General features: G+C 55.6%; 2 protein-coding genes across 3 annotated transcripts; both read left to right on the plus strand.

Annotated features, from left to right (window-relative positions):
- Positions 1–473: 473 nt before the first annotated feature.
- On the plus strand, positions 474–5447 carry KPTN (kaptin, actin binding protein). Of its 2 annotated transcripts, XM_082751177.1 has the most exons (8): positions 474–673; positions 799–872; positions 1224–1333; positions 1409–1486; positions 2156–2231; positions 2940–3075; positions 3162–3344; positions 5024–5447. In XM_082751177.1, the coding sequence occupies exons 1-8, from the start codon at positions 503–505 to the stop codon at positions 5150–5152; spliced, it is 957 nt and encodes a 318-aa protein (XP_082607303.1). In that variant the 5' UTR covers positions 474–502; the 3' UTR covers positions 5153–5447. The 2 variants fall into 2 exon arrangements, with proteins under 2 accessions (XP_082607303.1, XP_082607304.1); XM_082751178.1 differs by lacking the exon at positions 799–872 and having other exon boundaries at positions 590–673.
- A 2199-nt stretch (positions 5448–7646) lies between these two features.
- Positions 7647–37292, plus strand: SLC8A2 (solute carrier family 8 member A2). Its single transcript, XM_082751176.1, has 10 exons — positions 7647–7736; positions 12270–12959; positions 17102–17766; positions 23620–24042; positions 28229–28332; positions 28485–28502; positions 29916–30040; positions 30350–30449; positions 33981–34259; positions 35503–37292. Exons 2-10 carry the CDS (start codon positions 12285–12287, stop codon positions 35877–35879), a joined length of 2766 nt encoding a protein of 921 aa, XP_082607302.1. The 5' UTR covers positions 7647–7736; positions 12270–12284; the 3' UTR covers positions 35880–37292.
- The last annotated feature ends 15710 nt before the right edge of the window (positions 37293–53002 follow it).

Consider the following 53002-nt stretch of genomic DNA (forward strand, 5'->3'; position numbering starts at 1 on the left):
GAGGCAGGCAGAGAGAGAGGGGGAATGGGCTCCCCGCTGAGCAGAGAGCCGGACGCAGGGCTTGATCCCAGGAGATGACCCTGAGATCATGATCTGAGCTGAAGGCAGAGGCTTAACCCACTGAGCAACCCAGGTGCCCCTAGATCCTCTCTCTTATAACTACTCAGCTGTGCCACTGTAGCAAGAAATTGATACTTTGTAAATAATTGGTGTAACTGTGTTTCAATAAAACTTTATTTATAGCAATAGGGGGTAAGTTGGATTTGGTCTGTAGGTCATAGTTTGCCAACCTCTGGTCTAGCAGGTGAGAATTCTAGAAGCTGATATTCTGGATTCTAGGATTTGGATGTTCTGCTCTTTTATGGTGGCAGTTTCTAGAAATTCGAGTATTTCAAAGGAGATGGAAAACAGAACTGCTGGAACACTGGAGTTCTAGATTAAAGAGGTTCTGGTATTCTAGAATATAAGAGCCCCATGTTCCGTGCCTGAATCCACAGCCAGAATGATGGTTCTAGCAGATGAGGGCTCTAGAAACAGAAGGTTTCCGCGATTCAGAAAGTTCTACCACACTGGGGCTCTAGATTTCTCTGCTTTCAGGGTCCAGGTCGGGAATCAGCTCGAGACAGTGTTTCTCCTGAGTGGGAATGACCCAGCCATTCATCTGTACAAGGAGGTGAGGCAGAGGGAGGCACAGTGGGCAGGGCCCTGCCCAGGCTGCCACGGGCTGGTGCTGGGTGTGAGGCCGGCCACTGACTCCCAGGTCGGGGGTTGGGTGGCGGTTGGTCTTGGTTCCCCCAGAACGAGGGGCTGCATCAGTTTGAAGAACAGCCCGTGGAAAACCTCTTCCCAGAGCTCACGAACCTGACCAGTAGGTAAGAGAGCCCCTGGAAAGCGAGGCCCATGGGGATGGGAGCAGGGAGCCTCAGAGAAATCAGGGATAGCGGGGATAGAGATGACCTCAGAGAAATTGGGCAGGAGAGGGCACTTCAGCAAACTCAGGCCACTTAGGAGAAGCTGGTCAACGGTGGTGTCCACAGAAAAAACACAAAACAGACTCAGGGAGATCTGAGAAAGCGGGTGGTAGGGGTAACCTCAGAGAAATCAGACTCCCCAGCGGGGTCCCAGGGCTACAGGAAGGGGGTGGATGCTCCTTGAGGGGCAGAACATGGGGCCAGGACCCAGTGATGCCCTCCAGCCATACTGTCTGCCCACCCACCCACCAGCGTCCTCTGGCTTGACGTCCACAACCTCCCTGGCACATCCCGGCGACTCTCCGCCCTTGGCTGTCAGAGCGGTTATGTCCGAGTTGCCCACGTGGACCAGCGAAGCCAAGGTGACGGCTGGGATGGGGGCGGGGCAGGGGGCTAGGGGCTGGGGACAGGGCCCTGAATCCCCCCTTCCCCCACAGAGGTCCTGCAGACATGGACGATCCTGCAGGACGGCCCCATCTCCCGGGTCATCGTGTTCAGCCTCTCGGCCCCCAGGGGTGAGCTTTGGGCCTGGTGGGGAGGCAACTCCACAGGCCCCCCACACCCAGATTCATGCCCTTTGGGAACAAAGTGTCCGATCCCTTGGCACGTCCCCCATCCCTCCCGGGCCCACTCCCTCCCCTTCGTGCTCTCCTGCTGTACTTCAGTGACTTACCACCCCATGGTCTAATCGAGACCTAACCTGGTGTTGAACTTCTGCCTTTCCCTTGGTGGTCTAACCCACAACCTGCAGACTTCCTCTGTTCCTACACCTCCCCACCCCGCCAGCCTCTTCATCTGTCTCTTGCTGCAGTCTAAGCCTGAGCTCTTCTCCCAGCCCCAATCCTGGGGACTCCATGCTGCCCTCCTCCTCCTCCCCAGGCTCCCCTTTACCCACACCTGTTGCTCCATTCCTCTTGCTGGGCCCTTCCCTGGCAGCTCCCTTCGCCTGACATTGGCAGGCCGCCGTCTACCCTCTGGGTTGGTCTTCACTTCTCTCCCTCCTGCTCTGGCCTCACACCTGCTCCTCTTCCTGGCGTCTCCCCTCCCTCCACCTCTCATGATCTGACCTCGAGGCATCCTTCCCTAGCACAGCTTCGGGTCTCCGCCCTCACACGGGGGTGAGGGGGATGTGAGGAGCCTGAAGACTGTCCCCTCAGTGCCCCCCATCCGTGTCCCTTCTCCAGAGACCAAGGACCCCACAGAGCGGGAAGAGTACAGCGTGCTCGTGGCCAGCATGTTGGAGCCGGCAGTGGTATATAGGTGAGGGCTTGTTCCAGGTGGGGCGGGTCAAGGCGGTTGTGCCCCCCGGGAGGGGAGCGTCAGTGTTTGGGTCTGGAACTGGTCGGGGCTGCATTGCGGCCTTGGGATGAGAACGGAGATGCCCACTACCCCCAGACAAGTGTGTGGACAAGAGCTTATGAGCCAACTCGGTGCGTAAGAAAGCCTTGATTCAGAGGGTGGCCAGTTTTGGGGGCGTACCTCTTCCCACCATGGTGGGTTTCAAGTCAGCTGGCAAAATTTCTGAAAATGTCCCAGTCTGCTCTCAGGAGCCAGAGCCAGCCAGCCGTGGCTCCCCTGGTGGGCAGCACAGGTGTCCAGGTGGGGTCCGAGCCCCCCACGCCAGCTTCCCAGAGGCCTTGTGCATGTCCAGACTGGAGGCAAGGGTGTTGCCAGAAAGGGCAACAGGGTCCTCTGTGCAGGGGTGAGACGGCTCCGCCTCTAGGGGGCAGTGTGGGTGGGTGTCCCTTCTGGGCAACAGTGAACAGTCTGAGGAAATGATCTGGGTTCCCCTTGGTGGATATGCAGATGGCCAGGCTGGAGACGAGGGGGTTTGGGTGTCGGGAGGAACAGCATGGCCGAGACCCGGGAAGGGGAAGCACGGTGGGCCCCCAGCCCGGGCCTGCCGCCTAGAGGGGGCAGGCACTGTGGTGTGACTTTGGTCTCCCTGCCGCATCCGGGGACCCTCAGGGACCTGCTGAGCCGGGGCCTCGAGGACCAGCTTCTCCTGCCCGGCAGTGACCAGTTTGACAGCGTCCTCTGTGGCTTGGTCACCGACGTGGATCTGGACGGGAGGCCTGAAGTCCTGGTGGCCACCTACGGGCAGGTGGGGCTGAGGGATGGGACCACCGCTGCATGTCCCCTCCCACTGCCGCACATCCCCGTGTGACCCTCGCCCCCCATCCCCTGCAGGAGCTGCTCTGTTACAAGTACTTCGGCTCGGAGTGCGGGCTGCCCCAGGCCGAGCACGGATTTCGCCTGCTGTGGCAACGGGGCTTCTCCAGCCCGCTGCTGGCCATGGCGCACGTGGACCTGACTGGGGATGGGCTGCAGGAGCTCGCCGTGGTCTCCCTGAAGGGCGTGCACATCCTGCAGGTAGCTGGGCTCCCCACCTTGGGTTCCCCTCGCTGAGCCCGACCTTGGGGTGGGGGTGGGGGGATCGGTGCACCCCTGCTGTGTTAAGGGTGCGCTCCCCCAGAAACACGGAAGGGGACGGGGAGGAGCCCCACGAGGAGATGCATTCAGGGGCCTGACCGCACAGGAGCTCGGCAAGCCTGAGCCCACCTTCAGCGGGGGGACCGTGGGCCGCCCCCACCCCCCGGAGGAAGGAGTAACTGTTTCCAGGAGGCAGTTCCTGTTGGCCAAGGACAAGTCCCGAGAGACAGGGCCGACGGGGCAGCCAATCGGGAGGGGACTGTCTTGCCAGAGGGAACCCGCCCGGGCAGCTGTCCGCCCCCAGCCACCCTCAGTCTCCCTACCTTCAGTCCTTGGCTCCATGCCTTTTGTCTGACTCTCTCCTTTTGCCCTCCCTGCAACTCCTACCCCCTTCCCTGTGACCTAACCTCAGTCCTTCCTCTGGGGTCTAACCTCTGCCCTCCACGGCAGGCAGGGAGTTACTGTCCCTGTAGTCCAGCCTCCAGCCCTCCCGCAACCAGTCTCTGCTTTTCCCCTGGCATCTAACTAATCTTGAACCTTCCCGCTTTGGCCTAATCCCTGAACGTCCTGTAGTGAGCCAGCCCTTGAACCATGGGGTCTGTCGTCCGGCCTTCTGCAGTACCTAGACCCCCTCACTCCCACCGCATAGCAGCCCAACTGCCATAACCCCCGCTGGGGTCTAGTACCCAACCGCTCCAGTGGTCCAGGGTCTAACCCTAACCCCCACTGCAGCTCATCCAGTCTGACCTCTCACCTTTCCCCTGTGGCCTCCCGCCACCTCTCAGGCTGTACTCTACCTTGTTTCCTGGTGTGTTGTTTGCCTTCTCCTTGCCTCTGGTCCACCTCCAAGGCCCTGTCTCTGTGGTCTAGCCTGGCTGCTTTCTCTCAGAGGTCAAGGGTACTGGCTCCTCTGCAGGCTTTGCCTGGGTCTTTTCCTACATTCTGTACCTCAATGGAATGGTCGAGGTTAGACCTCAGCAGAAAGGAGAAAGGATGGACCCCAGTGGAGGGGTCTGAGGTTAGAGCCTGAACTGAAAGGACATAGGTTAGATCCCAGTAGAAGAGGCTGGGGTCCAACCGTGGGACAGAGGACTTCCCTTTTCTGTGGCCAAACCATCCCCTCAACCCTCTGCCTCATTCAAGGCATGTCACTGTAATCTCTTCTGTCCCTTCTATTAGGGTCTAGCCTGAGACCCTCCAACCAGGGTCTCATTTTGTCCCTCATGTGGTGCCACATTCTTCCCTTTTTCACTTTGCTGGTTTCCTCCTGCCCCTTATTAGCCTGTCCTTTGTCATCAAGGTCTCACCTTTGTCTCCCCCACTATGGGCTAACCTCAGCCTCACTACCGTACAATGTGTGTCTCTCCTGTGTTTCGGTCCTTCCCTGTCCCTTCTGAGTTCAAACCTCACACCCGCACATTTCGGCCGAGGCTCTGTCCCTCCCACTGGAAATTCACCAAAGGCCGTCCTCCTGGGTCTAATCTTCACCCCATCACAGAGACCTGTTCCCACCCCACACGCTGGTCCACTCTCCGACCTCCCGCCGCCGAGCTCCCGTGTGGTCTAACCTGCGCCCCTCCTGATCTTTCTCAGCACCGGCCCCCTCTCGTTCCCCACAGCACAGCCTGGTCCAGGCATCAGAACTGGTTCTGACCCGGCTTCGGCATGAAGTGCAGCAGAAGAGACATCAGTCGCAGAGGCCTGGGGACAGGGCGGGTCCGGGGCCCACTGAGACCTCGGCCTCCTGAGCTCCCACCCACTGCCCGTCCCAGGCCCAGGGGCAGTCACTGGAGTAATTGCCTCTAACCATTCACAGTGGCGAAGCCTCCTGAAGGAAGGGAGGGTCTCCCCAGGCCCCCCAGGATGGTGGAACTGGGAGTCAGTGCTCTGACTCTGCCCCCTTGTGCACTGCAGGCCTGGCTGACGCACTCCTGTCTCTGTACCTCAGTGTCCCCGTTTGAAAAATGGGACAGTCTCACCCCCCTCAATCCCCCATGGAGACTTGGTCAACCTGTGATTATTTATATGTCCAGAGGAAGTGGACTTCAGTTGTCTTCATTCTTTTGTTCTGGCAAGTGTTTGACAACTGCCGTGGGCCAGGCTCGTTGTTGGGTGCTGGATTCGCCCAGAAGAATAGGAGAGAGGGGCACATGGGGAGAGAAAAATCCGAGCTTCAACCTAGAACCGGGACTGTGGTGAGATCCTAGTGTAGACCTCAGAGGACGGAAATGAGGACCTGCCATAAAGGCTGAAATGAAACCAAGGTGGAAGGTTACAGAAGCGGAAAAGGACTGAGATTAGACCCCCTGGGGGAAGTACAGAAATTAAGCCTCAGAGGAAGGATATGGGTGGGAAGGGCTGTTGTGGGAAACTGTGGTCAGATTGCAGCAAAGGGTTTGAGGCTAGACCCCCACCACCACGACCATGAATAATGCTGAGGTTGGACCCCCAACAAATTACTATGGTTAGACTTTGTACCAAGGGCCCAAGTCAGACCCCAGCAGAAAGCAACTGAGTTTAGATCCCAGTTGAGACATGCTTAGATGGAACCCAGGAGGGAAAGACCCCTGGTGGGCCATGCTGAAAGGCCCAGGATTAGACCTGATTGGACTGGAAAAGACTGGAAAGCCCAGGGGATCCAGGGACCAGGAAGTCTGAGACAGGGCTGGTTTCCCTGGCCCAAGGCTGGGAGGGCTTTAGAAGTTGCTCCCTCCTGTGGCCCTGTCTATGGCAAGGGAGAAGGAAGCAGCGGCCTGTATTTGCAGGACCAGTGGAGGGCAGGAATCAGGAGAACTCTCGCCCTCCCCCACAGGCCAGGAATAGCTTCTGTGGGGCGGGGGGGGGGGGGGGTGTTGGGGAAGAAATTCCTGAGCTGGATCCAGGCTGGTGGAGAGGGTGGGCTTTTTCGTCCGTGGGACAGGGTTTGGGTGGGACTCCTGCTTCCCGGGGCAGAGGGGGCAGATCCCCCAGGCATCCTGACCATCTGTCTACCTCCTACCAAGGAAGTCCACCCCATGGTCTGACCACGCACACAGACCATAAACACCAAGCCACCTGGTGGGTTTTTAGGGAGGCAGGAGCCCACCAATCCTTGGCCGCCCTTGTCAGCTCCCAGAACCCTGGACCCAAGCGTGGGAAATTGCAGGGAGCTGAACCGCCTCCCTCTTGCTGGCAGCCCGCCCAAGGCTGTCCAGCCTGGACCCGTGTTGGGCACAGTGGTGGGGGCGGGGTCTCCTCTCTCCTGCCGCGGGCCTCAGCTGCGTCCCCTCCCGTCCTGGGTGGGAGTGGGACTCTGGCATGGGATTTTGGTGAGTTTAGTCAGTGATGGTGTGAATATGAAGTGTGTGTCCCCTTCAGGGCTCAGGATTGTGTGTTTTCAGGACTCGGCCCCTCGCCCGGCTGTTGGCTGTTCGCTGACCACTCGTCACTTGCTCCCGCATGTGGGACCACACGTGCCGTGGAGTGGTTAAGGGTGTGGAGCCCAAAGCTCCGCGCGGCCACTCTGTGCCTCGATTTCCCCATCTGTAAAATGAGGCTAATAATGTTACCTCATGGGGTTGTTTGGAGGACTAGTTGTGTCAACACCTGTCAGTCACTTACCAAAAAAAAAAAAAAAAGTGTTTAACACCGCCTGGCACGAGGTAAAGGGGGTATGAATGGCAACTGTTGTTACTATTATTAATGGGTACCTTTGTGGTTGTTTCGGGCCCGCTGGGCGAGGTTCTGTCTGGAGGCAGAGCATGTGAATTTGGATCTGACTCTGGTTAAACATTCTTGCCCTCCCCCTGGTTCTGTGAGCCTGTAACTATTTGTAGCTGTTCGTGCTTCTCTGGCCCTTGTATGGATCAGAGTCTGTGTGTGTTGGGGAGGAGGAGGGATGCCTCTGAATGACCCCCAACCCCTCCCAACACGCACACACCGAGCACCCTCCGCCGCTGTCCCTGGTCTGTGGTGCTGAACCTGAAGGGTGGGTGGGAAGCTCAGGCTCCCCCCAGCCTCCTCTCTCCAGGCCCCTCCCCTAGCCTCCCCGCCCCGGCAGCCTCCCCTCTCCCCGCCTCCTCCTCCTCCCCTCGGTCTGTGGCTCCTCCTCCTCCCTCCCAGCACTCTCCCCCGTCCCTCCTCCTCCCTCTCTCCCGACTCCCCCCCTGTCCCTCCCCCCTCTTCCTCTCCTCCCTCTATCCCCTCTCCCTCCCCTCCTCCCTGGCTCTCCCTCTCAGTCTCCAGCTTCTCTCTCTCTCTCTCTCTCTCTCTCTCTCTCTCTCTCTGTCGGGCGGAGTCGCCCACCACTGCCAGCCCAGTGCTAGGGGGACCTGCTCCAGGCTGCAGCTGCAGGTAAGAGACCTTCGTTGGGGAGGAGGGGCAGTGTGGGAGAAGGATGGTGTTGCCTGGGCAGGCTGGTAGAGGGGGACATTTCAGGAGCCAGGAGCGGCTTTTCCCTGAGCTCGTTTATGGAGGTTGGGGGGGTGCTGCATATCCCGGGTGGGGATACCAGGTTCCTTCCGTGGGTTGGGGGCGCCACCAGCAGCCAACATCCTCAGCTCCTCCTGTGTTCTAGGGAGCATGGCCGGCTGGGGAGGGGGTGCCTCCTGGCACTGAGGGGGCACTGAGGCACCATCTGGGGCAGTCCCCCTTCCCCTTCTCTCCCTCTACCTCCACCTTCCTGCATCTGGGTCTCGTCTGTCTGTCTTTCCACATCTCTTGGGGGTCCTGTCCTGCAGAGTCTGGCCGCCTCTCTGAGTCCCTTTGCCTGTGTCCCTGTCTCTCAGTCCCTCACTCTCACCTCTGTCCCTCTGGTTCCTTCTGTGCCGGGGTCTGTTCTGTGTCTTTTCGGGGTTCTATCTCTGAGTCCCTGGTTTCTTTCTGCCTTCCTCTTTCACCATCTGTGTGTGTTGTGTGTGTTGTGTCCCTGTCTCTTTCTCTCCCGTCTCTCCTCTCCTGTGTCTATCTCTTCTGTCTCTGTGGGTGTCTCCCTCTCTCTTCCCTGCCCCTCTCCCTCCTTCTCTCCCTCTCCGTCTGTAGGTATGAGGTCTCTGTTTCTCTGTCTCTGTCTTCCCTGGTAGCTGGTTAACTCTCCTCCCACACACCTTTGTCCCCGCCTCTGGCAAGGGGGAGACCTGGAGGAAGAAGACTCCCCCTCCCGGAGAGTGGGCTCCCCCAGAAGGTGCGGAGTCCCCCAAAGTCCTCTCCCTTCTTCAGCCGAGCTCCCACCCGTCCTTCTGGCTGGTTTGTACCCTGTCCCTTCCATGAGAACAGAGTTCCTCTCCTCTCCCCTGCCTTGTATCTGGCATCCGGAGGCCAGTCCTTCTTGCAGTCTACCCTCTACTCTTTGTGGTGGAGACTGCAGCAGTCCTCCCATCTTGCCTTCCCATTCCCCCTTGTAGAGACTAGACCGGTCCTTCCTACAGTCTGACTGCTATGTCTCTCACCCTTTGTCCATTGCTTGCTTCACTCATCTGTTCCTTGGACGATTACTGATCACCTTGCGTACTCCAGGCACAGCACTAGGCACCGGCGTGGGTCAGGCCAGTCCTTTGTGCAGCCTTCCTTCCATCCCTCTCCTGGCATGCCAGCCTCAGACCTCTCAGTGGGGGGTGGCTCTCCAAAGCTACTCCACCATTCCCTGGGGGCTCCAAGAGGGCCCCTCTGAGTCTGGAGGTCCCTGGCCAGTACATCTTCTTTCCTGGGGAAAGTGGACCCTAGAGAAGCTGGGTGAGAGTTAGTGACCATGGGAAAGGGGAGAGCCTACCCTGTAGCCCTGGCTGGGATGGGGTGAGGTCCTCAAGTATCCACGTGGGGCCCAGCTGGGTTTGGAAGATCACCAGCCTAGGAGTTCCATGCCTTGCGTTTCCATCCTCCCCTGCTCCTGCCCCTGATTTGAAGCTGCTTCACCTGGCCAAGCTTTTTCCTCCCTCTGGACCTCAGTTTACCTATCAGGGTGTCATGGCCCTGAACACTGAGACTATGTGTGTGCGCCCCCCCCCATCCCAGGCCGGGATGTGGTGTGGTGCTGGGAGAGCCTGGCTCACCACCGGAGCAATAAGTGGGTGTGTTTAGAAGCCTGTGTCCCACCTCGAAATCCCTCCGAGGGGTGGCGGGCAACACTTGCTCCCACCAGACCACAACCAGGAACAGCCACCTCCCTTGCCAAGGTAAGGGAGAGGAGGGAGGGAGGAGGTCCCACCTGCCAAGCCAAACTAGGCTTTCCCCCACTTATGCCTACAGTCCCGCTCTAGGCAGAAGGTCTCCAAGACCCCCGAGAGGCATGTGAGGCAGACCTGGGGTACTCGCCACTGACCCAGCTGGCTGCCTGCCCACGAGGGTGGGGAGAAAGGGAGAGATGCCACTATCGGCCCTCCTACCCTGGCCTCAACCTGATCCTTTTGCCCCTGGGTTCTAAACTCAGATTAGGTTTCAGGGCTGCTGGCGGATGGACGGAGAGAGGCAGAGGCGGGTGCGTCTAGCAGAGGAAGCCCAGCTGTCCCCCGGCAACAGGACTCAGAGCTCTTGGTTCTTCATTTCACAAATATTTATCTCACGCTTTCTCTGTCTGACCCCTCCTCCCCTAAGGCCTCAGTGAGAGAAAACCAGGTTTTACCGGAAAAGGGATTGAGGCAGGCTTCTTTGCCCAGCCCCTGAGCAAGGAGGGCAGGCATGAGGACACCCTTTGCCAGACTCTGGTCTCCCTGGAGGACCTCACCAGCAGGGACGGGTGGTTGGACTTGAGGGGGCACTTTCCAGGCCAGGGCCCTCCCATGATAGAGGGAGTTGATGCTCGAGATGAATTCCTGACTCCCAGGTGGCCTTCCTCACTCCTGAAAACCAGGGAGAAGGGAGGGAGAAGAGAGTGAGTCTTTGCTTTGGATCCTGGTGGGTTTGTAATTATGCCTAAGTTGTTGCTAATTAGGGGGCCGCTAATTGGATGTATCATTAGGGGCCTTGTTGAGGGGCTAATTGTGTGGTGGCCCTTTAAGAATCCCCCTCGCCCCGCCCACACACACACACACACACACACACACACACTCCTCAGGGAAGTTCTGCCAACATTCTGCCTCCCTCCCCCAGGAGCCAGCTCCCTGCCCGTGAGTACGTGGGCGTGTTTTGGGGGCAGGCTATGGGTTAGACTCAGAGAAGAACTTTCAGACATGATATCCGGTACCTGGAGGCACTGGCCAAGACAGGATCAGGAAGTTGTAGGCTCAGACGACCGACCGTCTTTCTTCTCTCAGTCCTCCCCCCCTTTTTTTAATAGGCTACTGGGTTACCAAGGCAATGCAAGAGTGGGCAGAGGAACTGGGAGTTCAGGCCACTCTTAGAGAGGGAGTTGAGTTGGTGCCGGGGGCACTGAATGAGCTTTTGACCTCTGAGCCTTGGCCCTCTCCACTGAAGAACCAGCTAGGGACACCCTGAAGTGGGGTGGTGTCATTTTTAATTGAGAGCTCAGGAAGGTGATGTCTGGGTGGAGAACCGGAGAGGAGAGAGTGAATATGTGGGGAAGAGCATCCCAGGAAGGGGAAATAGCAGGTGCAAAGGCCTGGAGGCAAGAACTTGTCTAGTATGTGAGGAGCCTCGAGGTGGTAGGGGCCAAGCAAGCAAGGGGGACAGGGGGAGACGAAGCCAGAGAGGGAACAAGTGGGGCAGATCCTGCAAGACCTCATGAGGCAGGACGAGGGCTGTGGTACTCTAGCTGAGACTGAGTTGGGAGCTGTGGAGGGTTCTGAGCAGAGGGAAGAGGTGAACTGACTTACTTTTTTTTTTTTTTTTAAAGATTTCATTTATTTATTTGAGAGACGAGAGCATGAGCTGGGGAGAAGGGCAGAGGGAGAGGGAAAAGCAGGCCCTACTGAGCTCAGAGCCCCACATGGGGCTCGAACCCAGGACCCTAAGATCATGACCTGAGCCAAAGGCAGATGCCCAACAAACTGAGCCATCCCAGGTGCCCCCTAGTTTGCATTTTTAAAAGGAACTGAGGCAAGACACAGAGATAGCCACTCAGAGCCAGGATCGGAGGCTGGAGGAGAAGTACTGAAACCGTAGAGACCCCACAACCCACAAAGGAGACCAAAAGTCCAACACAGGGCCTTATGTCACAGCTGCTGGAGACCCGGGCACCTCACAGAGACCTGGGGGCTCCTGGAGAGAGACACCTGCCATCGTTGCAGGAACGAAGTGAGTGCAAGACCCTCCAGCAGCCCCTCCCCAGCCCCTCTCAGACAGACAGACAGATGTGCCAGACCCTGAACAGGAGCCCTCTGGGGGCCAACTCAGAAACCATGAGACTTACCTCATGAATTGAGGGCCTCCAGCCCCTCGCCTCACCCACTAAATTATTCACTCTGTGTTCTCTGGGGCCTGGCTTCATTCCTCCCTTGTCTGTGGGATTCGTCTGTGTGGCTGGGCAGGCCAACAGCCTGTTCCCTTTCCCTATAACATTCCTCGGTGTGAGGGCTCCGTGCTGGGCTTCTCCATTTACTGCTGAGAGGCATCTGGGTTGTTTCAAGACGGGAGCTGTTAAGACATTCTCGGATGTGTCTTTTGGCAGACACATGACCTAGGGCTCCCGGGTGCGTATGTACCTGAGAGTGGGAACAGCTGAGTCCTAGGACACGGCATATTCAGCTGTAGTTCCCCAAAGTGGAGAGACCAGTGTACACTCTGCCAGCAGCGTGTGACGCTCCTCTGTCTTTTTATCTTTCTCCCCTGGTCTCTGTCTGGCCCTCTCTGTCTCTCTGCATCTCCCTCTGTCCTCATCCTCCCTCTGTCAGTCCTCTGCTTGTCCCCCATGCCCTACTCCCAGCAAGCCTTGGCTCCTGTGCAAATGGGAGGGGTCCATGCCCCTCACCCACATTCTTCCTCCTCCCCCAACAGGACCCAACACCCTCCATGGCTCCCCTGGCCTTAGTGGGGTTTGCGCTCCTCCTGGGGACAACCCCCTGCTCGGCGGCGGCCACCCCAACCCCCTCACTGCCGCCTCCCCCGGCCAATGACAGTGACACCAGCACCGGGGGCTGCCAGGGCTCCAACCGCTGCCAGCCAGGGGTCCTGCTGCCCGTTTGGGAGCCCGATGACCCGTCCCTGGGGGACAAGGCAGCACGAGCTGTGGTCTACTTTGTGGCCATGGTTTACATGTTCCTGGGCGTGTCCATCATCGCCGACCGCTTCATGGCATCCATCGAGGTCATCACGTCAAAGGAGAAGGAGATCACCATCACCAAGGCCAACGGTGAGACCAGCGTGGGCACCGTCCGCATCTGGAATGAGACAGTGTCCAACCTCACGCTCATGGCCCTGGGCTCCTCAGCCCCTGAGATCCTGCTGTCCGTCATTGAGGTCTGCGGCCACAACTTCCAGGCGGGCGAGCTGGGCCCAGGCACCATTGTGGGCAGTGCTGCCTTCAACATGTTTGTGGTCATTGCTGTGTGCATCTATGTCATCCCAGCCGGTGAGAGCCGCAAGATCAAGCACTTGAGAGTCTTCTTTGTCACTGCCTCTTGGAGTATCTTCGCCTACGTCTGGCTTTATCTCATCCTGGCTGTCTTTTCCCCGGGTGTGGTCCAGGTGAGCAAGGACCCATGGACACCTTCTTGGTGCATATATGTCTGCAAAATCCAGAGGGGTGGCCCCCTGGGCTTGGAGACCTGATTCCTGTATTTGCAGAAATGCATGCTCACATCTGGGAGGGCCTCCCGGTATGGTTGTGCAGGTTGTACACTGCACGAGGGCATGGGGTATTGAAGGCAAGTTGGGGCTGGAGTCCATCGAGTATGCCCAAGCCATGTCTGGATGGCTCTGCAGACCCTGGAAAGGGCTCATCCACCCAGAGAGGGGTGACATTTTACACTATACCCATTTGGAAGGGACCTCTTTAGCTCTCACTTTGGTGCCATATGTGTTAACAGAGTCCTTGTGATCTGTGTAACGTATACCACACCCACTTCATGGTCTAGCCAGGTATTTGCCAGGTAGGTTCACATGTTTTCTTACCCTCCCTGTCTTTTGCATAATTTATTCCTGTCTTTATAATAAGACCACCTCATTTGCATAATTCATGCCACAGTTGCATAATCCAGCCTTGTATTTTCTGACGGTGCTAATCAACTTGGGTAACTTGGTACAATTTGCATAATGTATCCATGGGCCTGCATAGACGTTGGCCCACATCTGTGTAATCTAGCTCTGTATTGGCCAGATATGCAATTGTGATTTGCATAATTCATTCATCATTCATAATTGATTGCTGATGGTAGGATAATTTATGCCACATCACTGTAATTTATATGCAATCCTTCCAACATAGGTATAAGCCCAGTCCACTGCAAAGGCCACTTTCCATAATCTATTCCAACAAAATTTAGCCCCACCACTCCATAATTTACACCCACGTTCCCATAATCGTTTGCCTCTCGTTTGTCCAGTGTCTTAACCACATTCTGCTTGGTCTTCCTTTAAAACATGTGCTTAATTCATTTCCCACAACCCCAGGACTGCCATCTGCATTTGCATAATTTATTTATGGGCCTGGCCTAATTCATTCACACACATGCATAATTTATTTGAGGCTACCCAGAATTCCTTCACACATGTGTATAATCTCTCTGCGCAAATCTATCTGGTTCTGCCAATTCTAGTCTCTTTCCAGGAAGCAGCTGAAGTTAGAAGTATAAAAATTCTTTGCAGGTGATGTAAAAGCAGAGGGAGGGACCAGAAATCACAGGTGAGCTAAGGGGGAGACGGTAACACCAGGAGACAGGGATAAGAGAGGGAGAGAGATGTTTACTGTAGCTGAATAATGACTAGAATGCTGAGTCTCCTGGAAGCCGTGGTGAAAAGTACAGAAGGTTGCGTCACACGGTGCTCATGAGCTTATAGAAAGGATGGTATACTGGCTTGGGTTTTCAAAATGGTCTTTGATGATGAGGAGTCACAGCAAAGCTATGAAGAGAATTTTAGATACCATGAGCGACAAGTGGGTAGGGATGGGGGTGGAGGAGAGAGCTTCTCCCCACCCCGAGAAGGAGCCAGGCTCAGACTGAGAAAACAAGCTTGAAAATATCACAGCTCTGGGTGGAGAAGTCGCCATGGGGGATCCCTTTGGGAGTAACGCGGAGGCCAGGCTTATGGGACATTTTCATGAAATAATGGAAGGAACTGGCATGAGATCAAGATAGTGCCACTTCCTCCTCAATGGAGAGAACTGGAGCAGCAAGATGGGTCTGGCTCTGAGTTTTCTCCCCAAGTGCTGTGTGACCTCAGGCAAAGCCCATACCTTCTCGGGGCCTTAGTTTTCATATCTGAACCATGGAAGGGGTTAGACCGGATCCTTGGTTCTTGACCCTTCATACCGAGTGCTCCCTTTTTCTAGCAAATGCTTTGTTACCTTTTACTTGGACGTGAAATTCTTAGATGAGAGAAGAGAGGCCTTCTTCCCCAGTAGCCAAGTGCATGGACCCTGGACCCAGACACACTGGGTTCAAACTCCACTTCTGCTGCTCCCCAGCTGTTTCTTGGGCAAGTTCCTCACCTTGTCTGTGCCTCAGTCTCCTCAGCTGTCACCTGGGCATCAGCATAGCACTGACTCCAGAGGGTGGTGTGGGGATCAAACAAATTACACATGGAAGGGCTCAGAACAGCAAGCCCAGGACAGAGTAAATGTCAGTGATTCCTCCCATTAATGAACTTGCCTGTGCTGTTGGCTATCCGAAAGTCTGTATATGGCCAAACTGATATAAAGGAAAGCAATGTCTCACAGCTACGTTAAAAGTCATGGTGTGGGTACCAGATGCCAGCACCTACTTTCACCGAATAAGTTTGGGTTTAAGAGAAAGAAAAAGATCAGGAAACGTTCCATGCAAGGAGCCGAGCAGAGGAGTGGGTAGCCACAAGATTAAAAATAAGCACATTCAGCATATATTAGAGCATCAGGAAAACACTTCATATACATGTAACAGAGCTGAGTTCTAGATTCTAATTATTAGAAGCAGGTTTTTTTCGCCACTGCACATGTCCAGCGGGAGGTTCTGAGGTCAGGCAGGACGTGGGACAGGTGTGCATTGTGTGGGGCTGCCCCATGAGTCGCTGGACCAGATATCCCCCCACCACAATTGTGGTGGCAGCTCACAAAGGACCCCAGATTGGAGACGCCTCCTCTTGGGGGTGTTCTTGTCCACAAAAGCTGTCTCACTCCCCTCCCAGGGTGTACAAATCAATATGCCCTTACGCAGTAGGTGCCCTGGAAGGAAGATATAAGTCTCCTAGATTCGCCTTTTATTTACCTGCAAGGGGCGGGGGGGCAAATCTTAGGGGTTGGAGGCTGTCTGGGAGAATCCTGTTGCAATATACACAGTGACCAGTGCAATGAACACAAGGCCAGAGTTCATTTTACAGCTTGTGTAGAAAATTCAGCTTCTTTTCACAGACCTGCCTGGTGGCCTTGTGAGGCTGTTTCCAAGTCCTGCCCTTCTCTCTGAGCCATCAGTAAACACAGCGACAAGGTGTGTGGGCATTGGATCGGAAAAGATATTTTCCCTTTTGGGCCCATTTTAAAGACACCTCTGGGGGCCCTCTGATGGTAAATAACCTTTAATGGTTCCTTCCTTATCTTTAATGAGAAAGGTAACTACTTGCAGACTGAGTCCCGGACCTCAGTGAGTGTTAGTATAATAATGGTAATGTTAATTTCACATTCTGAGTCTTTTCCACGTGTCAGGAACCGACAGTGCTAAGTGTTAGGGGTACATAAGCTCATTCAGTCTTGGGGACGCCCCCACCTTACAGGCAAGAGGCTGAGCCAGACCTCCCTCTTCTAGAACCAGGATCTGGACTTAGTCTTTCCTTGTTTCTCTGGGGAGGTAGCATATAAACATGGGAACTTGCTGCATGAGGCTGTAAGGGGAGCCAACTTTTGCTTCTTTTAGAGTCAAAGTCCTGTCCCTAAGGGCCAGATTCTAAGGAGAGTCTGGCAAAGGCTGTAGTCACTGGTCCAGGGAGGCAGGGCGGGAGAGGGGAAGGGAGAGGGAATCAGGGAGCTTTAGTAGGAGGTAGAGTGGAGAGCAGGCCCTAGGTGATGGGTGGGGTTTGGACAAGTCAGGGGCATCCCAGGTGAGGAGGGGTGGAGGGGAAGTGGAGCAGGGAGAAAAAGATGGAAGGAAAGAGAGGCAGGAAGGGACACAGGCTCTGCCCCTTGAGGGGAGCTGGGTTCCCGGCACTGGGGCAGGTGGGCGTGGTTCTCAACGTGATAAAAGGGGGATGGGTGGATGGATGGATGGACGGACGGATGGGTGGACGGGTGGACGGGTGGACGGGTGAGCGGATGGAGGCATGCATGCATCAGGCGACCAGGAAAGAGGCGGGGGTGGGGGTGGGATGGGGAGAGAAACTGCGAAGCATCTCACAAGGGAGAGAGATGGGTATCTACAAAAGATACAAAAGGCGGACAAGGGGACAGAAGCAACAAGACAGAGAGGAAAAAAGATTCAAAAACCGACCGGCGCCGAATGGGACGGAGGCAGGGAGAGAAAGAAGGAAGCAGAGAGGGGACGAAGCGGGGCAGGGACCGAGATGCGGGGAGATGCGGAGCGGAGGGGCTGACGGGGGGGCGCCAGGCGACCACCGGGAGGGAGACGCGGGGGGCGGCCGGGCGGTGGGGCGGCGAGCGCGCCCCCTGGCGGCGCGGCGGTCCTGACCCACGCGGCCACCCGCAGGTGTGGGAGGCGCTGCTGACCCTCGTCTTCTTCCCCGTGTGCGTGGTGTTCGCCTGGATGGCCGACAAGCGGCTGCTCTTCTACAAGTACGTGTACAAGCGCTACCGCACCGACCCGCGCAGCGGCATCATCATCGGCGCCGAGGGCGACCCCCCCAAGAGCATCGAGCTGGACGGCACGTTCGTGGGCGCCGAGGTGCCGGGCGAGGTGGGCGGCCTGGGCCCGAGCCCCGCCGAGGCCCGCGAGCTGGACGCCAGCCGCCGCGAGGTCATCCAGATCCTCAAGGACCTCAAGCAGAAGCACCCGGACAAGGACCTGGAGCAGCTGGTGGGCATCGCCAACTACTACGCGCTGCTGCACCAGCAGAAGAGCCGCGCCTTCTACCGCATCCAGGCCACGCGGCTGATGACGGGCGCGGGCAACGTGCTGCGGCGACACGCGGTGGACGCGTCGCGCAGGGCCTCCCCGGCCGAGGGCCCCGGCGAGGACGAGGACGACGGCGCCAGCCGCATCTTCTTCGAGCCCAGCCTCTACCACTGCCTGGAGAACTGTGGCTCCGTCCTGCTGTCCGTCACCTGCCAAGGCGGGGAGGGCAACAGCACCTTCTACGTGGACTACCGCACCGAGGACGGCTCCGCCAAGGCCGGCTCCGACTACGAGTACAGGTGGGTTGGCTGCTCTCAGGACGGAGGTCCCCCCGCCCCCCGCCGGCCTCCGCGATCGCCCGGCTCCGGCTCCGGGCTGCCTCCAGCACCCACCCATCCGCGGCTTTCATTCATGGTTCCTTCATTCATTCCCGCTGAGAGCCTTCTTGGCATCGCACGCTCTTCTAGCGCTTGCCAGTTAGCTCGGCTCTCCCGTCTCCCCGGCGTACCGGCTACCTGCGGGTTCTTGCGCTTGACGACACCTGCGTTCATGATTACAGCTCATTCTATGTGGTGTTACTGGATAGGACAAGTTCCCCCCCCCCCCACCTAACACACCGTGACTAAAGTAAAAATGTTTATTGAGCAGCTACTGTATACCTGGGGGTGTACCGTGGTGAACAAGACAGCTAAGGCCCCTATCCTCAAGTTGCAATAAAGCAATGAACTATTAAATAGATTAAGAATATGAAGGGGTTTTAAGTGCTAGGTGGGAAAATTAAATGGCATAAGAGGGAAGAGGCGGGACCCAAATTATCTCCAGGTTTTTGTGGCACCTTCAAGAAGCCCCCCCTTTGTACCCTCCTGTATCTCCCCCCCCCCCCGTCCCTCTCCTCACCCCTCTTTGAGGAGATCTGTGATCTTCCCTCCTTCAGCGGTTCCTACTGAATACCTACTATGTGTCAGGTACAACCTTTAGACGCAGAACAGTTAGGGTGCCTGGGTGGCTCAGTGGGCTTAAGCCTGGGACTCTTGATTTTGGCTCAGGTCATGATCTCCCGGTGGTGAGACAGAGAGCCCTGTCTGGCTGGGCACTGGGCGTGGAGGCTGCTTAAGATTCTCCCTCTCCCTCTGCCCTTCCCCACCTTAAAACAGCAACAACAAAACACAGAACAGTAAACAAGATAACTTCTCTATCCTCACATGACCCACAAAAGTCTTATCTGTTTGTAGTTCTTCTGTCCATACCATACTCTTTCAAGAATGATAGTTTTACAGTGTCATTTGTTGACCGATGTGCAGTCTGCCATAGTTCTCTATAATAATACCATTTATCATGGGTCTACTATGTGCCAGAAACAGATCTGGGCCTTGAAGACCAGCAGTGAATGAAATACGTCAAGCGTCTACCCAAAAGCAGCTGACATTCTCGTGGGAAAGACGGGCCATCAGGGAGTAGACACTGAAGACAGAAAAATGTCAGCTGTGAAGAAATTAAGGCAGAGGACGGGAGAGAGTGTTGATGACTGAGCTTCTCCCCGGTTCCACCTGCCAAGTAGTCTGCCATACCTCCCTTTCATCCTCTTCCCTGGGTAAAGCTAAGGCGGACCTAATTGTAGATCTTCAGTTCTGCTCGCCCTCGTCCCTTTAACTCTTCTCTCGCTGGGGCCGAGTTTCTGGGTTTCACAAATCTTCAGCTCCGCCACTCTGCTCCAGCCTCCCCTTGCCTCTGCCGAGGCATTTCCAATCTTTCAATATTTTGGCAGCTTCAGGCATTTGTAGATCATTCCCTCCACCTCGGGTCAGTCCAAGATCCTTTGGTCTGCCCATCCCGTTTCATTTCTCCCACCCTCCCATCTCTCTCCCCCTCCATTCTGCTTCCCCTGAGTGGGGCTCAGGATCTTTGTCCTGTCATCCTGTGACATGGGATCCCTTTGGTCACCCGTGACCAAACGCCCCCTCTCCCTACCCTCCTCCATCTCCCAGCTTCCTTAGACTGAAGAAGAAGCATTCACCATACTGGGGCCTGCTGTCACTCAACCTCTTCACCCTTCCACTCCTACCCACCCCCCTAGTCTGCAGCTGCCCCCACCAAAGGTTTTGCAGGAGGAAGTGAGGACGGGTGTCACCTGCTGGGATCAGAGGCGCCTCTCTCGCCTGCAAATGACCTCAGTACTGAGATGTCTGAAGTGTAGGAGTAAATGCTGCTCAGTGGTGGAACCAAAGAGCTAGGCAAAGTTGACACCTTTCTCTTGTCCCTGCTCTCCTATCCCAGGTGACGGTCACAGGCCTGGCATCACTTATCAGTGCAGCTTAGGTCTAGGACTGGGAGGCAGGACAACAAGTCCTGGAACCTGTTTCTTGAGCAAGTTCCTGCTTCAGTGTGGGCATTCAGGGATGTCATGTATGGTTATTAAGGTTGTGCACTGCCTAAGAGTACCACATCTAAGAAAGCTCTATTCACATAGTGGACATTGTAGATTTGTATGTCTATTATGACAATGTCCTGATTCATGGAAATAAAGGGTCTTGAGGGAGGGAAGCCATTTTCTGATTTGCCCACAGAGATCATATGGATTAGGATCCATGGGCCTCAGTTTCTTCAAATTTAATATGATCTCCGAGCTACCAGAAGAGCACACCTGTTCCAAGATTCTGAGATTTAAGCACCTATAATCCTAACATGCTAGGGTCTAAAGTTTTAAGATTCCAGGATTCCCACATTTGGGTATTCTACTCCACACCTAACCAGTCTCCCATGTGCTGGTTCTCACATTTTCATCTTCTCAGAATTTGTGCATCCAGTGTTGAAACACAAGTCCGTCTTCTATATTTCTATCATACCTGGTTTCTAAAATCCCCATGTTCTTTGTCTTTCTGCCCTTTGATTTTGGAAAAAATTCATGCCCACAGAAGGGCTGCAGAAATGGTTTGGTGAACCCTCATATCACCTTCGCCTAGAGTCACCAACTGTTCATTTGCTGTCCTGTTTGCCTTCACTCACCCTCCCTAATATATACTAGTATTAATCATTGTGGAGCTAGATGGGAACGGCTTGCAGACAGCATGACCACTCACCTGTAAATACTTGAGTGTGCCCCTGCTAAGATTTATGACAGCCACCCCCTCCCCAGTCACAATCTGACTGCCACACTCAGGAAATGTAATACTGAATCAATATTATTGCCCAGACTGCGGTGCCTGTTTGTATCCCCACCACACCCCACCCCGCCCCGCCTGTTGTCCCTGTAACATCTTGTGGCTGTGTTTTCCCTCCCTTCCTCTCTTCCAATCCGATCCAGACCCAAATGTTGCATTTCGTTTTCATGTCTCTTTAGAGTTCATCGGTCTGGATCCATCCCTCTGCTTCTCTAGGACTTTCGTGCCCCTGACACTTTTGAAGACAGGCTACTTAGTAGAACAACCCTCAATTTGGGTTGTCCAATATGTCCTCATGATTAGATTCAGGTGATGCACTTTTGGCCAGAATTCATGCAAGCGGTGCAATGTCCTCCTTGGTCCATTATACCAAGAGGCCCATGACTCCCCCCCGTCCCACTACCAGTGATGTCCCTTTAACCATTTGGTAAAGTTAGTGCTAAAATCCCCACCTAAGCTAACATCTCTAACATCCCATAATGGTAGGATTCTAAGATTCTAATCTTTTTTAAAAGATTTTATTTATTTATTTGAGAAAGAGAGAGAGAGCATGCAGTGGGAAGAACAGAGGGAGAGGGACAAGCAGACCCTGAGTGAGGACCCCAACGTAGGGCTCTGTCTTACAGCCCTGAGATCATGACCTGAGCTGAAACCAAGAGTGAGACACTTAACCCACGGAGCCACCCAGGTGCCCCTAAGATTCTAATCTGAATATGCAAATATCACTAGCTAACTTGTGCTGAGTGCTTTCCTTGTCTTATAACTCAATCCTTGTAACACCGCCCGCCATGAGGTAGACACTGTTATTAGTTCCACTTTACAGAAGAGGAGCCTGAAGTTCAGAGGGCCGCAGATCCTAACCGCCGAGATCACACAAGCCAAAAGAGCCTCGAGACCCTGCTCAGAGCAGGTGGGCTCACCGGGCTGGGTGACTCAGCTACCATGGACAGCGGCTCCAGGGAGGAAGACTACAGCCACAGGGAGCTCCTTACCTGTCTCCTCCCAGTCTTATCATCTGATTCTACCTCTTTACCAGAACCTTGGGGTCTCTGACCCCCCCACCACACACACACAGAGCTGAAGTTTTTTGGGAGAACTGGAGCCCAGGACCTGTTTCTTATCAAATTTATCACAGTAATGATAGAGAACACTCATGGATCATATAACACCTTTCAGAAATGGGGTCACTGGTGCATGCTGGGATGGATTGGGAGGAGAAATTGTAGATTTTCAAGGTGCATTTACATCCCAGAGTCACTTTGATGCCTACAGCCCTGCCAGGAGCCCACTCATTCCCTGTCCCCCCAAAGTTTCACTCTGACTACTCTGCCATCATTATCTCATTTCTTCCCCTGCCCCATTATAGAGCATCTCACATATGTTCAGAGACTTACACAACTGATGCTCATTTAGGCCTAAGCCAGCTCATATCCTTCCCCTCCTCAGAGGCCCGCCATGCTTCCCACCCTACTTGGAATAAGCACCAGATTCCCAGCTGGGGCCCCTGACATCTGCCCTGTTTCCTCTGTGATGTCATCTGCCTCATCTCCTTCCCCCCACCCTTGCTCCCTCCACTGGAGCCACACTTGCATCCTCAAATACTCCAAGCTGCTCCTACCTCAGGACGTTAGCACTGGCTGTTCCCTTTGCCAGGGATACTTTTCCCCAGATATCCTCCATATGGCTCCCTTCCTTACCTCCCTCAAGTCTCTGCTCAAACGTCACCCCTCAGAAAAGCTTTCTCTGACATTCTAACACAACATCTCACTCCCTACCCTTTTTCCTCTGTTTTCCTCTATTTTTCTCCATAACACCATCACTACTTGACATTTTATTATATGTTTGTTGTTTATCCATCTCTTTTTAAAAAATCTATTTCTTTGAGAGAGAGAGAGAGTGAGAAAGAGAGAGCATGAGAGGGCGAGTAGGAGAGCAAAAAGCAGGCTTCCCACTGAGCAGGGAGCCCATGTGAGGCTCTGTCTGGGGACCCTGGGATCATGACTGAGCTGAAGGCAGACGCTCAACTGACTGAGCCACCCAGGCGCCCCTCTGATCTGGTTTTGCTGCTGTTTCCCCAACACTAAGAATAGTGCCTAGCACACAACAGCTGTTCAGTAAATATTTGTTGAATGAATGGACCGTAATTAAATTATTAAATGTGTAATTGTCACCACGATATGGCTCTCCCACGGGCCTGTGAATGTGGTGAGCCCTGTGAAGACAGGGCCTCATCACCCTCTGTTCCCAGCACCACCCAGAACAGGGCACAGAGAAGATACTCATGGAGTCTTTGTTGAATGAATGAATGAATGACCCCAAGTTAAGGAGTGTGGGTGTTCTCTTGAGAGTACTCAGGAGGACTCAGAGGTTTTCATCAGAAGCGTGAATGAGGTCAGCTCTGGGCCCCACATCCCTGCTACTCCCAAGTGTGGCCCCTGTATCCTTCATGGGAGAGTCCACATCTGTGGGAGCGACTTAGAAATGCAGTCTTGAAACCCAGAGCCGCTGAACCAACCTGCATTTTAGCAAGACCTCCCAGGGGATCTGTATGCCCCGTAAAGTTGGAGAAGTGTGTTTATGGAACACTGCAGGCTCTCTCCACTCTGGGATTTTGCATGTGCTGTTCCCTCTGCCTGGAGCATTGCTGTCCACTAGAAACACCCCCAGGAAGCCGGCACTGATCTCATCTTCAACATTATTTAATGCTGGCGTTCCTAATCCTCATGGGTTCCATGATGGAGGGACCCACTCTGTCTTATCCCCCTTTGCTGCCCCTTCCCTCCCACCCTCGGAAGCCCACCCTGATTCATCCTCAGTATTTTTTTTTTTTTCATTCTCGGTGTTATTTACGTAATGCCTGTCCATCTTCATACTCGGGAGTTTTCGGTGGTGCCTTTCCCTTCTCCAGGAAGCATGCCCTGACTCCCCTCCTTCCCACAGAGGGGACCCACCTTCACCCCTTTCTTTCTCCCCCTCCCATCCCTCCCGCCACAGTGAGGGCACGCTGGTGTTTAAGCCGGGCGAGACACAGAAGGAGCTGCGCATCGGCATCATCGACGACGACATCTTTGAGGAGGACGAACACTTCTTCGTGCGGCTGCTGAACCTGCGCGTGGGCGACGCGCAGGGCATGTTCGAGCCCGACGGCGGTGGGCGGCCCAAGGGACGGCTGGTGGCGCCACTGCTGGCCACCGTCACCATCCTGGACGACGACCACGCGGGCATCTTCTCCTTCCAGGACCGCCTGCTGCACGTGAGCGAGTGCATGGGCACCGTGGACGTGCGCGTCGTGCGCAGCTCGGGCGCGCGGGGAACCGTGCGCCTCCCGTACCGCACGGTGGACGGCACGGCGCGCGGCGGCGGCGTGCACTACGAGGACGCGTGCGGCGAGCTCGAGTTCGGCGACGACGAGACCATGTGAGCACGCGGGGACGGGGAGAGGATGGGACTCCGCGGGGAGATGGGGCGGGGCCGGAGACGTGGGCGCGGCCGGCCAGTGGGTGAGCCGCAAGAGTGGGCGGGGTCGCAGGACGAGGGCCGGGCCTCGGCGGAGTTGGGGGGCGTGTCTTGTGGCGGGCGGGGCCTGAGGGGAGGCGGGGCACCGCTCAGAGAGGGAGCGGGACAGGGGCGAGGGGGGAGGAGACAGGAGTGACGGGGCGGGGCTAAGAGGAAGGGACTGGGCGTGGGAAGGGCGGGGGAGAAAGAAGCTGGTTTGAGGAGAGGAAGGTGGACCGGGGGAAGTAGGGCCAGGTGAGGAGAGAGAGGAGAAGAAGGAGGACAGAGGCCTGGGGAGAGGAGTGTAGAGGATTTAATTGTGGCTAGTGGGGATGGAATGTGGTCTGAGGAGAGGGGCCTCGTGGACAAGAGGGGAGGTTCCAGTCGAGGTGGGGCGGCGCCTATGGAAATGCAGAAGCAGCTAGGCCTAAGCCGATGGATGGGGTCTGGGAAGGGACCCAAGGAGTTGGACGAGGAAGGCGGAAGAAAGCGGGACCTAAGGGGAGAGGGTGGAGCTCGGGGCAGGACTAGGGAAAGGGTGGAGCTTGTGGGTAGGAAGACACTTGAACCTGGGGAAATGGCCCGACACTTAAGGGGAATGTGGGCTAGGCTTTGAGAAGAGACCGAGTAGGACTGTGGGGGCCTGGGAAGGTAAGTGCAGGGCCAGGGGAGACACAGAAGACACTGGATTTGCGGAAGGTGGCGTGGGGTCTGGGGTAGTGCGCTGGATACAGACACACCCAACACACACGCTGGCACATGCGGAATCACTAAGTCACAGACACGCTCACTAAAACACGGCGTCAGGGCTGGTCTCACGCCCAGACACCCGGCCACCCCCTTACACAGATGCCCGAGTCTCCCCACTGTGTGCCTGCAGCCTCACGTCCCCCGCTGCCTGCCTGGGAGGCAGACGGCGCCTCCCCCCTTTGCCTGAGCCCTTCCGCCCCCGCATGCCCGTCTGTCTCCCTCCTCCTGCCGCCCACGCTCCTCCCACCGAGCACAGCCCCCACCGCACTCCCTTCCCCCTCCACCTCCTTGCCTCTGTGCCCTGGCCTCCGCTGAGCTTCTCACTGCTCTCCCCGCCTCTCCATCCCTTCCTTCGCGTCTCGATCCTGGCAGTCTATCTCTGGGTCTCTCTTAATCTCTAGATCTAGGTCTTCAGTGTCTAGCTCTCTGACTCGGGTTATGTTTCAGTTACGGACTCTCCGTACCTTTCCATCTCTTCTGTTTCTGGCTTGAGCTGAGAACTTGGCTGAGGGCACCATCCCAGACCCTATCTATCACATTCAAGAGGCAGAGGCAATGGGGAAAGGTGTCTTTCTGCTCATTCTGGTCCTTCCTGTAGTCTAACCTGTTTCCCTCCTGCTGCTGCGACCCCACAGGCCCTCTCCTCCCCCACACGGCTTCCCCAGGCTGGGACGCCCTCTGCTGCCGCCCCCACCCACGCCCCCCGCCCAAGCTTCCAGCTGTGGCTTCAGATGACAGAGAACTGGAGGCTAATTAGCGATTAGGGAAACACATCCTTCCTCTCACGGGCAGGCGCTAATTAGAGGTGCTTGGAAGCAGCCGGGCTGGAGGGGCGGCCCCAGGCAGGATCAACACCGAGGTGGAGGAGAGCCGCCCAATGACAGGGTGGTGGGGAGAGAATGGGAGAGAGAGACAGAGACAGAGAAGATGAGAGATAGAGATGGAGAGACAGACAGAGTTAGAGAGAGGAAGACAGAAACTTTGATACAAAGGAAGAAGGAAACTGAAAAATTTGGGGAGAGAGGGTGCCAGGGAGATTGAAAGGCTACAATCCAGGAAGCCTGAAGGGAAGTGAGATGTGGGGAAGAAAGAGAGAACTTCTTCCTGAGAGAAACTCAGTGGGACTCAGGGAAGGAGAGGTCCTCTTGATGCGACAGAGAGAAAAGAGTTTGGGTCAGAGAGAAGCACAAGAGACAGGATACAAAGAAGCCTGGTTCGAGATCAGTGGCTGCAGAGGGTGGGAGAGCGGGGTTTCCAGGAAACGGGAGGCAGGCATGAGGGTGACAGAGTGACAGACTGGGGAGAAAGGCTGCTTCCTTTGATCTCAGGAAGTCCTGCCTTGGTCAAGCTCGAGTCCCTCTTGCTGTCCCCTGCCATCTGGGTTTCTCCTCCCTGGGTCCCCTGAGGGCACGCCTGTCAGGGCGCCCGTTGGCACACGTGTCACTGCGTGTCAGTCACCGCATGTCAGCGGATCACGGCGTGTCTGCAAGAGTGTGAGCGTCGGAGGTGTGTGTGTGTATCACCCTGTCTGTCAGCGTGCCACCGGGTCGGCAGCTGTCTGCATGTCACAGTGTGTGAGGAGAACGTCTCCAGAGACCCTGCTTCTTGCCACGGCGTTCCAGCACCTTGGACAGTTCCCAGCCCGCTCCTGAGGTTGGGGGCGGCCATTTCTTTTCACCCACAGAAAATTTAAAATATCCTGAGACCAGGAGGGGATGAGGGTGGAGGTGGGCATACGTCCCCACATGACTGTCTTGTGTGCATCTGTCTCGTCATGGGTGTCGCTGTGTCCTGTGCCTCCGTTTGTTGAGATGGGTCCACTGAGAGACTGTATGATTGAGAGCCCCTTGCTTGAGTTGTGTTGACTTTGGCAATTCCATCCTACGGACGTGGAGAGACAGAGATGGGGAGAAAAGAACACAGATAAAGAAAGGCAGAGAGCTGGGGGAGAGCCTGAGACAGAGAGGGTCAGAGATGGAGAAAGAGAGAGACTGAAGGGAATAAAAATAAACAGACACCAAGAGGCAGAATGAGGGAGATATAAGGAAGGAGAGTCTACATGGTACCACAGCAGGGCTCTGCAGGTTGGCGAAGTCGCGAGGCTGTGGTGGGGGTGTTGTGCTAACAGGCATCTGGTCTGTGCAATTTTGCCACTGCATAGGGAATGGCTGCGGGGTGCGATGGTGTGTGGGTGTGGGCGGTGTGATTGGCTGAGCTTCCTCTGCCGGGTGACTGTGTGGGCTGGGTGTTTGTGTTTCTGGGTTCTGGGGCCGGGCCCTGGAGGTTCCTACAGCTGAAAGAGCTGTTAGTGGCAGGGCTGTGGGCCTTCTGGGGTTAGAGGGTCTTTGTGAGGGAGGGGGGTGGTTTATGTGCCTGGAGGGCACAAATAACTTCTGGCTGTTTCTCCCTAGTCACCCCCTGGGTTACCATAGCAGCGGGGATGCTGAGAAAATCAGTTAGCACTCAGTTAACCCTCAGAAGTGGTCAGGACAGAGGGCAGGAAGCAGCGTGTCTCCTGAGCCAAAGGATTAGAGTTAACAAATGTTTCTAAAAGACACACTATGTGCCAGGCACTGTTCTAGGTATTAGAGATACAGAAAAGAATGTAAAGGAACAAGGGTCACTGCCCCGGTGGAACTTACATCTTAATGTGAAGAAGCAAATGGCAAACCATAAACAAACAAACAAAAAAACACACATTAGGTGGTTTGTTAGAAGGTGATACAGAACAAAGAGGACATAGAGCAGAGTAAGGGGGCCAGTGTGCTGGGGTCCGGGCAGGGCTGGATTTCAAAATTAAAGAAGGTGGTGGGAGGGAGCTTCAATGAGAAATTAATTTGAACAGAGATCCAGAGAAACTGAGAGAATGAGCCCAGGGAAGAGTGTTCTGGGTGGCCAGAACAGTCAGTGCAAAGGCCCTGAGGCACAAGCAGGCCTGGCACATTCAAAGAACAGTGAGGAGGCCAATGTAGCTGGAGTGGGTGAGCAAGGGGGTGTGGGGCAGGGGGCCAGGAAGAGCCACATTGCATGGGGCCTTGTGGGCCACTGTAAGGACTTTGGTTTTTATTTTGGCTGAGAGAGGAGCCATGTGAACATTTTGAGCAGAGGAAGGACCTACTCTAACTTTGGTTTTACCAGGATCCTTCAGGTTGCTATTTAATAAACGTCAGCTTCCTTAGTTGTTTCCAGGCTTGTTTCTGTCAAGCAGGAATAATAGAGAGCCTTCCAGTGGGGGCAGTTATGAGGATTAACTAAGATTAGGGACCCTGGGATGGAGGGCTGCTCAAAAAATGGGCCAGTGGGTGAGTTATCTGGGAACTTGGGGAGGGGGCTTATGCTGTGCTCTCCCCCCCCCCAGGAAAACTCTTCAGGTAAAGATAGTCGATGATGAGGAATATGAGAAAAAGGATAATTTCTTCATCGAGCTGGGCCAGCCGCAGTGGCTTAAGCGAGGGATTTCAGGTGAGGGGTGATGGGTGGGCTGTGGGAGAGGTAAGGGGTTCAGGGTGGGAGGACCCTTGGAGGCTCCATTAGTGGGTACTCCTTCAGGCTCATGGATCTGAGCTTCCCAGGGAAGCAATCTCACCTTCTCTCTGTCCTCTCTCTCTCCCCAGCTCTGCTGCTCAATCAAGGTGAGTAGTTACCTCTGAGCTTTGACTGGAGGGGGGACACAGGAGGGAGGTCTCAGGGGAGGGTTCCAGTAGCTGGAGGCTACTTCTCCAGGTCGCATTTGAGGCAAGTTAGAAGTGAGATAAGGGCAGATTCAGGGCTGGGTGAGAGTTGGAACTGACCTCAGAGTTGGTAAGACCTTTTGAATTTGGAGTTACAATAGGGGGTTTGGAGGCCAAGATCATGGTTTGGTTTTGTTTTTGAGAGAGAGAGAGAGTATATGTTGGTAGGGAGGGTCAGAGGGAAAGGGTGAGAGAGAATCTTGGGCAGGCTCCATGCCCAGTGCAGAGGTCATTGTGGGGCTTGATCTCATGACCCTGAGATCATGACCTGAGCTGAAATCAAGAGTCAGACACTCAACCGACTGAGCCACCAGGTGCCCCAAGATTGTGTTTTGTTTGTAGTTAAGGTTGGGAGAATGGAAAGGCAGGATCCCATCTGGGTTTATGGTGGGGTCAGATTAGAATTGGGGTCAGATTTAGGTCAAAGCCTAAGTGGGGGTTTAAGGTGACTTTGGGGGACTTACAGTTCACACTGGGGCCAGAGTCAGAGATTGGGGTGGGGGTGGAAGCAGTGGGTTGAAGATAAGGGACAGAGCAGTTTTGGAGCTGAGATCAGAATTAGGGTTTGGGGTTAGGACTCAGGTCAGACTAAAGATCGTTTTAGGGTAAGTAGTAGGAACTTCATCCCAGCAGCTTAACACAGTAAAAGTCATTGCTGGCAGAGCTTTCTGAGAGTGTTCCTGGTGGAGGTGACTTTCCACTGAGAATTAGGGTTAAGTTGGTACTGGGCTTGGACCAAAGGACCAACATGCTTTGGGGAGATGAGCTGTGGCTGGGTCTGGGTCCAAGATCTGTACCAAAATTGGGAATCCCTTCTTTCCTCACAACCTCAGACACACTCAAGGATGTTTTTCAGAGCTTGGGTGGTGATGATAATGATGACAGTGGTGATTTTAACAAAGGAAATACCCTTTGGGATTACTTATTGTGTATCAGGCACTGTGTTAAGCACCGCACATGAATAAACTTCTTTAACCATCACAAGCACCCATGAGGTAGCTACTGTCTTTGTTCTTGTTTTACGGTTATGAACACTGAGGCACAGAGAGTCCAAGGTATTGCCCAAGGTCGCACAGCTTCTTCCATATGAAGCTCAGAGCCCACCAGCTGAACTTCATGGACCAACTGGGTCTTAGGCTGGGGAAGATGGTGGTCAGATGGGACACTGGGGCAGGCTGGGGGCGTACCACCAGGGAGGCTTCCCAGAAGACAGCAGACAGAGTTTTCTTTCTCAGTGGGAACAGGTAGCAAGGGCATCATGGGCCCAGTGAGGTGGGCCTCCCTGGAGTCTAACTCCCATCCTTCATGCTGCAGGAGATGGAGACAGGAAGTTGACAGCCGAGGAAGAAGAGGCTCGGAGGATAGCGGAGATGGGCAAGCCAGTTCTTGGGGAAAACTGCCGTCTGGAGGTCATCATTGAGGAGTCATATGACTTTAAGGTGACTTTCTGGGGCCCCAGCTTCCTCGAGTCATTTCCTTGGGGAGGGTCCAGGAGGAATCAACTATTGGATTGGGGTGGCCCAACCCAAGGGAGGGGTGGCCAGGGGTCCAAGACCATCCTCCCATCCTTCTACTAGCACCATGGACAGCAACACTCCCTTTCCCCTTCTTGCTATGAACCGGGCTGTGGGGGGTTGGGGACCCCTGAACATGGGCTGTGAGCCTCAACCCCAGTGTTCCGCAGGAAGCCTCGGGGTGCCCTGAGGTGGCCATGGGCAATGATCTCTTCCCCATCCTTTCATCCTCAGAACACAGTGGATAAACTCATCAAAAAAACCAACTTGGCTTTGGTGATTGGGACCCATTCCTGGAGGGAACAGTTTTTAGAGGCCGTTACGGTGAGCGCAGGTAAGTGGGGAGGGAGGAAAAAGGAGAGGGAGAGAGGGATGAAGAGTCACGGGAACGGGGAGAGAAACAGAAAGAGGGATGAGAAGGACAACACGATAGAGAAGAGAAAAAACAATAAAGAAAGAGATAGGGAAAGACAGAGGAAAAGATGAGGAATGGATACAAACAGGAGAGACGGACACACAAAGAGATGCACAGAGAACCACGGAGAAAGACAGAGACGTGGAGAGAGCATGAGAGATGTAGAGGGAAGTGCCAAACTGCAGAAGGCCAGAGACAGAGAGACTGAGAGACATGCAGAGAAAGACCTCAGGAGGGGTCGAGGGGGAGAGCTTCAGGCAGGAGCCGTCTGGCAGGGCTTTCTCATCAGACAGCCCCAGGGTGGGACCAGGTTACAAGTCTTGGCCTCCCTGGACAGGCTGGATTCTTCTGTTGCCATGGAGATGGTCACCAGGGCGCCCAGCTCTCTCCCACCTGCCCTGGTTTCCCTCCTTAGGTCTCGGGCGGGCCCACACTGCCCCCCTGTGGCCAGAGACACCATGACACTTGGATTCACAGACAATCCTGAAGACCCACACTGGCCCTTTGTGATACTGGGGAAACTGAGGTCCAGAGGCAGAGGAGGGACTGGCCTGAAGTCCCACAAGGAATTCAGAAAGAGCTGAGGTGAAGCTCAAGGCTTCTGTCCCTTATACAACCTCAGATTTCCTTCAGGGAGGCCTAACTGGTAGGAATTGAAAATACACCAGGAATTGTGGTTGTTCGGTGGGATCAAAAGAAACCAGGCTTCGGGGATGGAAAAGTAACAGGTAGCAGTGCTGCAGACACCAGCTCAGAGGCCTAATGGAATCGAAGTGGTGTCTCTCTCTGAAGCCACGTTCTTTCAGTATCTGTTTCAGAGGGATCTTCCGGACTCAGCCCTGTGTAGGACAGTGCTGGGGACAAAGAGATAACCATGACAGTTTGGGCCTTGTTCTCACAGAGCTCACGGTCCAGCAGGGGAGACAGTGACAACCCAGAGTGGGCAGGGCTGGGACAGGGGATCCGATGTGGCTGTGGGAGCTCAGATAGGGTGCTGACCCAGCCTGAAGGTCAGGAAGGGCTCCCTGCAGGAGGAGGCTTCTGAGCTGAGTCTTCAAATTGGAATAGGAGTTAGCCAGGAGGAGGGAGGAGACAGGGAGGTGTTCTAGGCAGAGGGAAACCGAGAGTCTGGAAGTCAGCCAGGTCATGGCACAGTTTGCGGGGGAAAGTGGGGTGACTAGTTTCAGGCACAAAGAAGCAGCAAGGGATGAGGCTAGCGGTGGGCAGAGTCCGGACTGCGCAGGTCCTCACGGGCCACAGTAGGGAGCTTGGGTGTCATTTCAGTGCATGGGGGCCCGCAGAGCATTTTCAGTGGGGGAGGCTCCAGGAGTCTGTGGAAGGAAGGAGAGGCTGGGGTGGGGCGTGACAATGTGGTGAGGAACTGAACCTCCCATCCAAGACAGCTGGAAGTCACAGCCTTCCCTCTGGGCTCAGTGAAGAGGAGAAGGCGTGAGATTGTGGTCACGGAGAGCCAACGTGAGTCACCCAGTGGGTCTGTAGAAAGCAACAGATGAGATCGGAGGAAAGAGTGGGGGGAAGGGGAAACCAGACCAGTAATAAGTAATCAAACTGATGGTGACAGTGATGACGGGGACCATGGAGTGCCAGGAAGCTGGGAAGTCCATTTCCTGTATGACCTCATTTAACCGATGTTTCCCAAGTATCTGGCTCGGTGTTTGATCATTTTACACTTTGTTCAACAAATGCCTTTCGATCCTTGAGGCTCTGTGGAGAAGGGCGGTTCTCACCTCCTTGAAGGATGAATCGTGTTCCGTCTGGCACATAGAGGTGCTTCTGTCTTACATCCTTTCTGTCCCTGCCTGAACTGTAAGCTCTTTGCAGGGCAGCCTTGGTTTGCAGCATCTGTGACTCTCCCTAGGCACTAGAAGGGGCTTCCAACATTAACCATCACACTGGAGGTAGGCCAGGCTGCACACAGAGTTCTTTCTGGGGCCCTCCTCCGGAGGCTCAGAGAGGTTAGAACCCTGATTCAAGATCACACAGCAGCTTCAGGGTTTGACACCAGAGAGGTATCCCCAGAGCCACAGACATAACCACGAGGCCCCCTCCATGAGAAAGGCTGAAGAAGATGGGAAAGACCAGAGAAGTAAGCAGAACCTGCACATTCTTGGATGCCAAGCGCAGGAGTGTGGGCCTGGGTATAGGGCAGTAGGAAACCAAGGCAGGATATGAAGCAGGGCAGGAAAATCCCCCAAGAGATGTAATGACAGCAGCCCCTTCCCTCCCAAAAGTGTGTTCTCCCCACTCTGATTTTGGCCATTTCTCACTGTAGCCAATTAGAAATGCATTCAGCTGCAAACACCAGAAAACTCAACCACGGTGGCTTGTGCATGCTAGAACAAAGAAATCTGGAGGAGGCGATAAAGAGTTGGCAGCTCAGTAACATCCTTAAATGCCCAGGCTCCTTCTTTATTTTTCTCTCCCACTTTCAGCGGTTTGCCCTCATGGTTGCAAGATGGCTGCCACACCTCCAGGTGTCAAGTTCACATTCCAGGCAGGCAGAAAGCGGAAGCAGGGAAGCAAGGAGGGTTACACTGTTCTTTATCGGCATCCTTCCATCTGTAGTGCTTGGCCATTCGAGTTGCTCACTACTGCTCATTCATGGTTTTATGCTTCTCAGTTTAGGGCAAAGTAGACAAAACATAGCATCTGTGCTTCCCTGTTACAAATCGAAAGCAGGTGAAATTCCATCACAGTGCGTGACACACACAACTGTAACAGTGAGTGAGGCATCCTGGACGAGGTTCAGCCAAACAGCTCCGTAACACGGTGCCCGTGTCAGGAAAGCTGGAGCCTTCCAGAAACCCTCTGTTTAGGTCTCATTGCCAGACTGGGTCATATGGCCCCTGCTGCAAGGGATGGTGGGAAAGCAAGTATTCAGCTGAGGACAGGACTGCCACTAGCTGCAAGGAGTTCCGGGAAAGTGAGTATTTTATCTGAGGACCCAGCTGTTGCTAGTCTGAGCGGATTCTGGGAACATGAATCATGTTAGCTGGGTGTCTGGCGTGCTCTAGCTGCAAAGGATTCTGGGACAGCAAGTACCATTAGTTGAGTATGCGGCTATGGTTAAATGCAGTGAATCAGAGGAAGTCATTATTTGTAGCTACAGAAATGCCTGTCTGTAAATGGTAGCTGAAAAGCCTTCTGAGAAAAAGACTCTTTTTTTAGCTAGGGATGTGGCCACGTCTAGCAGCAAGGGATCCTAGCAAACCTCATATTTTTAGTCTGGCGCACAGCCTCTAGCTTCAAGGGATTCTGGAAAAGTGAGTGTTTTTTTTCTGGGCCCGTGTATTCTAGCTGCAAGGGATTCTGTGAAAGCGGTTAGTTTCGTGGAATTCACTGCCTGGAAATTGCCCCAAATGGGAGGGGTCTGCAGGTGAGAAAGAAGGAGGCATGGGTGTGTGCCCCAGCTGGGTCGTGTGCCCACAGGGGACGAGGAGGAGGAGGAGGACGGGTCCCGGGAGGAACGGCTGCCTTCCTGCTTTGACTACGTCATGCACTTCCTGACGGTGTTCTGGAAGGTGCTATTTGCCTGTGTGCCTCCCACTGAGTACTGCCACGGCTGGGCCTGCTTCGGCGTCTGCATCCTGGTCATCGGCCTGCTCACTGCGCTCATCGGGGACCTGGCCTCCCACTTTGGCTGCACCGTTGGCCTCAAGGACTCTGTCAACGCTGTAGTCTTCGTGGCCCTGGGCACCTCCATCCCCGGTAACCCTCTGGGAAACTGCGTGTCTGGGGAGAGTCTCAAAGACATCAGACAGTAGAACCTAAAAGAAAGGTTCTGCAGATATCAGGGGGTGGGATGGAACCCATCACACGGAACCCATATGGTGAGCCCCACAGAGATATGATGGTGGGTTCCATAGAAAGGAGGAGGTGGGGCATTGTAGGGAAAGGTAGGAGAGGGGTCCCACAGAAATAAGGTGGGGACTTCATAGGTACCACTCAGTGGGTACCACAGAAACAAAATGTTAATTACCTTCCCCTGGAGAAACCACGTGGAAGATTCCATCCAACCATATTGGTGGGCATGACAGGAACGAGGCCAATGAGTCTCAAAGCTTTAACTAAGATGAGAGGGCAGAGTTCCAGCCAGACGTTGGAGGCAGGGGTGCCATGGAAATAAGACAGTGGAGCCTCAAAGACTTTAGTGTGTGTCCCTGGAAACACAATGGCTATGAGCCCCTCTTCCCAAATAAACCTGAGGGAGGGTCTCTTAGAAACCAGGTGGCCCAGACAGAAATTCTTACAAGAGTGGGAAAACCAGATGTGGGAAGCCGGACTCCTTTATTTTTTTGCCCACGTGGGTATGTTCGCTCGTCAGGTGGTGGCGCTGTAGGCCTAGAAAGCAGGTGGCGGGTCCCGCAGACTACAGTGAATGGTTCTCCGATGCCCGCATTCCCCCGGGGTGGGGGTGGGAGGGTTGACAGCGACAGCGTCGCGTGTGGATGGAACCTGACACTTATTTTGTCCAGCCTGGTGGCAGTGGGTTGATTGGGCCAACAGAAAGTAGGCAGTGGATTCATGCGATGCAGAGAGTGGTTCCTATGGAAAGCAGCGAATCCCATCAAAAGTACGCAGCAGGCCCCATAGAATGCAGGGGGGGGGGGGGTCCCCTCCGCCCAAATCAGACACTGAGTCCATAGAAAGCAGGCAGCGGATGGCATGGAATGTAGGTAGCGGATACCACTGAATGCAGACAAGCCCCCTCTAAAGCAGGCAGCGAGTTCCTTAGAAAGCAGGCAGCTGCCTCTGCGGAGAGCAAGCGTAGGGAAGGTCTCCTGGGTGGGGGTGTCAAGGTCTCAGGGGCCGAGCTGCAGCCGTGGGAGGCGGGTAGGGCCCACAGCGCGATCTGGCTCCTCGGAGCACAGGGATGGCATCGGGTCTTAGGGAAAGCAGGCGGCGGGAACCGGCCAAGCCCCACTGACCGCTGTGTCTCTGCCCCCCGCAGACACGTTCGCCAGCAAGGTGGCGGCGCTGCAGGATCAGTGTGCGGACGCGTCCATCGGCAACGTGACCGGCTCCAACGCCGTGAACGTGTTCCTGGGCCTGGGGGTGGCCTGGTCGGTGGCCGCTGTGTACTGGGCGGTGCAGGGCCGCCCGTTCGAGGTGCGCACTGGCACGCTGGCCTTCTCCGTCACGCTCTTCACCGTCTTCGCCTTCGTGGGCATCGCCGTGCTGCTGTACCGCCGCCGGCCGCACATCGGGGGCGAGCTGGGCGGCCCGCGCGGCCCCAAGCTCGCCACCACCGCGCTCTTCCTGGGCCTCTGGTTCCTCTACATCCTTTTTGCCAGCCTCGAGGCTTACTGCCACATCCGGGGCTTCTAGGGTATCCCCCGCCCCGCCCTAGAGACTCGGCTGCCCCTGCTCCGGACCCGCGTCTCCTTCGCGCTCCAGAGACTCAGCCTCCTCTCCTGGGACTCAGCCTCCCTTCCCCCTGGGAACTGATATCCCCTTCCTCTGTCCCCACTAACACCCTCCTTCTCCCTTCCCCTTCAGGAGTCACCCGGAGGGACCCGCAACTGCAACCCATCCCTGTTAGACACTGTTCACACCCCTGGGCACAGTGCCAACTCGAGGCCTGGCCCCAGAGAACCACTCCCTACCCAATGACCTTCTGGAGAATCTACCATCGGTCTCCCTAGACACCGAGGCTTTCCCTATCCCTTACGACCCCCGTCCCCTAGTGAACCCCCCCATCACTACCACCCTGTGCCCTAGGGCCTCGGAACCCAGCCCCCCCAGGGAGACCTTTGAAGGAGGCTGATACATCCCAGGATGTCCCCGATCTCGGCCCTTCTCCCCAACCCTCAGGGAGCTCTGTTCAGCCCCTCGGGGATGGGGCGGAGGAACAGGTAGGTGCGTGCATAAGGGGGCCACACCTTCCCTGATTTCTCCACTCAGGCCCTTGGGAGGACACTAATTCTCGAGGCTTGGAGAAGGGAGGGGAGAAGTTTGGGGTTTCAGAGCTGGAGGAGGCACATTTGAACCTGCAACTTCTCACATTCCAGCGCCCCCACTTGCCTCCACTACCTCTGAGAGCCCAGCCACACCTTGGAAGGAGGGGAGGGGGCCTGTGTGTATATATAGTGTGTTTGGGGGAGGGGGGACGAGGGAGGGTGCATGTCTTGGGGAAAGGGGGTGACAGACTTTCCTTTTGTGAGGGCAGCAGACTCCCCCAGCCATGAGAATTGGCTTTGGGGAAGAGGCCAGGAATCAAAGGGAGTCCAGCCATCTCCCCTGACAATCTAGAAGGCTCATTTTGCCCTCAGTGCCAGCCAATCCAGGCAGGACCCTCGAAGAGGAGACCGAGGGTCCCAGAGGACCAATGCTACAAGCCAGCAAATGCTGCCACATCTCTGCCTGATGGGGAGCAGGGGTGGGTGGGAGGGTGGGACTGGGGCCAGGGGGTCTGGGTGGGCATTTTTAACTTTGGAGGCCACCCGTCTGTAGGTAGGCCATCTGTATTTTCTTATTATTGTTTCCTGCCCAAAGGACACACTTGGGGTGTGCGATGTGCTGCCCACTGCTTGGGACCCTGAGGATCACCCTGCAACTCCCATAACACCCTGCTTCCCACAGGTTTTTAGCGTTCTGTCGTCCTGTTGCGCATCACCCCAACATCCCAGACCTGTTACCCACTCCCTTTTCTCTACTCCTAGCTCATCAGCACCAGTCGCTGTCTCTTCTCTGTGATTTCTGTAAAAGTTGCCATAAAAATTTGAAATTCTGCCTGAAAAACAGCCTTCCCGTGAGAAGTTGGGATTCTAGAGGAGGGAGCTAATGAGGTCTCTGGCTGAGACTTGGGCAACTGTGGAACAGACCAGGTACTCTGGGTTTTTCCATGTCCCGCATTCTCTGAAAGGACACCCACATGCACCAGCCATACTGAAAGTCCACACTTGCTTCCCGTATCCACAACCCCCGTCACCACCCAGTTTTCCCTAGCCACGCCCCTACGCCCGCTCGGGATCTTTTAGCCACGCCCCCGCTGGACACCCGGTACTCCCTAGCCACGCCCCCACGCCTCACTCGGGAGCTTTCCTAGCCACGCCCCCATCCCACCAGCCACAAACTATTCCTCTTCACTGGCCATCCTGGGAGCACAAAAGAAGACCCAGATTTGTCTGATCAGAGGAGCTGGGGTTGATGGGAGTTTCCTGAATAAAGCAAGTGACTTTTCTCAGAATCCTGAAATAGGAGAAGGGGCGTGGGTGTGCGTGTGTGCGCACGTGTGGAAAAGGGCACAGCCTATGTAAAGGTGTACAGACTTGTGAGTTACTGGCTTTTTCATACTCCTGCCAGTGGTTAGCATGAATGGGGAATGGGTGTATGGGGGCGGGGAGTGGAGGGATCTCAGGAGACCTTATCGCCACTCTAAGGAGCTTGGAATTTATCCCAAAAGCAAAGGGGAGCTTTGGAAAGGTGTTAAAGAGGGGGCAGGCAGTTGATGTCTGATTTACATTTTTCAACTTTCCTCCTGGAGTAGGGAGACGGAGGTGTGAGGGGACGGTTTAGAAGATAATGGATCAGGCTGGATGAGGGGGTTCAGGGAGAGCCTGCAGGCAGGGCCCTGGCAGGAAAGTTGGGGGCGCAAATGAAGTAGCCAGGGGAAGTTTAAGAAAAAGCTATTAAGGAATTAAGGGGCGGGCAAGGTCAAGGGAAACAAGCCTGGGGGAAGGCACAATACCCGGGGGCCAGCAATAGAGGGAGCAGTAACCACCCCGGGCTTGAAGGTGGTAGTACCTGAAGCTGTTGAGCCTTGAAGCTGTAGGTTTAGTGAAGGCCAGGAGTAGGCACCCACGTCCCACACTGAAGAGAGAAGGGGTCTGGAGAGTGAACACCACCTGGCTCTCCTCCCACCCACCAGGCTCCTGCTGGCGCCTCCCATTGGTTGAACTCAACCCGAAGCCAGGGGTTAATATTTGGTGCATATAGATCAGCCTCCCCCGGGGGTGATGGGTGGAGGGTGGAGACTATCTTGCAGAAGCAGTGAGGTCTCTCCGGGGTTTGGGGAATGAAGGGGGGGATAACTAGGGGCGCCAGGTTTGGAGAACATGCCGGATTCAGGTGAGTACATGCTAAGGGTGATGCCTCGGGGACATCCAGAGAGACATGCCTGGAGGGGGGACATCCAGGGGACATCTGGGACAGAGATTTGGGGATCTGCTGGCAATGCCTTATCACCAAGCCACGGAGGGGGTGGGGCACAAGGAACATGGGATACCTGCAGATGGAGAAGAACATGCCAGAAAGGTAGGTGGGAAACCAGGAGACTAAGACACCTGAAGCCCAGATAATAGTTTCCAGAATGTGGGTGCGGTTGACAGGGCTGAAAGGTGGAGGAAGGTGAGCAGCAGGAACGGACAAGAGCAATTTGGAGAAGGATGTGGGGGAGGGGTCAGGCTGGTCTAGAGAGAGGAGGGAGCGGAAGGCGGCCAAATGGAGGGAAAACATGCAGTCCCCTCCTAGGGATCACCCCCCTTCTACAGATGTGGAAACAGGCTCAGAGAGGGGAAGCAACTCACCCAAAGTCTCATAGCTTGGAAGGCGGGGATGGAAGAGGATGAGGGCCAGACCACCAGATGGGACAAGGACACCTCTGTCTTAGCAGGTTGAACAAAGACAGTGGGGTAGAGGCAAGTAAGTGGGTGAGCCTGGGCTGGGGACGATGAGTAAGATCTCAGCTTTCCAGAGAGCATATCCAGAGCTTGGGACGTGGATGAGACAAGGTCCGTCCCATCCCAAAGTCACTATTCTTCCCCCATGCTAGGAGTTCCAAGAGAGTCAGCTGGGGAGTGATTTCAGTTACTTGTCATGGCAGGAAGCAATAGCACAATGATTTCCTTTCTTCGTGCCTCAGTTCCCTCATCTGGAAAATGGGGCCAGGAACAATAATGATGGGGACTAGTGGTGCAGGGTTCTACTGAATTATATATATATCTTAGGATAACACCAAGCACATAGAGCGCAACAGATGGAAAGGTTATACTTTCTAGATATTTCCAGCTTGCCCACTTTTATAATTTATATTCTCTCTCTCTCTCCACCTCCTCTCTCTCTCCCCTCCCCAATGGCACGCACCAGGATGGCCATCCTAGAACAGCCCCAGAAGGGCAGAGAAATGCAGACTCCATATACACCTGCTTTGCCACCTGAGACTTGGTTCCTAAAAACCCAAACCCCAGGGAGACAAAATGGGGACTATCCCTTCCTCTCCCTCTAGCCCCCAGATTCTTCAATCTCGTATATCCAGTACATGCCTGCTCTGTGCCTGGCCCTCTGCTGGGGCTACTGCGGGGACCACAATATCCCTGGGACATGCTCTCGCCCAGCTCGCAGGGCAGTGGGGGACATATGCCAAACAGGGTGCAAGAGGGGGCGGTCAGGTTGGGACCTGTGGGTGGAAGGACTCTAGCAGGACACAGGTGGGAGGGACCTGGGAGACTGGGGACACTCTAAGCCAGCAGGGTGTAGTGAAATGGACAAAGGTAGATGCAGGCCTCTGGGGCTGGCAGAGCTGAGAGCTAGTAACACCCCAAGCCTGAGGGACAAGATGTGGGGACAGTGACTTCCAGAAGCTGGAAAGGATGGCCACATGGAGAGGGCTACCCCTACAAGAGCTGTGACTCTGGTATGGGCATGCGAGTGGACCCACACCCATGGGGCGGAGCCGGGCAGGGGGGAGGTGCGAGGGTGAGTGCCCTGACCTCACTCCAGGGCTCTAGGAGTCCATAGGACAGAACCCTTGGATGCACTCCATGAAGCCACATGGTGGTAGGCTGAATAACAGCCCCCCCAGCAGGTCCTCTTGTTAACCCTCAGAACCTGCGGATAGGTTCCTTTCCGCAGCCAGAGGGACGTCACCAATGTGATCAAGGCCGACATCTTAGGAGGTGAACATGACACTGGCTTATCTGCGTGGGCCCTAAGTGCAACCACAAGGGTCTTCCGAAAGGGGGAGGGGGTGGCCAACAGCAGGACCTGTGACAGGGGAGCAGAGGTTGGAGTTCCTGGGGAAGGGCTCAGTCACTTCTGGAAACTGAAGAAGACAAGGGACCAGCTTCTCCCCTAGAGCCTCCAGAATGAGCGTCCATCACCTTGATATTGGACCTCTGGTCTCCAGAACTGTAAGGAGAAGCAGTGTGTGTCATTTGAGGCCCCGAGCTGTAGGTAATGGGTTATAAGAGCAACAGGAAATGAGTACAGAGGCTTGCCGAAGCCTCCTAGTGCCAACTCCCATCTCTCTCTGGACCTCAGTAACGTGAGCACACAGTGGAAACTTCTCGTATTTCTGGCTCCTAAATGCACTCACTATGCGCGGGGATGTTTCCAGCCTGGGAAGTTCGTATCCACCAGAAAGGGCCATAGAACTCACCTTCCCAGCCTCCTTCACAGCTAGGACTCAGAGCGTGACTTGGGGGGGGGGGGGCGGGGGGCGGCCACTCTCACCAGCAGGAGTCCTCAACTCCAAAAGCGGGCCTGGCAAAAGGAGACTCTGTAGGGGGTCCATGGAGCTGGTGAGGCTGGTGTGGCAGCGGCCCCCTCTGGCTTGCTAGTTGCAAGGGGCACAGACACACAGGCAGCATCTGTGCTGGGGGGCAGGTGCGGTTATGCCCTGGACTCTGTAGCAGAACAAACTGGGATGACGTCCAAGACCCAGATCTGCCAATGGCCATCGAGGTGGTTTCCCTGTTGGGTCTGTCCTTGGCATGGTTTGGAGCTCTTTTCTGGAGCCTTAGCCTCAGGACCAGCTCTCCAGGCCACTCAGTGCTTCTGGGAGCCCCTCATACCTTTTTTCTTAAGTTCCGTATAGTCAATTGTATTAGCATTTGCTAAATTCTGTTTGCCTTCCCCGTGGGAAGACTGTGCATTCCCAGGCCTTTGAACTCAGTAGTGACCAGGTGACTTGCTGCAGCTAAAGAAAGAAGGCAGGAGGGACAGGAGGCCCTTCTGGGTGGAAGCTTCCAATGCCAGTACGTGCTCTACCATGTCTCTTTTTCTTGAGCCATGGTGAGCTATAATGTCTGTAGGGACCGCTCTAACAGCCTGGGGTCCTAGAGTGAAGGTGTTATGTACCCGACTTGCTGTGGGCTTGTAGCTGGATCAAGAAATAAGTCTGGGAGGCCTGGCTGGCTCAATCAGTAGAGCACGCCAACTCTTGATGTTGGAGTTGTGATTCGAGCTCCATGTTGGCCATAGAGATTAGGAAGGAAGGAAGGGAAGGGAAGGGAAAGGGAAGGTCAGGTCTTTATTTCGTTCAACTGAGATTTGAGGGATGTTTGTTACTGTATCACCCAACCTAAGCTGACACATACACTTGGCTTCTGTGGAATCAGTCAGTCACCTTCCACTGTGCGCATCCAAAACCACAGACAGGTGCTGAGGGAATAGACTGTATGAAGATTCTCAAGCTGGAGTCCACATGTACTAAGACCAGTGGACAGCTTTCAGGAACTTTCTGAGCTCATGTGCAAACTGCACATATGGGAGCCTTTTCCCAGGAAAGGGCCTGTAGCATTCACTGGACTTTCAGTTCAGTTAAAGACTTAAAAGACTCAAATACGTTGGTCCTCGAGTAAGAGGACCTGGGTTCCAGTCCCAGCTCTATCACTCACTGGCTGTACCCCCTGGACCAAGTCACTTAACCTCTCTGGGCTTGTTTCTTCACCCGTAAAAGTGAAAAGAGATTGGAATAGTGCCTGACATGTATTAAGCCCTTGTAAAGGCTAACCAGTAATATTTTCACTGATAGTAGGTAGATGTGGGTTTAGATGTGAATAATGGGGATGCAAAAAAATAATGGGTTCAATAAGGTAAGAGCTTATCTTACTCTCGTGTGACAGTTGAATCTGGAATAGCAAAACTATTTCACTGGGGCAATATAATCTCAGGTTTCTTTTGTCTCATTTCTCTGGCATAGCCAGAGTGTGGCCCTCATTAGTTTAGCTCAGGATGGGCTCATGTCCGTGGTATCAGCCCAACCAGAAGGCTGGGGCAAGGAGGAGCGGTCTGGGATCCACCGCTCCCTGTAAGGCTATGACCCAAGAATGATACCTATCACTTCCTTCCGCATCTCGGTGGCCAGACTTGACTCACGTGGCCATGCCTTGCTGTGAGAGGAACTGGAAAAAAAAATGTAGTTTTTGTCCTGAGTCATCCTGCTTAAAATCTCCAAAGATGTTTCAGGAAAACTGGGAGAATGAATGTTGAGGGAAAATGAAAAATGTCTTCTGCAGAAACGTCTGAGGGAGTGTGTGGCGTGGATGCTGAGAAACTCAAAGCCGTCAGAGTAGGGGTGTGGGATGAAACCGACATCAACACCAGAGGGTCCCGGACCCTTTGCATCACCTGTTCAGAGATCAAGGTCCCCATCCAGACCCAGTCCAGACCCTCCAAATGGCCCCAAACTTGAAACCCCTATTTCCCCAACCTCATCTTCCCAAACCATTCCCCAAGTCCTTAGCCCGTGTCTCCCAATTAAATCTTCCACCTAAGACCCCCCCCAACTCCCCCGTGTCCCACTCCTCACCCACACCTGTCCCTGACCCTCCAAGCTCCCTGATCTGGATGTCTCTGGCCACAGAGCAAACCACCCCAAGACCTAATGGCTGAAAATGACGGGTCCATATCTTCTCCCACAGTTCAGTGGGTGGCTTGGCTCCCAGGGCTCTATGGGTTGACCTGGGGCATCTTTGCTTGGGGTATGTCCCGGGACCACAGTCAGAAGTCCGCTGAGGCTCCAGCGATCTGAAGGCTCAGCCCGGCTGGGCTGGTGTCTCAGGTCACGCACTCATGGGGCTCATGGCTGGTGCTGGCTGGGGGGCTGAAAGCCTGGCTGGGGCTTCGAGCCCCTGACTCTCCTGATGACTTCTCTGCCTCTTGTCTCTCCACTGTTGTCTCTCCCTGATCTCCATCTCCAAAGTTCTCTTTTAAGCCTTGCCTTCTCCACCTCTCTCTTGTCTCTGTCTCTCTGCTTTGCTTTCTTTTTTTTTTTTTTAAAGATTTATTTATTTATTTGACAGAGAGATTACAAGTAGGCAGAGAGGCAGGCAGAGAGAGGAAGGGAAGCAGGCTCCCTGCTGAGCAGAGAGCCCGATGCGGGACTCGATCCCAGCACCCCGAGATCATGACCTGAGCCGAAGGCAGCGGCCTAACCCACTGAGCCACCCAGGCGCCCTCTGCTTTGCTTTCTTGATCTGTATCTTCTCTCCCTCTCTATCTGTTCCCAAATGTTGGCCCCCCACCCGAGCTCGCGTGCGAGCGCGTGTGTGTGTGTGTGTTTCATCAGTCACCTATTGCGGAGTAAGAATCCACTTGGAATTTGGCGGCTTGAAACAACGCTGCATTATTTCTCACATCTCTGTGCATTGACATTGGCTCTTCTGGTCCACCTTGCGTTGGCCAAGGTCATCACACGGCTGTATTCATTCGGGAGATCGGCTGGGGCTGGAATGTGCGAGATGCCCTCCCTCGTGGCTGGCAGTGGGCGCTGCTTGTGGGCTGGGCCACTTTGCTTCTCCACGCGGACCCCTCCTCCCTAGTTGGTTGGAGCGACTTCTCCACCAGGTTGCAAGGGAGCCTCTATAGAAGCTGCGGGGCCTTGGGTCATGTCTACCACAAGCCATTTGCAGGACTTCAGAAGGCAGGGAAGTCCCCACCGCCTCTTTGATGGGTGGAGTGCGAGCCTAGAGGGCGGGTAAGAATTGTTGACAGCCATTCGTGGCATGCTGAATACTAGCGCCCCCGAAGATATCCATGCCCTCATCCACAGGACCTGTTGAATGTTACCTTGTAGGACATTCAGGTGGGATTTTGCAGGTGGGATTAAACAAAGGGTCTTGAGATGGGCCGATCATGCTGGATAATCCTGAACAGCCCTAAATGTGGTCTTAGGCATCTTTAAAAGAAGGAAGCAGAGGGAGAGGATACTAGACACAGAATGGGGGGGGCGGGGTGAGTACGAGGCACAGAGATGTGAGGATGTTGGCCCTTCGAGACAAGCGTCACGTGGCCACAAGCTGCCGGAAGCTGGACCACAAGCCCCCGGAAGCTGGACCACAAGCCCCCGGAAGCTGAACTACAGGCCGCCGGAAGCTGGACCACAAGCCCCTGGAAGCTGGACCACAGGCCGCCGGAAGCTGGACCACAAACCCCCGGAAGCTGGAAGCGGCAAAGAACGGATTCTTCCCTGGAGCTTCCAGAGCTTGGCGACACCTTGATGTAGGCTCAGTGACTGGTTTCGGAACGCTGGCTTCCACAGCTGTGAGAGGATAAACCTGAGTTGGTGGTAACTTGTAAGGGCAGCTTCGGGAAGTTAAAGGTAATAAACATGCTGTCTTTAGAGCTAACTCACCATTGCCTCTTGTCCCCTATCTTCTCGGTGTCTCTACCTCTTGAACCCCTTTCTTCCTTTTTTTTTTTTTTAAATGGGGGGGGGCAGAGGAAGAGAGAGAGAGAGCCCAAGGGGGGAGCGGCAGGCCCAGGGAGCCCAATGCGGGGATGGATCCCAGGACCCTGGGATCATGACCTGAGAGGAAGGCAGACGCTTAAGGACTGAGCCACCCAGGGGCCCCTAGATAGATTTATTTTAAAGAATTAGCTCATGCAGCTGTGAGAGCTGGAGAGTTCAAAGTGTGTAGGGCAAGCCAGCTGACTGGAGACCCAGGGAAGCGGTGATGTTGCAGCTCAAACTGGAAGGCAGTCTGGAAGTAGATTTCCAGCCTTCCCAGGGGACATCTGTCTTTTACTCTAAAGGCCTTCAACTGATTGGGTGAGGCCCACCCACTTTACATAGGATTATCAGCTTTACTCAGAGTCCCCTGATTTAAATATTAATCTCATCTAAAAAACACCTTCACAAGCAACATCTAAGCTGGGCACCACCATAGCCTAGCCACAAGGACAGATCTGATTCTCAGGGGATCTCTCCTCCCCTTACCCACTTTCAGTGCCTATCCACCTCGCCCCTTGCCTGGCCACCGTCTGAGGCTGGACTCTGCAGAAGCTGGCCCAAAACAAGGATGGGAGGCAAGTGGCTTATCTGGGAAGTGATTCCAGGAGACCCTGGGGGTGGGGGTGGGGGAAGGAAAGCATTAAGGATGTGTTGATTAGCAAGTCACCCCCTTCAGGAAACAGGGTCTCAACCCTGCTGGGACCGCTCAGGGATGGTGCAGAATCCTCTTTAGGGTGCCCGACCTCAGGGTGAGGAAATTGGGGTATTTATCCACTACGTCCAGACTGCTGATGAGGCCTTCCAGGGCTTGGCTCCCAGCACTTCTGGTGGGTGCAGGTGCCAGTATGGGAGCTGGTGGTGGGTCACAGGGGCATGAGGGGGGCACCTTTGCCCCACACGGCCCTATCCTCTCCCTCGTCCAATGGGAAAGTGCATGGGCACTGAGAAGGGAGGCCTGGCTGTCCCTCCAGGGGACAAGGAAAGGCTGGCTCCTGGCTGTTTCCCTAAGGATCGAAGTTAGGGAGACCTTCCCGGCACTGAGGACTGGGGGAGAGAAGGGGTGGGCTTCCCAGTTCTCAGTGTCTCCTCAGGCCCTGGCCCTCTTGCCCTCCCCGCCCCCTATAGTTGGCCTCCCTGCCCCCCTGCCCTCTGCCTGCAATTTTCTCCCCAGGAGATGGAGAGAAGGAAATGTCAAGGATGATGGATTGAAAGGGGCAGTTGGGGTCAGTAGAGGAGGGGGCCACAGAACAAAGCAGAGACAAAGACCAAGGAGAGACGGGAAAATTAGACGGGGAGAGGGGAGGGCAGAGACTTTAAAATGCTGTGTGGAAGCAGATGGGAGAGAGAGGGAGAGATGGGGCGGAGATGGTACAAATGGGGCGGAGATATTACTAGAGGGTCAGAGCCCCTTAAAGGCACGGGATGCCAGAGAGCTGTGGACCAGGGAGCAGACAGAGGGGGACCAGATTAGGGCCTGGTGGGGGTGAGGAAGATGTCGGGGAGACACAGAGACCGGGGAGAGTGAGGGTGAGAGACAGAGAGATCATCCAGACAAAGAGAGACTGAGACAGAAAGGAAAAGATGGGGAGAGAGAGACAAGAGACAGACAAATGGACAGACAGACACACTCAGGACAGGGAGGCGTATGGTGAGCGAGAGGGAGAGAGGGACCAGAGGGACTGAGAGGGAGAGGAGGAGGGGGAAGAAGGCGAGGAGGGAGGGGGAGGGGAAGAGGAAGAGGAGGGGGAGAAGGAGGGGAGAGAAGAGAAGAGCAGAGATGAGACCCAGAAAGCAGACACTAAGGCGCGGAGCAAGGCTGGCAGAAGAAAGCCGATTGGAAGAAAAAGGAGGGAAGGGACAGGAAGACAGGAGTGGGGTCGGGGGTGGGAGTCCTGGCCAGCGCCCCTCCCCCACCTGGGTCAGGCCAGTCCTGGTGGCCTCTGCTGAGCCATGGCTAATGGTATGATTGCTTGGTGGGGCAGCAGGCGGCAGTGACAAATGAGCTGCCTGAGTCGTGGGCTCCGGTGATGGATGGGCCCAGGAGGCCGGCAGAGGGGTGGCGGCGGTGGGGGGGGCTCCTCCCCCCAACAAGATAAATGTTTCCCTCTCCTGGAGCCAGACAGGGGAGGCACTGGGGATTGGGGTGATGCATCTATGAAGGGCCTGGGCAGAGGGTGGGGGAGCAAGGGAGAGATACAAGAAGGCAGAAACCCAGGGCCACGGAGTTGGGGGGGGCTGGAGGGGGACGAAGAAGGAGAGGAAAAAGGGGGGGACACGAAGGCTGAGAGACAGCAGTCCCCAGAGACAGAGATGAGCTAGTGGGAGGGGGAGGCAGAGAGACCATCCAGAGAAAAGGAGACACAGAGACAGATGACAAGAGGGAGGGAGGGAGAGACAGGTGAGACAGACAGATGGAGACATACCCAAGACAGAAGGAGACACAAAGGACTCTCTTTTAGGATCCCTTCATCCTAGCCCTGAGCAAAGATACAGATCCTTGCAGAGAGGCTAGGATGAGGAAGGAGAAAGAGAGATGGAAAGACAAACCCCGCGCTGTTGACAGAGGGGAAACTGAGGCAGAGAGCTTGTAGGACCACGACAGAAGACAGGGGACCCCTGAGCAGCTCCTTGCTCCCTCCATCCATTTAGAGCTGACTGTGGGGGATGCCCCCGGTCCCTGGGAAATCAAAGCCGCCTGGTGGGCAAAGCCCCAGAGAGGACAGAGCTGAGGGAGAAGGTCCTCCCCAGCCGCCATGGAGAGGTTGGCGGCCAGGTGGGGGTAATCTGCATTGCAAGGACCTGGAGGTCCCCCAGGGCTACTCATAGAGGACTTGATGGGCCGGGGCTAGAGAGTGAGACCCCCTCCTGTGCTCGGGGCTCACCTGGGTTGGGGGGGTCTGTGTCCATGCTGAGCCACACACACTCCCCATACCTGTACCCAGGGGTCCAAACACCGCCTTCAGAGAAGTGACCACACCAGGGTCAGTGAGCGTGCCTCCCCCCACCAGGATCCAGGCCTGGACCCCACCTGCTCCCTCCCCTGGGAGACAAGGCAGCTCAGCTCTGCAGAGGAGGCTGGAAGTCAGAGAGAGAGAAAGAGAGAGAGAGGTGGGAGACTGGGGTGCAAGTGTGTCTGTCTGTCTGTCTGAGAGAGACAGACAGACAGGCTGGGGGGGCAGGGCAGTGAGAAAATTACAGACCTCCTTCCTTCCCCTCCCTCCATCAGTTTTCCAGACACTCCTACTTTCCCCTTGCCAACATCTCGCTCCTCTCTTTAATTAAAAAGATTTATACCCAAGAGTCAGAGGCCCTCCTCCTTGTTTGGGGGGCTGGGGTGTCCTCTGAGCTCAGAGCAATGGCAGAGATGTCTCTTGTCTCTTTCTCCCTCTCTCCCCCCCTCACCCCCCACCCTGTCTGTAACTCAATCTGCCCCCAGCCCTTCCCTGGCTCTCTCCACGATGGTTTTGCCTGGTTCTCATTCACAACCTCCCATTGGCCTCCCTGGGACGCCCCACCCCAGTGAAAACGCGGTTGCCTCTCTCCCTCTGTCCACGCACTCCCCACTGGGACTGTCACATCAGGCCACACGTCTTGTTTTCAGAGTCAGCTTGGGGAGTGGACCTCAGCATACCCCCCAAGATGTAAGGCGAGCCTGGGCGTCCACATCCTAGGCCCTCCCACCCTGAACCTCAGCTGAAGGCAGTTGTGGGGGGGCAGACAGAAGAGCTTTGCATCTTTAATTAAAAAGTGATTTAAATTAATTTTCTGCTCCAAAACCCCTATCTGGGGGGCGGGGTGTGTGGCAGTGATGAAAGGCTCTCCCGGCCCCCTTATCCTCCCTTCCGCCATCCTTAAAGGGCCAGCGTCACCCCAGGGACAGTTGCTCCCAAGAGCCTCAGGAGCAGTGCCCACTGGCACAGGGGGCCCCAGAGTCAGCCAAGGCTCTCCGGGTCCTGGCACTCTCTGCTTTAACCATGCCCCTTCCCCCCCCCCCACCAAGCCCCTTGCCCATTCTGCCCATGGGGAGATAGACTGAGAGGAGGGGCCAAGGTGGGTCTGGACCCCGGGTTCCTGGAGGACACCCAGAGATGGCCAGGCTGGAGGGCTGGTGGTGGAGTCAGGGACAGAGAGACAGGGCCCGAGGTCCCGTGTGAGACAGAGTGAGGGAGTGGGAGAAGGTGACCCAGTGAGAGAGACAGAGGAGGGAGGGTTCTGGAATGACACCAGCTGAGCCTGGGGTGGGAGAGGAGGGAACCTTCCCAGGAGTGAGGGTCATCGTCCTGTCCTTGCCCTCCTCACAGCCCTCTGCTCCCTAGCCCTCTCCCACTGGGAAGTGCTGCTGCTCTCCTAACCTCAATCCCTCCTGCTTTAGCTGCCATGGGCTCACTGCAGCCCTGGGTGGTTTTGTTTCGCTTCCACATGATGGGAGGGTGGAGAAACAGATCACCGCAGAGGAGAGCTGTTTATGAGGGTCATAAAAATATCCTTAGCGAGCCCAGCAGGGGTGAGCACACTGCCTCTGCCCCTCTCTCACTGCCACCCCTGCCAAGTCCCTTTCTTTCTCGAATTCTGTCCCCCTTCCTTCTGGATCTCTGTCTCCCTCTTTCTGGATCTCTGTTGCTCTCCCCCTTCCGTCTGGATCTCTCTCACTTCTCTCTGGCACACTCACTCAGGAGTGATGTTTGGGTAACTTTTGGGGATCCAGTATCCCTTTATGACAATAGGATGAAAACAAGGGGCCATTTCCCTGGGAAAGGAGCACACACGGGCACCCAGCCCACCATTTGCAGTTTCACAGCATTCACAGGCCTCCAGGATGTGCATGAGCACATCCTCTCAGGAATTTGAGGGCACCAGAAGATAAAGACCCCTAATGTAGAAAAAGCCAGAGAGATGATGAATCCAAGGTGTCTGTCTCTCTTCTCCTACCTGCCCTCTGCCGTGGTCACCCTTGCTGACCTCCTCACTGTTTCTCCAACGCACCAGACACATTCCTGCCCCAGGGCCTTTGCACTTGCTGTTCCTCTGCTTCTGGGTTCAGAAGTCCACATGGCTCCCTCCCTCACCTTCGGGGTCCCTGCTCAGATAGCACCTCTTCTGAGGGCTTTCCACATCCCCTTATATTATCTCTGTCCTTGTTCTGCTTTGCTTCGGAACACTTGTCAACTCCAGGCATTATTTTTACACTGATGCACTTACTGGTCTACTCTTCCCCAGACCTCCCCAAGAGAACTCAAGTGCCAGGGGGCCAAGAAGTTTACCTTTTCTCCCTGCTATGTCTCCAGGACACTCCCCCCACCCTGCCCCATACACAGTTAGAGCTCAATATTAATTTTTTAAAAGATTTTATTTATTTGACCCACAGAGACAGAGAGGTCACAAGTAGATGGGGGGGGGAGCAGGCTCTCTGCTGAGCAGAGAGCCCAATGTGAGGCTCCATCCCAGGACCCTGAGATCATGACATGAGCCGAAGGCAGGTCTTAACCCTCTGAGCCCCCCAGGCACCCCTCAATATTAATTTTTGTTGCAGAAACCTCCTGTGTCTCATTAGGACCCTAGTTGCACAGGCTGTCTGGGTCCTAGATCCTCCAGGAGCCAGATAAAAGCTCCAGACCTGCTCTGAGCAGGCCCATGGTTTACCCTCAACTTTGCACATTCCACAAACTGCCCAAACCCAGGGCGGGGGAGACCCCTGTGAAAGGCCGGGGGTCAGAACTGGGCAGAGAGACACAGGAACAGCTCCAAGCCTGCACACCTGTGCAACCCCCCATGTGCACACACACGCACCACCCCCCCAAGTCAGGGGCTGTCACACCACCGTGGGAGGCCTAATGCTGAACCGAGGCAGACACCCCCCCCCCTCGCCAATAGGCACCATATTTAGAGACAGCAATAACCCTGCATCATCCCACAACCAGACACACACACACACACAGCCTCAGACACAGGCCCATGAGCATCCTTGGCTCCCAGAGGAGGGAAGTTAGGGGACCCGGAGCAAGAACAGAAACTAAAATATGGGGTTTGGTTACTTCCAGACTCAGGTTCTCTTCTCTGTCTGCTCATTCGTCTCCTAGAGACAGACTGACGGACAGAGTCGAAGAGAGAGAGACAAAGAGACAGAGAGGCCAAAGAGAGGCGCACCGGAGAGAAAGGGAACCGGGGAGCAGGGGCCAGGCAGGGCGGACAGAGACCTGTGGCGGCCGCGGGGCGGGAGGCCGAGGAGGCCCCGGCCGGGTGCGGGGAGAGGGCGGCGCGGACTGGGGCGGCCCGGGTGTGGACCCGGGAAGACCCCGACACAAAGGCCGCCCCGAGGGCGGCGGCGCGGGAGGAAGAGGGGGAGAGGGGGTGGGTGGGGGAGGGGCCGCCCGCCCCGCCCGCGGCCCAGCCACCGGCGGACAGCGGGTTAAGCATCTCGATGTGGAACTTCCGGATGTGACCACAGAGAGAGGGAGAGACCGGGAGAGACCGGGAGAGACCGGGAGGCGGGGAGACACCGAGCCACCCAGCCGCTGGCAGCCCTCCGGCCCGCTGCCGCCAGGACCCCCCGCCGCCCCCGCCCCCCTCCCGTTGCCCGCCCGCGCCCTCTCCCAGTCTCTCCACCACCACCACCCCGGTCTCCCCAGTCTCCGGGTCCGTCGGCCGCGGGCCGCCCCGATCCTCCCGGGACCCCGGGGGCGGGGGGGTGAAAGGACTGGGGGCCTGCCCCCCGCTCACCCCTGCCCCCGCCGTCATGAGCCCCTCGCCCTGACCCCCGCGGGGGGGAGGGCGCCGGGGGGTCCATGCGCGTAGCCTCCGCGCTGCCCGGCGCCGGCCACTGACGGCGGCGGGGGTGGGGGGGCCGGGCTCCCGGTCTCCTGCCCCACCCCCTGGCGTCCGCACCGCGGCCCGTCGGGGGCCGCGGGCTGCGCCCGCCCTGCCGGCCAGGCCCTGGAGGGACCCGGGAGCTGCCACCGGCATCAGCCCATGGCCCGGAGGGTAGGTCTGAGGGTGGGCACCCCGCGTCCCAGCCCGGCCGCGCACCCTGTCCCTCCGTCGTCCCCCGCTCCGGCTCTCTGGCCCCCGTCAGCCAGTTCCGCCCTCTCCACGTCTTTCTCTGCCTCCCCTCTCTACCCCTGGTCTCTCCTGTCTCTGCTCCGGGTGTCCCCCTCTCTCCACCCCTGGATCTCCTCCTCTGACTATTCCCCGTCTCCTCTGTCTCTGCCCCGGGTCTCCCCCGCTCTTTCCACCCCTGAGTCTCCTGCTCCATCTCAGGTTCTTTCTCCTACCCCCTCCTTCCTCTTCTGCCCTCCCAGTCCTCCTCCCCGGTCTACTTTTGTTCCAAGTCCTCCCGAGGATTAGGGGTGGGGACAGTACTGGGTAAGGGGTTCTCACCAGGCTGGGCCGAGGAATTCTCTCTTCTGTGGTCCTGGGGATGGGGCAGTCGGAGGGGATCGGGCAAGGAGGTGAGTACGCACCTTTGGGAGTGGAGGGGGTGGGAACATGGCAGGCTGTGAGGGCCCCATTGCACATCTTAGGAACAGTTGGATTCAACTTCAGGGCTCAGAAGTTAGGAGAGGAGGAAGAGAAAGAGATGGCGAGGGGGGACATACACACACAGAGCCCTCGGCACACACCCGCTAGGGGCAGGGGCCAGGGCTACCCAGGGGAGGAATGTCTGCATCCTTCTGTTTGAGTCTCTTTGATTCTTTGAGCCTGTTTCCTCAAGTCCAAGGAGAGGGTTTGGCCCTGTGGATTAAGGCCCCTCTGGCCTCCCCAGGGTGCGTGCTTTTGTGATGATAGTGGTTCACTTTGGGGCGGATCGCACAAGTGGGTTGTGCCGTTGTACGGGCTTACACTTCGGTTCAACAAGTGTTTATGAAATGTGTGCCAGGTGCTGTGCTGTATGCCTCATTCATTCATTCACGCATGCGCTAAATACCAAGTTCGGCCATTCACGCATGCGCTAAATGCCTCATTCATTCATTCACCCACTCATTCCTTCGTTGCTGTGTCT

This window comes from Mustela nivalis (assembly GCF_964662115.1).
Source record: "Mustela nivalis genome assembly, contig: HAP1_SCAFFOLD_2641, whole genome shotgun sequence".
Lineage (NCBI taxonomy): Eukaryota > Metazoa > Chordata > Mammalia > Carnivora > Mustelidae > Mustela > Mustela nivalis.

What these genes read in the sequence shown, in the direction of transcription:
- SLC8A2 (XM_082751176.1), top strand. Translation starts at nt 12,285, where the DNA reads ATGGCTCCCCTGGCCTTAGTGGGGTTTGCGCTCCTCCTGGGGACAACC. An exon ending in AGGAGTCATATGACTTTAAG is followed by an intron (nt 30,041 to 30,349) that starts GTGACTTTCTGG and finishes TTTCATCCTCAG; the next exon opens with AACACAGTGGATAAACTCAT. An exon ending in GGCCGTTACGGTGAGCGCAG is followed by an intron (nt 30,450 to 33,980) that starts GTAAGTGGGGAG and finishes GTGTGCCCACAG; the next exon opens with GGGACGAGGAGGAGGAGGAG.
- KPTN (XM_082751177.1), top strand. Translation starts at nt 503, where the DNA reads ATGATGGTTCTAGCAGATGAGGGCTCTAGAAACAGAAGGTTTCCGCGA. An exon ending in GAGCCGGCAGTGGTATATAG is followed by an intron (nt 2,232 to 2,939) that starts GTGAGGGCTTGT and finishes GGGGACCCTCAG; the next exon opens with GGACCTGCTGAGCCGGGGCC. An exon ending in TGGTGGCCACCTACGGGCAG is followed by an intron (nt 3,076 to 3,161) that starts GTGGGGCTGAGG and finishes CATCCCCTGCAG; the next exon opens with GAGCTGCTCTGTTACAAGTA.